The sequence below is a fragment of the Mesoplodon mirus genome, assembly GCF_964341445.2.
Source record: "Mesoplodon mirus genome assembly, chromosome: 19".
Taxonomy (NCBI): Eukaryota; Metazoa; Chordata; class Mammalia; order Artiodactyla; family Ziphiidae; genus Mesoplodon; species Mesoplodon mirus.
In genome coordinates this window covers 63,500,368-63,571,694 of record NC_138995.1, presented here as the reverse complement: position 1 = coordinate 63,571,694, position 71,327 = coordinate 63,500,368, and the positions used below count along the sequence as shown (strand labels likewise).

Below are 71,327 nucleotides of genomic sequence, written 5' to 3'. Positions count from 1 at the left end.
ATTCGGCTTCAATCCCAACACTCATTCCCCTGTTCCCCTCTTTTCAACAAGTTCCTGCTCAGCTTTGAGTCCTCATCACATACGTTACCCCTCCAGGAAGGTGGTCCTGAGACCCCCACAGATGAGATTCGGTGTCTGAAGTGGGTATGAATGGGTTGACCTATGTAGCACTCCCTGCCTCCTTGGGGGTTCTAACCCTGTTTCTTATTCTGGGGACTGCTTTTCCTCTACCCACCTAAGGAGGCCTATTGCAGTGTTCTGTGTGCCCTGGACACAGGGTGAGCGTGTGGCTCAAGCCTTGGGCGGGTTAAAACCTTTCTTCTGGGGACCAGGGAAGCAAGGCTGGTCCTCGCAGACGGATGACCAAGGAGTAGCACCGTTGTGACCTCATGGAGAAGCCTTGCACGACAGCACGCTGCCAGCGCACAGACTCAAGTGGTAGAGAGACAGCTGCTGCTGCTTTCCATCACCCCGAGGACAGCTGCACCCCGACCTTCCCTCCCCGGGATATGGTTACTGGAGCCAAGACATTCCCCCACTTTGCCTAAACTAGTTTGAGTTGGGCAGAGGTCTGGTGGGGCTGGTTCAGTGCTGCCTCTTGACTCCGTCGAGAAGGAAGGGGTGATAAACTGTCAGGTGCTTATGGGAGGTGAGACTCAACGGTTGGGTCTGTGAACATGGAGATTGCTGGAGGCCTTTCGGTAGGACAGCAGAGATGAAGGATCGGAATGGGGTGAAGACGGAGGGGGGATTTGGAGGCAGAGGGGGATTGCGGAGCTAGCTCAAAGGGAGGGGAGAGCGACGGCGCAGCAGCTGAACAGGGGTGTGGGGTCAAGGTGGGCTTTGTGGGCTGGGGTCTAATAGTACAGCGTGTCTGTGGACTGACGGGAATGGTCCAGGAGAGGGGGGAGTCTCAGTGATGCAGGAGAGGGGGAGAGTGCAAGAAGGAGGCCCTCGAACAGAGAGGAGGCTGGGGTCCACGGGGACAGGGTGGCCCTGGAGAGGAGCACAGCACCAGTGGAAGGAGGGCTGCCGGGGCCCAGACGCGGGTACGAAGGCGGTGTTGGGAGAGTGTGCAGTTCCCTCTTGACTCAAACAGTGGGTGAGGAGCCATTGCCACACCTTCAGTGCTGGGCTTCCAGGAATAAGGAAGCAAGCACTGTGCAGGGGCCGGGAACCAGGGCTCTCCCTCCCAGACCACCCGGCCCTGCTGTGTACAAGCTAGTGGACAAACTACCCCCTCCTACATGGAAAAAAGGGATTTCTGAAGGCACCCCTCCCAAGGATTATTGTGAGAACACATTGTGAGAATGCTTACTTTGGTACTTATCGTTTTTATTTTTATTTAAAAAATATTTTTTTCTAGTTTATTTTTTGGCCACACTGCACGGCATGTGAGACCTTAGTTCCCCCACCAGGGATCGAACCTGTGTCCCCTGCAGTGGAAGCATGGAGTCCTAACCACTGGACCGCCAGGGAAGCCCCCTTTGGTACCTATCTTTGGTGAATGTTACTTATTGCTAGAATGAAACAGTATTCAATGAAATTCAGGAAGAGAGGTATCGGCAAAGTGCAGGGCTTACAAAAGGACTGTGTCCCTCACCTACTGTATGGTATTATTATTATAATAATCTTATATATAACGTAGAATTAAATATATAATACAATGTTATATGTAATAATCATATACATAATTACATATGAATACACTGACCTTAACATATAATTATGTAATAATCAACACTAATAATACCTGATGAGCTTATTGTAGACTGCCCATCCCCTGTTGTAGAATCCACAACAAGGTCCTCATTTCAGCTGCCCCTGTGGAATAGCGCTTGGTAGGAATAAACTGGCAGGGAAATGATTAACAGGGACTTGGATATTTATTTGGAATCTGGGAGATGGGGCTACAATATGCAATCATCTTCCAGCAAAAGCTAACAGAAGCCTTTCTCCTAGAGGCCCGGGAAAATGGAAGACGCTGCGTTATTTCCAATATATGCCTTTGGCTTGATGCATTAACCTTAATTCTGGCATTTTTACTCCCTCCTGCCTTAAACAGGATTTCTACTGGTCTCTCAGTCTGGGGATCCCGAGGGTTTTCTTAAGCCCCAGGACAAAGCGCCTCGGAGAGATTGGGATGGGAAGCCTTTTATCTGCAAAGTGGTAGAAGAGCCACGGTGAAAGGAGAACCCTGGGGCGCCTCTCTGGGAAACCGCTTCTCTCTCTCTCTTTTTTTTTTTAATTAATCTTTTATTGGAGTATGGTTGCTTTACAGTGTTGTGTTAGCCTGCAGTGCACAACAAAATGAATTAGCCATACACATACAGATATCCCCTCCCTTTTGGACTTCCCTCTCATTCAGAAAGAGAAAAGCAAATATCGTATAATATCGTTTATATGTGGAATCTAGAAAAGTGGTATAGATGATCTTACTTGCAAAGCAGACATAGAGACGCAGACGTAGAGGACAAATATATGGATACCAAGGGGGAAAGGGGTGGGGTGGGAGGAATTGGGAGACTGGGATTGACACATATACACTACTGATACTGTGTATAAAATAGACAACTGATGGGAACGTACTGTATAGCACAGGGAACACTAACTAATTCACTGTGGAAACCGCTTCTCTTCAACAATCCACCTCTCTTCAGCCTTTCTTCTCCTCTTGGAGGGCGTGCATGTCTCTGGGGTTACAAGTGACCTAATTTGAAGGCCACGGCTCTACTAACCTTAAGGTCCCCAATTCCTCTGGGAGCCTCCAGCCCTGGGCCCCCTCCGTCTTTCCCGGGACACTCCCAGGCAGCTGCACCAGACTGTGGGGCGCCAGAAGCCTCCTCTCCTTAATCCCTCTGGCTGGGTCTGGAGGCCCTTGGAGGGGCCAGAAAGCTTGTTGTCTTGTCTTTTCCCGTCCATCTCCCACCTCTGCAGAGGGGTGCTGCCTGAGCCCCCAGCCCAACACCTGAGGTGCAGACTTTCTTTTTCTCAGATTTCAATTTTTAAAAAAATTTTTATTGGAGTATAGTTGTTTTACAATGTTCTGTTAGTTTCTACTGTACAGCAAAGTGAATCAGTTATACATACACATATATCCCCTCTTTTTTGGATTTCCTTCCCATTTAGGTCACCACAGAGCATCGAGTAGAATTCCCTCTGCTCTACAGTAGGTTCTCATTAGTTATCTATTTTACACATAGTATCAATAGTGTATATATGACAATCCCAATCTCCCAGTTCATCCCACATCCCACTTCCCCCCTTGCTGTCCGTACGTTTGTTCTCTACGTCTGTGTCTCTATTTCTGCTTTGCAAATAGGTTCATCTGCACCATTTCTCCAGATTCCACATACATGCATGAATGTACGATGTTTGTTTTTCTCTTTCTGACTTACTTCATTCTGTAAGACAGTCTCTGGGTTGCATATATACAATGCAAATGCATATATACAATGGAATATTACTCAGCCATAAAAAGGGACAGAATTTCTACACCAGTGAGGTCTAGGGAATGCAATCTGGCAAGGAAGGGCAAGAAAGTGTTACTTCTTCCATATCCAGGAGTGGAGGATGCCTTGACCCTATTAATGTTTCCATATTCAGGAAGGGGATAATCACAGGCCCTGTAAGTGTTTCCATGACCAGGAATGGTAGACAGAGCCTCTGCCTGTACTCCCATCCCCTTCTGGGGCAGGTGACCCAATAAAGCTTGTCTCCAGAGGCCGTTAGAAGGAGTCAGGCAACAACGGAAGCTTCTGCCATACTCCCTCCCTTGAAGTCCCACTCAGCCTCAGCCTTCCCTAAGCCCCCACGAGGCCTCGGGTTCCTGCAAACCAGAGGAGGGGAGTTGGGGGTGGAGGCAGGAGGGTCTCCGTCCATTCACCCAGCAAACCGAAGGGTAAGATGGCCCCCAGTTTCCAGCCCTTGTGCAGAGCCCTCTGGGGCCCCAGGAGCTAGGGTCCATCCCTTAGATTCCAGATATCAGGACAGTGACAGGTGGGTCCCCTCTAGAAGCCCCTGTTCTCCCTCCATGGTGCCAACCAGAGGAATTCTGAGACCTTGCCCGTGACAGTCAGATGTGAACTATAAATAAAATTCTATCAGACACCAACAATGGAGCATTCACTCATCCAACAAGTATTTTGCATGCCTAAGTCCCAGGCACTGTGCTAAATTCTGGGGAGTCACAGGAACTCAGGAAGATGTTCCTTTTCCCCTGGAGGGGGTAGAGTAGGGAGTGGGGGCTCTGACAAAGTCAAGATAATTTTTTAAATGAACGGAGATTGGTGACAATTTCTTGGACACGACGCCAAAACCAAAGGCAATAAAGGCAAAAAGTAGACAAAGTAGGACTATAGGTAACTTAAAAACTTTTGTGCATCACAGGAAACCATCAACAAAGTGAAAGGGCAGCCTATGGAATGGGAGAAAATATTTGCAAATGATATATAAGGGGCTAATATTCAAAACATATAAAGAACTCCTAAACTTGACAACAAATAAGCATGATTTAAAAATGGGCAAAGGAAAAGAAAAACACTTTTTATGGCATGCACAGCCTAAAAGTAGCTGTCACTCAAACATGAGCTCACAATTGAGCTGCTTTTGTTTTATTCTAAATAAATCGTTGCTTTTGAGGAACAAAAAAATGAGGGCAAAGGACTTCCATAGACATTTCTCCAAAGATGATAGACAAACGGCCAAAAAATATATAAAAAGATGCTCAACATCTTTAATCATCAGAGAAATGCAACCCAAAACCACAATGAGATACCATTTCACACTCATTAGGATGGCTATTACCAAAGAGAAAGAAAGAAAGAAAGGGAAAATAACGAATATTGCCAAGAATGTGGAGAAATTGGAACGCTTATACGCTGTTGGTGGGATTATAAAATGGTGCCACTGCTGTGAAAAAGAGTATGGAGATTCCTCAAAAAATTAAAAATAGGGCTTCCCTGGTGGCGCAGTGGTTGAGAGTCCGCCTGCCGATGCAGGGGACGCGGGTTCGTGCCCCGGTCCGGGAAGATCCCACATGCCGTGGAGCGGCTGGGCCCGTGAGCCATGGCCGCTGAGCCTGCGTGTCCGGAGCCTGTGCTCCGCAGCGGGAGAGGCCACAACAGTGAGAGGTCCGCGTACCGCAGAAAAAAAAAAAAAAAATTAAAAATAGAACTCCCATATGATCCAGTAATCCCACTTCTGGGTTTATCCAAAAGAACTGAAAGCTGGGTCTCAAAGAGATATTTGCACACCAATGTTCATAGCAGCACTATTCACAATAGCCGAGAGGTGGAAGCAACCTAAGTGTCCATCAATGTAGAATGGATAAACAACAAAAACAGATATGGTCTATCCACACAGTGGGGTATTATTATTCAGCCTTTCTATCCCTTCAACATTGTTCTCTTCGGGGTTGTCACACTTGCACTTCCTCTTCTGGGTACATTATTCCCACAGGTCTTCACCTGACTTCTCACTGAGGCTTGAGCTTCAATGTCACCTCTTTAGAGGGGCCTTTTCTAAGAATTCCAGCTAGAAGAGCCCTTTACACCCTCCAGAGTTGCCTGTTACCCCATAGGTGGCCCCACCACCACGATTAACACCCATTCTTTGATGGGATAACTGATGTCTTCTCTAGGTTATTTATAAAATGATCCACAAACCTGCTTCAAGATCCCTCTTCCCCACCCATCGGAAGCCTGTCCTATGCAGAAATTCCCAAGGAACCAGACAGTTACCCAGTTCTATGATCTCCATTCATTTTGTGTTATTGCAGTGAAAAAAAACAACACACATCATAAAACTTAACCATCTTCAACATTTTGTAACATTAAAAAAATTGAAGTATAGTTGATTTACAATGTGAAACATTGTGAACTTTTAAAAAATGTTTATTTTATATTGGAGCACAGTTGATTAACAATATTGTGTTAGTCTCAGGTGTACAGCAAAGTGATTCAATTATACACAGACATGTATCTATTCTTTTTCAAGTTTTTTTCACACTTAGCTTATTACAGAGTACTGAGCAGAGTTCTCTGTGCTATACAGTAGGTCCTTGCTGGTTATCCATTTTAAATATAGCAGTGTGTACCTGTCAATCCCAAACTCCCAGGCTATCCAAACCCCCAACCCTTCAGAACTATTTCATCTTGAAAATCTGAAATTTTACACCAATTAAACAATAACTCCCATTCCCCTTCCCCCAGTTCCTGTTAACCACTGTTTTACTTTCTGTCGCTATTCTAGGCACCTCATATAAGTGGAATCGTACAGTCCTTGTCTTTTGTGACTGCCGTATTTTGCTTAGCATCATGTCCTCAAGGTTCATCCGTGTTGCAGCAGATGTCAGAATTTCCTTCCTTTTTAAGGCTGGACCATATTTTGTTTATCCATTCATTCATCAGGGGACATTTGGGTTGCTTCTACCTCCTGGCTATTGTGAATAACGCTTCTAGGAACGTGACTGCACAAATATCTCTTTGAGGGATATCTCTTCCCTGGTGGTGCAGTGGTAAAGAATCTGCCTTCCAATGCAGGGGACGCGGGTTTGACCCCTGGTCGGGGAACTAAGATCCCACATGCTGCCAGGGAACAAAGCCTGTGCGCCACAACTGTTGAGCTCGTGTGCCTCAATGAAAGAGGCCACATGCCTCAACAAAAAGATCCCACGTGTCGCAACTAAGATCCGACACAGCCAAGAAAATAAGGAAAATAAATAAAAATTTTTAAAAATAAATATTTAAAAAAACCATCTCTTTGAGATCCTGCTTTCAGTTCTTGGTGGGGGGGGCAGACCCAGAGGTGGGAATGCTAGATAGACACTCAGTCTGTTTTGCAGGTTCCTTTTGCCCCAGCACAGTGTCTGGCCCTCAGAAAGGTCTTCGGAGGTAATGGCTGTGCCTAGAAAGGGTCTTGGAAAGAGCCCTGCTTCCTTGGCACTCCCTGTGTACCCAGCATCTGCCAAGAACTCCCAATATATGATCTCTTTTGAGGTAGGAACTGTTATGACACCCATTCCACAGGGGCCCAGAGCGGTGAAACCCCTTGGCTGGGAAGAACTGCAAGAAAAGCAAGGTTGGTGGGGCAGAGGCTGGGTCTACGGGGACTTCCAACAAACGCTAAGGGGCGCAGTCTTCATCTTAAGGGGCGCCAGCTGGTTTTTAGCAGGGAGGGTGTTGTAGTTAGGTTTTTCTCCGGCGAAGACCCCTCTGACTGCAAGCCCAGAGTGCATCCGAAGCCATCAGAGTGGGAAAGACGGGTTCGGAGCTCTTTGCAAAATCCAGGGAGACACAGGGAGACCCAGGCCAAAGATGTGGCCAGGGACTCAGGAGGAAGAGGGATGGCTCGAAAGACATCTAGATGGACCGCTGGACGCGACTTAACGTGCAAGTCATGGGGCCGGAGAAGCCGTTGAAGGCACCCAGGTTCCTGCCTGGCACACCATGTGGCTGACCAGTAGCTCCCCTCCCTAAAAACGGGAGCACGCTTTGGTCAACAAGGTTAGCAGGTGCTGGGCAGGACCTCCCCAGGGAGGGCCGGCCGCGTGTTTCCCCACTTGCTGGGCCTGCAAGTGTGTCCGTGGATCAGATGACGGCTGTGGGGGTGGAGAGGGCTGATGGCAGGAAGGGGCAGGGAGGGCTGGGGCCGCGGAGCCCAGACTTCATCAGACACAGCTGTCCGGCGGTGGAAGGGATCGGTTGTCTGGGCTGGCCTGTCCCCTGGTTCTCTCTTTTAGAGAAGATTGTTTTGTTCTTCTCGCGTCGAAAGGGATATTGTGGCTACTTAAGAAATTACATACTCAATACCTTCCAATTATCTATAAGGGAAAAGAATCTGAAAAAGAATATGTATGTATATGTATTTGTATACGTATTACTGAATCACTTTGCTGTACACCTGAAACTAACACAACATTGTAAAGGAACTCTACTTCAGTTAAAAAAGAGAGAGAGAGAGAGAAAAGACTAATAAAATAAAAATGCAAAGAAAATAAATTACAGAAAAAATATATTAAAGGGAAAAAAATGAAAATCACCTACAAGCAGACCGACAAAAGATGAACCCCAGAAACACTTTATTGTTTTCAAAGATTTCTTTTTTGGATGTGGACCATTTTTTTAAAGTCTTTTTTGAATGTGTTACAATATTGCTTCTGTTTTATGTTTTGGTTTTTCGGCCGCGAGGCATGTGGGATCTTAGCTCCCGACCAGGGATCTAACCTGCACCCCCTGCATTGGAAGGCAAAGTGTTAACCACTGGACCGCCAGGGAAGTCCCTGGAAACATTTTAGAGTATTTTCACCCATTTTTTTCAATGCAGATATACTCGTGAAAACCACTTTTAACGAAATTCTGAGGTACCATTCATTCACCCATCCAACAGTTTTTAGCTGAGTGACTATTATGTGCAAAGCATCGTTGCAGGTGCCAGGGATACAAAAGCGAACAAAACAGATGAAATTCCCTGCCTTTGTGGCGTTTACGTTCTGTGATTGGACATGTGAACACACGTACGCATCTTTGAAGCTTCGCAACTTGAAGGTTCGTATGCAGGGGACTTACTGTATATGGAGACTGTGGCCAGGAGAGGCTTGTGTTGACATACATGCTTCTGCCTGTGATAGGTATTTCCCTTCCCCAAGAGATGTGTCGGTGGGGCTTGGATTCCCAGAGACTTTGGAGGTTAATGACCAGCCAAAGGCCTTGCTCCCTGAGAACGAGAGATCAATCCTTCCAGGGAAGGAAAGTCAGCTCGTCCAGGACAAGTCTGGGAGCGGCACGGGGGGCATTTCTGCTTCTCTCATTCTCCTAAGCTCCCCTCTTGAAAAAGGACTGGGGTCCCAGGAGGCAGATTTGGGGAGAAGATCGGAAATGGGCAAGAAGAAATCTCTCCTGTAAGTGTGGGCTGGGCTGCCGCCCCGTTTGCTGGGTTACAGAGAGGCCAGGGTTCCTGCTGCCGCCCTATCCGGGCCTGAAACGCCTGGGAATCCCAGCGGGAATCGTTCATCATGGATTGTTTTGCACTAGATATGATTTTCTAAAAAAAACATTATATTAAAATATTGTATATCTTAAAAAAATTTTTTTTAAATTTTTATTGGAGTATTTAGTTGCTTTACAATGTTGTGTTAGTTTCTGCTGTACAGCAAAGTGAATCAGTTATACGTGTACATATATCCCCTCCTTTTTAGGTTTCCTTCCCATTTAGGTCACCACAGAGCACTGAGTGGAGTTCCCTGTGCTATACAGCAGGTTCTCATTAGTTATCTATTTTATGCATAGTAGTATATATATGTCAATCCCAATCTCCCAGTTCGTCCCATCCACCCCTCCCCTTGAATACTTGGTATCCATAATTTTGTTCTCTACATCTGTGAGTCTATACTATTGCTTATATGTGGAATCTAAAATATTATACATGTTGATTACTGAGGGTTTTTTTTTGGTGCCTCCTTAAACTTTGGGAGACTCGCCTAACCCCAGCCTGGGCCCTTAATTGGTACGAAGTGCAGGGTGCTGGTTCCAGCCCTGTGGAATTCGCCACATGGGTTTTTACTTTCCAAGTGGGAGGACAGGACACGTAGGGAAAAGTGACCCCAACTCTCTGGGGCTAATTAACACCTAGAGGCAGAGGCTAGAGTGTCATGGATCCATACATTCACTATTCTCCACTCTACTTTTGCTCAAGGAACATTAGATTCCCCAAGCTGAAGCTGACCGAGGTGGGAGGGGCAGGCAGGGAACCAGTGCGCATTCCAGGAGAGAGAGAATTTATGGGAAACGCATTTGGCTCCAAAGGAGAACTCATGGCATGTGTCCAGAAACCAGGGATAATAAGGACTTCGTATCTCCCACTGGAGGAAAGAAACATGTCCCCGGAAAGCACAGAGAGCTTAGAAATGCAGAAATCGGCTGTTACCATGTATGTACTTGTGCGTTTACTCTGTCAAAATGCAATGAGACTACTACTCTGTTATGGGCTGAATTCTAATCCCCCCAAATTCATGCATTGAAGTTCTAACCCCCATCACCTCAGAATGTAACTGAATTTGGATTTAGGGCCTTTAAAGAGATAGTTAAGGTAAAATGAGGTCATTAGGGTGGGCCCTAATCCATTGATCAGTGTCCTTATAAGAAGAGTGAATAGGGACGCGCCGGGGGAGACCGTGTGAGGACACAGGGAGAAGGCGGCTGTCTAAACGCCAAGCAGAGAGGCCTCAGGAGAAACCAACGCTGCTGACACCTTGATCTCGGACTTCCGGTCTCCAGAATCATGAGACAATACACTTCTGTTGTTTAAGCCCCCCTAGTCTGTGCTGCTTTGTTACAGCAGCCCTAGCAGACTAATACGACTTAACATCTGAAATGAAAGGACAGCGCTGAGTTTAGTTTTCACCATAACAAGGGAGAGCTGTGATAGTCAGGCAGTCTCTCTGCACAGAATGGACTGATTGCATGCAGGGCTTGGCTTTCGGAGGTTGGCGGGCCTTTGGCAGCATAAACAGCTTCATGTTGTCTGTAGGGCTGTGGTCTCTCAAGTGAGACCCATGTTGATTGGTTGGCACCCAAAGGCGTGTTTATCAGAGTGAGTCCGTCCTTGATAGGCTCTTTCCCTGGCTGACTTTCCAGAGCACAGTGGTGACACGTATTGTTGGCTCGCAAAAGCACGTTCTCTGAGGCAAGTTGCCATGGATCAGTCGAATGGGTTTAAAACGGATTCTGATGGCGGCTTGCTCTTCCCTGGCTGGGGAACCAGTCTGTCTTTTTCTGAAGCTTGTGGGAACTTTCTTACACGCTGCTTGCTGGATGACGGTGGCCCATAAGGCTGTCAGCTCCGTGAAAACAGGAACGTGATCTGAATTGCTCATCTAAATGCATGCCGGTGCCTGGAATGTGACTGGCAAAGAGTAGGCACTCAGTACATGTTGGAAATTATGATCATTCCCTGGTCAGTGTGCCTTCCTGTGTGCATCTAGGCTCCTTGAGTGAGAGCGGCCTGGTGAAGACGTGCACATCTTGGGAATTCCCTGGCGGTCCGGTGGTTCAATCCCCTGTCGGGGAACTAAGATCCCACAAGCCAAGAGGTGTGGCCAAAAAAAAAAAAAGTGCACATCTCCAGTTTCTATACCTAAAAGCAGAAGAGGAGGAGCTTGAAGGAGAAGGCAGGGCCAGGAAGAGGTCGACGGTGTTGACGGCTGTGATGAAGCCACATAACAGACAGTGACAGCTGGATCTGACTACAATGGTGGATTTTGAGCAGAGCAGTTGCAGGGGTGTAGGGGTGGGTGGAAACCTGTTTAGAAGGAACTGGTGAGAGAGTGTGTCCTAAAATGTGGTGTATTAATAGAAAATCTGAGGTATGTGAAGGCCAACGGATCAGAAGATGACTTGTCATTAATGAGAACCTACTGTAGAGCACAGGGAACTCTACTCAGTGCTCTGTGGTGACCTAAATGGGAAGGAAATCCAAAAAAGACGGGATATATGTATACAAATAGCTGATTCACTTTGCTGTACAGCAGAAACTAACACAAGATTGTAAAGCAACTATACCCCAATAAAAATTAATTTTTAAAAAAAGATAGTTTGTCAGAAACAGACTCACAGAAATAGAAAACAAACTTATGGTTACCAAAGGGGAAAGGGTAGGGGGAGGAATAAATTAGGAGTTTGGGATTAACAGGTACACACTACTATGTATAAAATAGATAAACAACAAGGTCCTACTGTATAGCACAGGGAACTATATTCAGTACCTTGTAATAAACTATAATGGAAAAGAATCTATAAAAGAATATATCTATATATATATATCTGAATCACTTTGCTGTACACCAGAAACTCACACAACATTGTAAATCAACTATACTTCAATTACAAAAAAAAAAAAAAAGATAGTTTGTGACTCACAGATCCCAAGAGGAGGGGGCACACCGGGCCATGGCAGGCCACACAGGGAAGCACCGAGGTTGCCCAGGAGGCGGAGGGAGCGAGGGGGGACCGTGAGCAAGAACCTTTGCTGTGGTTTCCAAGGGCGGGAGGGGGAGGGGGAGGGGGCGCAGGCGACTAGAGGAGGCCAGCTTAGGAGTGGCTAGTTGGAATGGTTTCCGTGGGTTCTGAGGCCCAGGGGACATCTCCAGTCCTCTGGAACCTGGCTCTGGGGTGATGAGAGCAGAGGAAGGTGGCCCAGGGTGTGAGAGGCGGACAAGGGAGCAGTTAGGGGTGTGTGGACCCTCAATTGTATTTGAAGAGCATGCCCCCAGGGAGAGGACTTCTCCTGGGGAGGGCGAAGGGGTGCAACGAAAGAGGGAGGAGCCCAGCAAGGGGACCCAGGCATATCACTGCGTTGTCCAGAGCAATGTGTCTCACTGGTTATCCTTGGATCCTACTTTTCACCAGTTTTATTCCCATTTTCAGGGGCTGATAGTCTTTTCCCTTCATGTTCTAATAAAACAGCTCAGTGTCCTGAAGCAATTTGGCCATGACCAGCACAGAGGAAGGGCCTGGTTATTGCCGTTTGGAACTAAATTCCAAAATATATCCTGAATGTAACCATAAGAGAATGGGAATATTTCCAGTGTTATTGTTTGTCAGCTCACTGTGTCTATACTCTCTCTCTCTCTGTCATACACGCATGCACACACACACACACACACACACACAGACCCCAAAACGTAAGTACATATTGATGAACATCGTCTATTATTTGGAATGGTAATAAGATGTAGTCATTCATAAGGGGATGCAAGTGTAGCTTCCAGTAGCATTCAGGCACACCCTCTGTTCACCTATTTTTAAGCCAGTTGCCACCCCATGGATCTTCCAAACAGAACTTGGAGTCTCTGTTCCATGCAAGCCTTGGTGAGGAGTTGAGTTTTCAGTTTAAGAACTATAGAAATCTTTTGGAGGATTTTAGGTAGAAGAAAACACAGTCAGATTTTCATTTTAAAAAGGCTATGGATGGGGCTTCGCTGGTGGCGCAGTGGTTGAGAGTCTGCCTGCCGATGCAGGGGACATGGGTTCGTGCCCCAGTCCGGGGAGATCCCACATGCCGCAGAGCAGCTAGGCCCGTGAGCCATGGCCGCTGGCCCTGCGCATCCGGAGCCTGTGCTCCGCAACCGGAGGGGCCACAACAGTGAGAGGCCCAAGTACCGCAAAAAAAAAAAAAAAAAAAAAAAAAGGTTATGGTGAACCTAGGCAAAACATTCTCTGACATAAATTGTAGCAATATTTTCTTAGATCAGTCTCCCAAGGCAAAAGAAATAAAAGCAAAAATAAGCAAATGGGACCTAATCAAACTTATAAGCTTTTTCACAGCAAAGGAAACCATAAACAAAACAAAAAATAACCTACAAACTGGGAGAAAATATTTTCAAATGATGCCACTGACAAGGGCTTACTTTCCAAAATATACAATATCAAAAAACAAAAAACCCAATCAAAAAATGGGTAGAAGACTTAAGTAGACATTTCTCCAAAGAAGACACACAGATTTCTCCAAAGAAGACATACAAAAAGCACATGAAAAGATGCTCAACATCACTAATTATTAGAGAAATGCAAATCAAAACTACAATGAGGTATCACCTCACACCAGTCAGAATGGCCATCATCAAAAAGTCTACAAATAATAAATGCTGGTGAGGATGTGGAGAAAAGGGCCCTCTCTTACACTGATGGTGGGAATGTAAATTGGTGTAGCCACTATGGAGAACAGTATGGAGGTTCCTTAAAAAACTAAAAATAGAGTTACCATATGATCCTGCAATCCCACTTCTGGGCATATATCCAGACAAAACTCTAATTCAAAAAGATACATGCACCCCAATGTTCACTGCAGCACTGTTTACAATAGCCAAGACATGGAAGCAACCTAAATGCCCATCGACAGAGGAGTGGATAAAGAAGATGTGGTACATATATACAATGGAATACTACTCAACCATAAAAAAAGAACAAAACAATGCCATTTGCAACAACACGGATGAACCTAGAGATTACTATAAAGAGTGAAGTTAGTCAGAAAAGACAAATATTATATAACTTATATGTGGAATCTAAACAACAATACAAATGAATTTATTTACAAAACAGAAACAGTCTCACAGACATAGAAAACAAACATATGGTTACCAAAGGGGAAAGGGGAGGGGTAAATGAGGAGTATGGGATTAACAGACACACACTACTATATATTAGTATAAAATAGATAAGCAAGAAGGACCTACTATATAGCACAGGGAACTATATTCAATATCTTGTAATAACTTATAATGGAAAAGGATCTGAAAAAATATATAACTGAATCACTTTGCTGTATACCTGAAACTAACACAGTATTATAAGTCAACTATACTTCGATTTGTTTAAAAAGGCTATGGAGAATGGATTCTAGGGGGTAAAATGCCAGGGAGATAGGATGTGATTTCAGGGACCCAAGCTAATGTAGTTGTGGCCTTCACTGTATGGGAAACAATGAGATCAGGTCTGAGGAAAGAGCTATTTCAGGAGGCAGAACTGGCGGGGCTGGTGGGTGATGGTATACGCCAGGTGTGGAGGGGAGACTGACAAGGACATCACCCACATTCCTGCCTTGGCCCCTGAGAAGAACTGCCGTACAGTGTCTGTGGCGGGCGGGTCCCCTGTAGGACCAAGATCGTGTCTAAATGTGCCTTTCTGGGCAGAGGAATTCTAGAAGGAGGGAGAGCCAATTGTGTCCACCCTCTGGGAGGAAAGAGGTTACCTCCTGAAAGCGGGGCTGGCTACACAGTTTGTGGGACCCAGTGTAAGATGAAAATTGTCCGAAAAGCATGAAACAATGTGCATTGAGGGTATTGAAATATAACGTTTTTTCCTTCCTTCCTTGCATGACCTCGCTCATGACCCGGCCGGCTATTTCCCCTTTGCTAATTGATGCTCTGCTGCCTTGGGTACAGGGATAGTTGTGGGGTGAGTGCAGACCCTCCCAGGCAGTTGGGAGCCCTATCCGTCATTCAGATATGTGTGCAGCGCCCACCAGCTGCTACCTTTCTCTTCCCATCTGAGCCAGAGTGAAGCATCGCGCCCTGGTCAGGGCAGGGAAGCCAACCAAGTATTTCCCCTTCTCATCCATAACTGGATGGATGGACCATTTCCAAAGGTCTGAATCAGGGGAGGGTAAGAGTCTTGCCCCCATCCGATGGCCCACTGAGGGAACCCTTCCTCCTCCTCCCCATCATCTCCCCTTCTGTCTATCTCATCTCTCTCTGTCTCACTCTCATAAGGACCTTTGCCTTTGGATTCAGGGTCCACTCGGGCAATCCAGGATGACCTTGTGTCAACATCTTTAACTTAATTACATCAGCAATGACCCTTTTTCCAAAGAAGGTTAACATTCACAAGTTCCAGGGATTTGGACGAGGATGTATCTTTGGGGGGTAGCCATTGGACCCTCTACACTGGCCATGCCTGAGAGATAAAGTGTTGGGGGTACGTGGGGGCCATATCCTCCCCCTTTCCCCTGCGTCCCCCTCTCAAAGGAGAACTGGGTCCTTGAGAAGGAAGAGCAAGGGGAGGAGAAAGGATACACATAAGAATAAGGCTCCAGCAGGCTCCTTTTTATAAAGTTGCTGCATTTTATAAAGTTCATTCTTGCCCAGGTTGGGGAATGAATGGAAGGAAGGGAGACCAGCAGAGGGGCTGGTACGTTGGCTGTTATGGGTTGAATTATGTCCCCCCACCCACCCACTGCCAATTCCTATGTTGAAGTCCTAACCCCCAGCACCTCAGAATAGGACCTTATTGAAAATAGGGTTGTTGCAGATGTAATTAGTTAAGATGAGTCACACTGGAGGAGAGCGGGCCCCTGATCCAATATGACTGATGTCCTTATAAAAAGGAGAAATTTGGACACAGAGACACATGCACACAGAGAGAATGCCCTGTGAACATGAAGACAGAGGTCTGGGTGACGCACCTACAAGCATGCATTGGTGTTCTACAAGGGGTGACAAGAATTTCCAGCAAAGAACCAGAAGTTAGGAGACTGGCACGAACAGTCTCCTTCACAGTCCTCAGAGGAAAACAAATGCCAACATCTTGGTCTCAGACTCCTGGCCTCCAGAACGGAGAGAGAATAAATTTCTATTGTTTAAGCCACTCAGTTTAGGATACATTTTTTAATGGCAGCCTGGAGAACTAATACACTTGCCTACGCAAGAGAAATGAGGAATCGACCAGGGAGGTGGGACTGGATGAAACAGAAGTGGCAGAAATCAAGTGTGATTTAGGAAGGAGGAGGGGAAGCTGAAGATGCATGTTGGAGACAGGACTGATGGATTTGATGCTGGAGTTGAGGAAGAGAGGAGAGTCAAGGATACCATCCAGATTCCTGGTCTTTACAGCTGGTGGCACCATTTTGTGAGTTTGAGAAAATTGGAGAAAGTGGATTTGGGGAGGGGTGGAGTAGGGGGGATGGGCTTGATGAGATCAATTTTGAATTTTTCTTGAGTCTGAGATATCAGATCCACCTGGGAAGAATGCCCAGGTCATAAGTGGATATACAGTTTAGGAGCCCAGAAGAGAGTTTGTGGTTGAGGATAGAGATGTGAAAGGCAGGTGGCCCTTGAAGCCGTATGGGTGTGTAAGATTTCCCAAGGAACTAGTGTGGATGGAGAAGAGCCGGTCCAGGATGGAGCTGTGATGAACTCAACATTAAGGTTTTTACCACCTAGTTGGGAGGACGAATCTCAATGAACAAGACATTATAGAAACCACAGAAGTTATCTAACATCCTGAGACAAAGGTCCTGTCTTGAGTCATTCATTATTTCATTGTTTTCTCCTTCACTCTTGCCCAGTAATAGTACCTTTTTTCTTTTTTATTCCATATCACGTGGCATGCGAGATCTCAGTTCCCCAACCAGGGATCTAACCTGTGCCCCCTGCAGGGGAAGCACAGAGTCATAACCACTGGACCACCAGAGAATTCCCTAATAGCACATTCTTAAGGTCATGAATTTCTCAGGCTGGTGATGCAGACATCCAGCAAGCGGGCACATCCAGAAGGCAGAAACCAACCCAGTAAGACATAAGACTGTGTGTGCTCAAAACTGAGTATTTATAACACTCAGTTTATACACAATGTCCGTCCATTCAACCCTCCATCCAGGAAATACCAGATACTTCATGAAGGGAGTGGTGAACCCAGTAAGGCAAGAGAAATTTGCAACAACGTAATTAATTGATGATTTATTTGTCTGTTAACTGTGTTTCCCGTGAGGCCAGCAGGTAGCAAACTAATGGCCTATGGGTCAAATCCAGCCCACTGCCTGTTTTTGTATGGCCCATGAGTGACGAATGGTTTTAATATTTTTAAATGGTTGAGAACAAATCAAAAGAAGAATATTTTGTGACATGGGACAATCACGTGGAATTCAAATTTCAGTGTCCCTAATAAAATGGAACACAGTCGCATTCATTTACATACACATTGTCTGTGGTAGATTTTGCACAAAATGTCAGAGTTGTATAGTTAAAACAGAGACTGTATGGCCCACAAAGCCTAAAATATTTATCTGGGTTTTTTGTTTTTGTTTTTTTTTTCGTTGAAAGTTTGCTGACCACTAGATTATAGGTTCCAATAAGAAAAAGACGTCAATTTAGTTCAAAACAAAATCTCCAGCACCTAGCACGATGCCCGGCATATTACATATGGTAAAAAATATTTCTTATGTAAATAAATGTGCAGATGGGGCTTGCCCCATCTTCCTCCAGCCTTATAAATGGAGGTTGCTGTAGAAGCTCAGAGGACCTGCATTGTTACTGGTTCTTGCCTTCTCTGCTACCCTATTCATTGTAAAATCTTTAATGACTGGGATCAAGTCTTATGTATCTTTTCTTCTGTAGTATCTTATCCAGGGAAGATGTCTGCTATGGATTGAATGTTTGTCTCCCACAAAATTCATATGTTGAAATCCTAACCCCCAAGGTGATGGTATTAGAAGGGACCTTTTGGAGGTGATAGGTCATGAGAGTCAGAGCTCTCATAAATGGGATTAGTGCCCTTATAAAAGAGGCCTCACAGAGATCCCTTAACCCTTTGGCCATGTGAGGAAACAGCTAAAAGATGGGCCCTCAGCAGACACCAAATCTGCTTGCACCATGATCTTAGACTTCCCAGCCTCCAGAACTGTGAGAAATAAGTGTTTGTTGTTTATAAGCCATCCAGTTTACGGTATTTTTGTTATAGCAGCCTTGATGGACTAAGACAGTGTCAGTCAAAGTTTGAATGGGTTGGTCCAAGCATTTTGCCTCCAGGCAACTGTGTTCTGCAGTGAATCCTGGACAGCTCATAAAACCTCATCATGGCCTGGAGGAAATATTCCTCTGTACAGTACATCTACATCTGTTTCATTCTATGCTCTCCAAGAAACCTCCTGATTTACTTTATTTTGAAGTGGTCAACAAACCCACAATCTTCCAGTCCCTACAAAGAATTTCTTCTCATGTTCCCTTTGTAACTCATTCACAACACTGGCTGACATTTATTGAGAGCTTACTTTGCACTAAGTCCATTACAGACATTATCTCCTCTAAGCATCAGAAGAGAGAGTGGGGGGGCACCCTAACTCTCTTACTTTTTTCCCTAATAGGCAGACAAGACCAGTTTAGCACCCCAGCAAAGAGAATGTCATTCATTATAGCCCTCAGGCAAAAGTTCCAGGTGAGTCTCTGAATGGCTCACCTGGAGTCATGTGCTCATCCCTGAGCCAATCACAGTGGTCACAGCAATAGAATAGAGTGACCGGGCCTGGGTCAAACAATAACCAGTTCTCCGTAGAAACAGAGGGCTTCTGTGCCAAGAAGCTGGGGGAGGGAGTATTGGGCAAAAAAAGCATAGAATCTGCAGTGATATAAATTATGTTTCTAAATAGATGACACCACCTATACCTCTGGCATTTTCATTTAATTAGGTCAATAAATTCTTTTTATTTAAGTCAATTTGAATTGAATATCCTGTATGTTGAAACTGAAAGAAAAAGAACACTAATTGATTCATTTACATATATTTCCCTCTTCCTACCATAATGTAAACTCCATGAGAACAGATACCAAGTCTATTTTGTTCATTGCTATAGGCCCTTTGCCTAAAAGAGTGCCTGGCACCATAGTAGGTACTTAGTAAATATTTGCCATGTTTGTGATTATCTGTTTAATACCTGACCTCAATCCTACCTGGTTTGTTTCCATGCAGCACAGCATTTTGTTTTGCTTTTTAAATTCACTCTGTATCCCCCAGACTCTAATATGTCTCACACATAATGGGCTCTCAGAATATAGTGATGAATGAACAAATAATAAAATAACAAAAGAAACAAATAAATAACAAAAGAACACAAATAACAAAGGTTGGCGAGGATAGGGAAAAGGGGAACCCTGTATACTGCTGGTGGAAATGTAAATTGGTACAGCTACTGTGGAAAACAGTACAGAGGTTTCTCAAAAAACTAAAAATAGAACTACCATTTGACCCAGGAATTCCACTCCTCAGGGGTACATATCTGAAAAAAATGAAAACACTTATTTGAAAAGATACATGTACCCCAATGTCCACAGCAGCACTATTTAGAATAACCAAGATATGGAAACAACCTTAGTGTCCATCAACAAATGAATGGATAAAGAAGATGTGGTACATAAATACAATAGGATACTCTCAGCCATAAAAAAGAATGAAAATTTGCCATTTGCAACAATATGGATGGACTTGGAGGGTATTATGCTAAGTGAAATAAATCAGACAGAGAAAGCCAAATACTGTATAATATCACTTATATGTGGAATCTAAAAGATATAACAAACTAGTGAATATAGCAAATGAGAAGCAGACTCATAGACAACAAACTAGTGGTTACCAGAGGGGAGAGGGAAGGGGGAAGGGGCAAATATAGGGGTAGAGGATTAAGAGGTACAGACTATTACACATAAACTAAGCTACAAGGATATACTGTACAACACAGGGATTATAGCCAATGCTTTATAATAGTTATAAATGGAGTATAACCTTTTAAAATTGTGAATAACTATATTGTACACATGTAACATATAATATTGTACATCAACTATACTTCAAGTTTTTTTTTTTTTTTTTGATCACAAGGGCCAAAATTACTGTGTGGCCTTATTCTTTTTTTTATTTTTTTTTAAATTTTATTATTTTTGGTTGCATTGTGTCTTCGTTGCAACACGGGCTTTCTCTAGTTGCAGTGCAAGGGCTTCTCATTGCGGTGGCTTCTCTTGTTGTGGAGCTCAGGCTCTAGGCACATGGGTTTCAGTAGTTGTGGCGTGTGGGCTCAGTAGCCATGGCACACAGGCTTAGTTGCTCTGCGGCATGCGGGATCTTCCTGGACCAGGGCTCAAACCCGTGTCCCCTGCATTGGCAGGCAGATTCTTAACCACTGCACCACCAGGAAAGCCTATACTTCAATTTAAAAAAAGATCATAAAAAACAAACAAATAAATAAAAGTCTCTCCTGCTGGACTCTAAGGAACAGGTCTCTAAGGAACAGAGACCATAAGTGTTTTGATAGCAATTGTATCTTCAGGATCTAGCACTGTTTGACACATAGAAAACCAGGTCCCTTCCAATCATTATTGGTTGATCAGACTAAATGATCAACCAATAGACTAAATGAATTAATAAGTGTTAAACATGCAAAATATTAATCTCCCTGTTGCTTGCAGCAGCTTCTGAACTGAAAACCTATGACTCTGTGGAGTCTGCAGAGGTTCACATAGCCAACTTTTTGTTTTTCTGCAGAGACCCCATCCAAGGACAGATTTTAACACATACATACATATTTCATAAACCACTGAAGGAGCCGGCTTTAGGGCTTCAGGAAGTCCTCCACATCCCCCAGCCAGGTTAGGTTGACGTCAATGGTTCCGGCTTGTTCCCCTTCAAGAGCTCTCATCTCTAGTTAGCTATAGAGGCAGGTTCAGTCTGTTACCATGGAAACTGCAGCTGGAGTGGGGAAGCGGGGGAGCCTAAAGAGTGAGCAGAGACTGAAAATTTCAAACTCAGATGCAGACTGTGTGTGGAATAAAAATACCAGCCCAGCACACAAAAATATTCTCAATAACTATTTTTGGGGTGACTGAATGAAAATGTGGGAACTTGGACAAGCAACCTCTTTGTTCATTTGTAAAATAAAAATAATTATCCTACTGCATGGGACATTTCAATTTAAATAATGTAAATACAATCTTTAGCACAGGGCTAGGCACTTTTATATCAAAGTTTCTCAAGCACGGCTTTCAGTCGTGCTTCATAATTGGAGGCATTTATTTATAAATTCCAGATGCGCTTTTTTCTCCCTTCTCCAGTTCTCTAAGAGGAATGAAATCATCTTCTCTCCCCACCTTAACACGTTGTCTTCTCGCTAGGGTGCCAGATAAAATATAGGAAATCCAGTATGGGACATACTAAGGCTAAAAAATTTATGTTGTTTATCTGAAATTCAAATTTAACTGGGTTATCCTGTACTTTTATTTGCTAAATCAAGCAACCCTACTTCTCACACTAGGCTACTTTGTGACGAATGAAAACTTGGTTTTATCAGCCAATCTAGCGGATGGTTCACTTGCCCGGAACTCTAACTTTTGGTGCAGCACGCCCTTTTAAAGACTTCTGTGATCTGAGAACTATTCACTGAGCATCCATTCTGTCCCAGGCACCGTTTAGGTGCAGTGGATACTCGAACTGACAAGTGCCTGCCCTCTCAGTTTTCATTCTATCATGCAATTTCTCTTTTCCCCAGAACATAATGAAATTATTCAAAATATGATCTCATGGAATTCTAAAATTGAAATTTATTTTAAAAAGATTAATCCACTGCCTAGATCAAGATATGAAAGTAATGTGTCTGAAAACACATCTCACCAAGCTCTCTATCAGACGCTTGGATATAGCTAACGGATACCCTGCATTCGCGCGTTGCTTTTTATCTGCTTCCGGTTCCTCCGTGAGCTCCTTGAGGGCAAGGCTCGTCTCGTTTTACTGACGGTTTCCCAGGCGCCCTTGCGTAGGGGGCCCGTACGGCGCGTCTGCGCACAAAGTTCGTACTCGTTAACCAAGAAAACACCCATTCCTGGGTCCTATCCTTGTCCTCGTCCGTGAGCAGGGCTCGACTTAGAGACCTGTGACTCTAAGACAGTAGTGGCTGGAGGTCATAGTTCTACTGACTGTTCTCTACCGAGGGACTGGGCAACTAGTCCACAGCCATAGGAGAACCCCGGAAACTCCGGCGCTCTGGCGTGGGCCCAACAGAAAGGCCGGCCCAGGGCGCGTGCGCAGAGCGCCTCGGGCCCTCGGCACTATCTCGAACCACCGTGGGAAGTGATACGGCCCAGTCCTGGGCGTTCGGGCCTGCGATGTCGGTGAGTTCGCGTCGTGGGGCCTCTCGGGACCTGGGCTTCCCCTCTTTTGAGGCAACTTTCCTGGCGTCCCCGTCGGGCCTCGTGCTGGACTCAGGCCGTCGGAAATGCACTCCCCGGTGACCGCACAATCTCGGTTCCCTCACCCTCTACGTTCTGCGGGGCTGCTTCTCAGCTGGGTCCAATTAAGACCTCCAGCCTCGCCCCCGGGTCTTTTAAACAGCGAGAAAGCGTCCACGAACAGCTGCTGAAGTCCGGGGCCCGCCTCCCTAAGTCTGATCCACCGCAGTATTTCCTCTGAATTTGGGATTTCCAGTGATTACCATTGACTTGAATAAGAGGAAGCTTGTGAGACGCGTAGCACTGAGTCTAGGAAATGGCCTTCGATAAGAATCGGTTGTTACATAATATTGAGCAGTTCCCTGTGGTATATAGTAGGTCCTTGTTGGTTATCCATTTTAAATACAGTAGTGTGTATATGTTAATCCCAAACTCCATAACAATTCTTCCCTCCCCACCATAAGTTCGTTCTCTAAGTCGGTAAGTCTGTGTTTTGTAGATAAGTTTGTTTTTTTTAAGATTCCATTATTCATATTTGTCGTTCTCTGACTTACTTCACTCAGTATGACTATCTCTAGGTCCATCCATGTTGCAGCAAATGGCATTTTATTTTTTAATGGCTGAGTAATATACTACATCTTCTTTATCCATTCCTCTGTTGATGGACATTTAGGTTGCTTCCATGTCTTGGCTATTGTAAATAGTGCTGCTCTGAACATTGGGGAGCATGTATACTTTCGGGCCATGTTTTTCTCCTGATATATGCCCAGAAGTGGGGTTGTAGGATCATACGGTAGCTCTGTTTTTAGTTTTTTAAGGAACTTCCATGCCGTTCTCCAGTGTCTGTACCAATTTACATTCCCACCAACAGTGTAGGAGGGCTCCCTTCTCTCCACACCCTCAGATCAATTTGTGGCACATAATTATTTGCTCCCTGGGAGTTGGTAAGAAGTTTATATACACCCCCCCCAACGGTCTTTTGATAGTTTGGGTACTTTATATTTTATCAGGAAATTGTGCATTTCCTCAATATTTGCAGATTTATTAGGTTAAAATTAAGTGGTGTCTTGTTAAGAGTGTAGTCTCTGAAGGCAGAAGCCAGGGTTAGAGGCCTGAGCTCTTACCAGCTTTAGTTCCTTGGGCAATGTGCTTAACCTCCTGAGGCTCCAGTTCATCCACAGAATTGGATAACAATGGCACCCTACCTTCCCCTGTTGTCAGAGGATTAAATGGAAATCTTAGGTTTAGTACAGCACCTGGAATCTTAGGGATAGTTCTTTAACTATCAGCTGTTGTTATTTTCATTATGCAAAGTTCTTTCCAATTAAAACAGCTTAGGGATTGTAAACCTCTGTGAACCAGTTAATTCAAAGGAACTGGGAAGCCCTCCACTATTTTTTAGGCCTTGGAACACGTTATGGAACAGAGAAATTTGTTCCTTGATAGTTGGAAGTTTCCATTCCTACTCCAGTCACCCTTTAAAGCCATGCTTTTTCTTCCTTTTGGGGAGTACTTTTTACACCCCCTCCCCTCCATTTCACTAAGAGTTTTAAATTTAATACTAAAGAATGGGTGTCCGTAAACCTTTTCTGTAAAGGGCCAAATAGTAAATATTTAGGCTTTGTGGGATATGTGGTATCTTTCAGAATTACTTAGCTGAGCCACTGTAGTGTGAAAGCAGCCGTAGATAGTATATAAACATGGATGTGGGTGTGTCCAATAAAACTGTATTTATGGACGTTGAAATTTGGATTTCATATAATTTTCATGTGTCACAAAGTATTATTTTGATTTTCCCATCACTTAGCCACTTTTTAATTCAACTATTTTGTGTGTGGACTGTACAGAAACAGTGGGCCAGATTTGGCCTGAAGGCTGTAGTCTGCTGGCCCCATAGAATTTCATGACACAGTGACTAGTGGTATGATATGGAGTCAGAAAGACTTGGTTCTGATATGTATTAATTGGTTGTGTTTGGGAAAGTTAACCAGCATTCTAAGCCTCGTGTTCCTCATCTTACAAACAGGTATTATGCTAACATACCTATCTCCTCAGGTTGTTAAGTTGATACAATACATGTGAAAGGCCTTGCATAATGTTGGGTGTCTAGTGAATCAAATATTAGCTATCTTACATTCTTTTTTGAGAATCAGTCAAATAGAATAAGTGCTAGAGGGTGGAGCTAGATGACTTGGGTTTAAATCCTGGCCATTTATTAGCCATGTGACTTTGGGCTGGTCACCCAACCTCTATGCCTCCCTTAACTCATCCCTAAAATAGGGATTATAATAGTACCTACTTCAGACAATTGTCTTGAAGATTAAGTAAGCTAACACTTCATAAACTGCTTAGAAAAATTTCTGGCACATATAATTTTTCAATTAATATTAGCTGTCACTATTTCACAATAAGACATATTTGGGGTTAAAACTCCTGTGCTTTGTTGTTAAAATGAAAGACTTGTCTCTCTTCCCTGGAGTGGTACAATTTATAAAGCATAGGATTTGTTTCTTGGAAATGAAAAGAAAGTTGCCGGTAAATGGCAAGGGCTTAGAGCACGTTTTAAGGAAAGCACTCCCTTGATATTTGCCAAGTTTTTATTATCTGCCTTCCTCTCAAGAATGATCCATTTCATTATGGCTTTCAAATTTAATAGCCTAGAACTGTATCCAGTGATAGTGAGAGCTCAGGCGTCTAACAGATTTGGGTTTGATTCCTGACTCTACCAACTACTAGCATGTAACCTGGGACAAGATACTAACCTCCCAATGCTCACTTCTGATCTATGAGACTTGGATAATAATAGTATCTACCTCACAGAGTTGTTATAAAGATTAAACATACTAACACACATAAAGTGCCTGCTGCCAGGCCTTGCCCGTTGTAAGAGTTTAATAAATGATAACTATGACTTTTACTGTCCTCCAGGGCACTCTTAAAGTAAAACCCATGTGAGATGGAAAACCATTTGCCAGGTTTTTAAATGGGCAGCCTTCTCTCTTACTGTAGGTTTGGAATGCTTAATAATATAGGATTTTATTTTGTTCTTAGGAGATTGCCCTTGTGAACGTGTTAGCCATCAGTTTATGTCTTCACAAAAAAAGGGGGCCATTTTTTGAAGATTTTCACTGTATTTGCATTAGGATTGTGTTGGGAAGTAGTAGGCATTGTAGACAGAAAGACCTAGGTGTGAATCTTGGCTTTCTCAACCAGTTAGATTACGACCTTGAGTAAATGACATCCCCTCCGAGATGCAGCTTTCTCATCCATAAAACAAGTATATTAGTTCTAGTTTCATTAAGATTATCGGGAGAATTTACCCAGATGCATATTTTTAAATAACGATTTTATCTAGGTGTAATTAATTCACATACCATACAATTCACCCACCTGAAGTGTATAATTCAGTGGTGTTTAATATATTCACGGAGTTGTGCAACCATAACCACAGTCAATTTTTAAACATTTTCATTTCCCTAAAAAGAAATCCTCACTCTCCATTCCCTTCTGCCCCAGCCCTAGGCACCCGTTAATCTACTTTGTCATTGCCTATTCTGGACATTTCATATAAATGGAATCACACAATATTCTGGGCTTTATTGTTGCCTCCTTTCACTTAGCATAATGTTTCCAAAGTTCATCAGTGCTGTAGCATGTATCAGTACTTCATTCTTTTTTATTGCCAAATTCTCTGTTGTATGGATATACTACATTTTATTTATCCATTTATCAAACAATGGGTCCATCAAATGATGGGCATTTGAGTTGTTTCCACTTTTTGGCTCTTATGATAATGCTGCTGTGAACATTCATGTACAAGTTGTTATGTGGACATATGTTTTCATTTCACCCAGAAAAGGAATTTCTGGGTCTTGTGGTAACTGCTTAACCTTTTAAGGAACCGCCAGACTGTTTTCCAAGCAGCACCCAGATCTTTTTTTTTTTAATTTTTATTTTTATGTATTTATTATTTTTGGCTGCATTGAGTCTTCGTTGCTGTGTGCGAGCTTTTTCTCTAGTTGTGGTGAGCGGGTTTCTCACTGCAGTGGCTTCTCTTGTTGCGGAGCACGGGCTCCAGGCGCAAGGGCTTCAGTAGTTGTGGCGCACAGGCTTAGCTGCTCTGTGGCATGTGGGATCTTCCTGGACCAGGGCTCGAACCCGTGTCCCCTCCATTGGCAGGCGGATTCTTAACCACTGTGCCACCAGGGAAGTCCTACCCAGATCATTTTTAAAGAATTTAACCCAAAGACTGACATAGAGCAAATGCCTCATACAAGGTAGCTATTTCATTGTAAGAAATTTGTTCTTGAAGGCCACTTCTAATTTAGTTGAATAAACTGGCAAGCCTTCTGTCTTTTTAAATGCTCTGGAACAATTTATACAGACCAAGAATAATTTGCTCCTTGGGCATCTGAAGGACATTTCCAGTCAAACTGAGATTTCAAGTAATTTCTGCTTCCCTAGAAAGTGATACGTTTCTTTAAGGTTTTTTCCAATTTGTTGGCATAAAATTATGTTAGCATAGTGGTTGAAGAGTCTGACTCTGGAGTCATTTGCTAGGTATGCAGGTTTGAGTGAGACTCCATGACCTTCAGTTTCCTTACATGTAAAACAGGTCATGAGGTCACGTATCTCAGAGGTATTTTTTGAGGAGCTGCAAATACATATAATGTTTGATGCTGTATCTTGCATGCAGGAAGTGCTCAGTAAATATTAGTTTTTAATCTCATAGAGCCTGTGGGGTTGAAAATCCCTGTGCTAGGCTATTAAAATGTTCTAGAGAGTCTTAGTACATAGGAATTCTTTGTAAGGTTTTTCCTACTTTTTTTTCCTATTCCTTTGCTAGTCAGTTTTGGTAATTTTTATTTTCCTTGACAGTGTTCATTTTCATTAAAATCTTCATATGCATTTGTCTAGAACCTTGACTAATATTAATCAAGTTAATATTAATGTGTTTGCTTTACCTTTTAATAGGTAATTTATTTGTGTGGCTCAAAATTCAAAAAGGAGAGAAGGGTATACACTGAAAATTTGCTTCCCATATCCCTTCTCTCAGCCACCAGTTTCCCTCCCTGCAGATAACCAGCATCACTAATTTTGTGAATTATCTTTCCAAAGGTATTTCACGCATATTGAAGCAAATATATTGCGTTTGCCTTTTTGTTTAACAAATGAAGCATACTGTGTTCAAGTTTCAGCACCTTGGCTTTCACTTAACAATGTATCTTGGAAATCATTCCATAAGATATTTCTCATTATTTTTTATGGCTACTATGTATTTTATGGCTTCTATGTATATGTATATATATGTATAATTTATAAAATATGTATCTATCTCCAGCTCTTTTTCTGCTTTCTGATTCATGTTTTCCTTTAATCTCAATGATTGTCTTTTTCCTGTTCTCTTTAGATTTATATTTGATGGGCCTTTGGCAAAATGAACCAGATAAGAGCCCATGTTCTCTCCTGGCCTGACGATCTGCATTGTGGAAGCCAGTTCACCTCTCCATAACATTCTAATCACGTTCTGAGGTGTTGACATGTGAGTATGTGGGGAAATCATGCCACTTTTCAGGAGACTTGTGTGAGGTTTGAGTGCTGGCTGGTCACCCCTGCGGGGAATTCCTGTGGCATGCCAAAGGTTGTGATTGTCAGGGATCTCCAGTCCTTAAATGGCCTACAGGGCTTTGCAAGGTCTGACTTCTTGCTCCATCCTTTGTCTTAAGCCAGTCTGTATTCTAGCTGCATGGTCCTCCATACTCCTCTCTGCCTCCTAACCTTTGTACATACTTTGTACGTACGTTAATTAGGCGTGGAATGTCCTTCTTCAGCACCTGGTCCAGATCAGATTCTCTAATTATACATGCTTATAGCACAGTGTATCTTCATCACATTTACTGCTTGTCGCTCATCTTATTCGTGTGGCTATTTTTAATTTTTTGGTGTCATTCATGAACCATATACCCCATGAAAGCAGCAACTGCATCTCCTTTATCATTTTATCCCTAGTGTCTGGATGTATTTGATAATACCTGTTTATTGAATGGTTGAATAAATGAGTGTCTACCATTTTGCCAGTTCAGGATTAGAGCTTTCTGGTTGGCAAACCAATGTGAGAAAAAAGTATGTGAATAGGGTTTCCCTGGTGGCGCAGTGGTTGAGAGTCCGCCTGCCGATGCAGGGGACACCGGTTCGTGCCCCGGTCCGGGAGGATCCCGCATGCCGCAGAGCAGCTGGGCCCGTGAGCCATGGCCGCTGAGCCTGCGCGTCTGGAGCCTGTGCTCCACAACGGGAGAGGCCACAACAGTGAGAGGCCCGTGTACCGCAAAAAAAAAAAAAAAAAGTGAATAACCCTGGATTTTTTAAATAAGTATTTTGATTAGCATGTGATAACTTGACTTCCAAGTGATTTTGCTTCCTGTGAGAGAAGGTGCCTAGTGTCCTCTTGGACAGAGACATGTGAGCAGAAATTTGTATAGATGAGCCTTCCTGGCATACAGGAACTCTTGTAGTTCTGAACCTTAACCCCATCTGCCAGACTTGACATAGCATTTTTCTTTTCTAACATCAGACTTGTGACAGGGTTCTCCTTTGCCTATCTTTAATCTTACGTGTACTTAACTGTTTGTTTAATATTTGAATTTAGAAGCAGTTTTTCTGAAATAGTTGGTTGCCTTTAATGTGAATGTTTGGTTTTCTGTTATCTTGAAATTCCTTGAGAGGGTTAACAAATAGAAGTAAGTTTACTCTTAAAAAAATTGGTTAGATTTGCATTACTGAGGAACTATACAAATTTGAATACTAAGATAATTACCTATCCAGCACCGAATGTGTACACGAGAGTACTAAATACTGAAGAACTGATTATTAAATTTATTTTGTAAAGTAGTGTTTATCTTAACCTGACTATTCACGCAACAAACCAGCTCTGTGCGGAAAACTTGCAGAGTCAGAGCTCTAGCAGACCTCTCCCGAATACCCACTCAACATCTTCCCTTGCTTGAGCATAAGCATTTCAAATATAGCGTATCCAAAAGGGAGCTCTGGGTTTTCTGCCCTTCCCCTGCCCAAACCTGAGACTCGAAGACTCACTAAACAACACTTCCATCTACCCAGTCACTCAAACCAGAAACGTAGGAATCATTTGTGATACTTTTCTCCTTTGCCACACATACACAAGTTATCAGCAATTTTTGTCTCTTTTGTGTCTTGTATTTGTTCACCTCTCCTTGTCTCCACTGCCACCATGCTAGTTCAGAGCACTGTCATCCTGCCTGGACAGCTGCCTCCTAACTGGTCCTCCTGCTTCCTCTCTTTCCTATCTCTAGTCCTCTAGTTTTCCACACAGCAATGTGAATCATCTCTCAGTGGATTGTGTCAGACCTTATTGAAAAGTCTTTAATGGCTCCTTATCACATTTAGGATTAAACTCAAGATCTTCATCTGGGCCTGCAGTTCCTAAAGAACTGGTTTTTGCGTTACCTGTAAAACCTCATTTTATGCCCTTCCACCCCATTCTTGCTATCCTCCAGCCATTCTGGTGTCTTTTCCATTTTTTTCCTTTATGGTCTTTGTATATTGCTATTTTATCTGTCTAGAATGTTCTTCCCCTTGCTCTTCCCAGGGCTGGCTCTTTCTCACAATTTAGTTTTAGCTTCTTGTCCTCAGAGAAGCCTTCCCTGACTGCTATATCTAACCACCATATAAAACCCTCTCCCTCCCCACCTCATTTCAGCATCCTGGTTTTTTCTTCAAAGTCCACACCGCAATTTTTAAAGGTTTATTTTGTCAACTTAATGTATGTATCTTCCCAGCTAGACTGAAGCTCAAAGACATATATATCAAGTAAATGAATTAGGGCAAGGGCTATTTCAATTTTATTTGCAGTGAGCCAAGAACCTGGCCTAGCACTGGTCCTTATATGTAGTAGGTAGTCAAATATTTGTTGAAAGAATGGATGAATAAGCATTCATTGAGACACTTGCATGTATTAAGCTCTGTGCTAATCCATGGGATCATACCACCCAGATAGTGGCCCAATGTATTATAGATTTATTGTAGACCAGAGGTTCTCAAACATTTTTGTCTCAAGACCCATTTACACTCTTGAAAATGATTGAGAACTCCAAAGAACTTTTGTTTATGTGGATTATACCTATCAATATACATAGTTTTAGAAATTAAAACAGAATTTAAAATGTATATTAATTAATTTAAAAATAGGTAGTCCATTACATGTTAACAGAAGCAATATTTGTTAAATTAAAAAAAGACATAATTCCCAAAACAAAAGATTACTGAGAAGAGTGGCATAGATTTACATCTTTGCAAATCTCTTTAACATCTGGTTTAAATGAAAACAGCTAGATTCTCAACTGCTTCAGCATTCACTCTTTCATGATACCACATGTCATATAGCCCCAGTAAAACTCCATTGTACACTTGGGAAAGAAGTGAGAACTACTACTATAGACAATTTAGAAGATAATATTTTTGATTGAGATGGTGCTGTGAGTTCTGCATTCACACTTCAAACCAACCTCTTTTAAATATAAACTTGTAATGATCTAGATATATATGACATCTGTATGGATCAAAAACTGAACAGAAAAACAAGGATTTCTGGGGTTAAAGACATGAACCTGCTGGACTTCTGATCTTTAAATAGGCAGAGGTAGTTAACAATTTGACTGCTGTGGATTAATGATGTCCAGAAGCCTATTGAGGTCCCAGGCTCATTGTGTCAAACAAGGGCTGAGGTGATATTCTCCTGACGTGAAATGAGACTGCAAAAAGCCAGTAATAGTTACTCAGAGCTCCAGCTTATATTATGAGCAGTGGCAGGAGATAAAAACATGGCCATGCAGAGTGGACCCAGTCTAAGCTTAAATTTTGCTTAGTGACTAATATTAACCCTTTATCACATGGCACAGAGCCCCCAGTTGATGATATAAGACTTGTCTCACGACTAAGTTTCTCAGGGGCAAAGCAGACACTACCAAAAAAAAAAAAAAAAAAAAAGGCTAGATATGGAGGGAAGAGATGGGTGGGGTAGGGGGAGATATCCCATAGGAGAAACACTTAGAAATTAAAATTGCAAAGCACTCAGTTAAACATAGGAAAACTTACAATAAGTAAGACAACAAAGTCAGTCAGGATATGAATTCATTCCTGACAAAATGCCATTCTAACAGTTTTAGTTTGACTTTAAGATTCTTGAAAGATAAAGGACAGTATTAATAAAATGTTCATCCATTTGAGAAAGGTGGATATAAAAAAGTACTGATTAAAAATCTGAGACATGAAAAAAAATAGCCATTGTAAAACACATGGGAAACAGTACGTTGGATGCAGTTAGAAAGAGGAGTTTCTCAGAAAACAACCCAGAAAAGAATATGAAAAATAGAGAAGATAAATGGAGGATAGATTAAGAAGGGCCAATATACTCTAATAGTTTGAGAAGAATAGGATAGAGTTGGAATGACAGAATATATTGGCCAAGAATTCTCCAGAACGGAAGAAAGACCTTCATTGGTCACACAACTCCTGAGCAGGATAAACAAAAATAAATCCATATGTAACATCTTTTGAAAAGCTACAGAGGGAAAAACCAGTGTTAGGAACATTTAGCAATGTTAAATGTTGAATACAATAGAATAATATCTTCAAAATAAGGAGAGAAGATAAGGGTCACTTTAGAATTCCATACCTAGGTAAACCGTCATTGAAAAAATACCTTTTAAAGCCATTGTTAGAAATACAAATAGACTGCCTGAAAGGCTTATTTAAGGATTTATTACAATGAGAAAAAAAAGAAGCTAGAGAGAAGGAGTAAAATTCAAGAAACAATAATAAATTATCAAAATATCAATAAATATAATCATTGACTGTAAAAATAGTGCTTTTAGCTGTTTAAAAATGTATAGCTAAAATTCTAGACAGTAACCAGGAAAGTGGGAATAGGAAATTCAATGAATTGCTGAGATATGCCAGGATCCTTTATTATTTTATACTCTTAAAAAATATGTACTTGTATATAAATTAGGAATTTAAAGATAGACAATAAAACAACTGAAATATAATTCAAAGCTTTCAAATTAGCAAAGGGAAAAAAGAGAAGTAAAGAAAACTTGATCAACTCAGTAGAAGGCAGGAAAGTAGAAAATAAGAAGCAAAGGAAAAGGCACATTTAACAAGCAAATATATCAGAAATTTAAAATGTGATCGATTAACTCCCCTATTAAAGGCAGACTTCTAGATTAATTTCTTTGATATCTGCTTTAGAGGAAATCATGGACTTGTTCCTACCTAAAAACATGGCCTTGAAATATATAAAGCAAAAGCTAAAAGAACTACCAGGAGCAATGGATGAAACCATAGGCATAATGGGAGATTTTATTATAATTATTTAGAACTGATATATCAAGCAGACAGAAAATTAATAAGAATACTGAAAATGTAAATACAAAGAAAGCTTGCTCTTATGAACATAAATAGAAATTGGTACCTGATAGTTAGAGAATGCTTATTCTTTTCTAATACATTGAACAATTAAAAATTGATTACACCCTAAGATCACAAGGAAAATTATAACAAATATCCAGTAATCACATATAGGCCATATCATTTGGCTATAATGCAGTTAAATTAGAAATCTATAATCAAAAGATTTTTAAAGAACTTGAAAACCTAAACACATTCCTTAATGTGACTAAGAGGAAATCTAATTGAAACAATGGAATATAGTACCAAACAACAATGAAATAAATACATGGAATGCAGTTCAAGTGGTACTTGAAGGGAATGTTACAGCCTTAAATGTACCTGTTAAAAATTAAGAAAGGTTAAAGGTAAATGAGTTAAATATGCAACTTAAGTTGCTAGGAAAAGAAACTCAAATAAGCAGAAGGAAGGAAATAATAAAATAAAGAACAGAAATTAATTAAATGGAAAAGAATAAAGAATATGGTCAAAAGACCAAAAGCACTTTAAAAGACATAAAATTGTCAAATCTTTAGTGAAACTGATGATAAAAACAAGAATAGGTTAAATGATATTAGTAACAGAAAAGGGGACAAATTATTAATTACCAATGAGGACTAGATTAAAAATCAAAAGAATACTGTGAATAATTATGTGCTAATAAATTTAAGTGAGGTGGACAATTTTCTTGGAAAATATAAATGACTAAATTTGACTCAAGACAAAGCAGAAATATAAGTACAAAGCTAAGGAAACTAAGTCAAAAATATTCCATGCAAAAAGACATCAGATTTAGACAATTTTATAGTGAGTTATATTAAACTTTCAAAGATCAGAGAATCTCTATTTTTTATGAACTGTCATAGAGAATATAAGCAGCAAGGTAATAATCCAAATAATTTTATAAGGCTAGTGTAACCTTGATACCTAAATGAAACAAGTATAATAAAGTAAGAACTTAGGTGCAAAAACAAAAAAATATAACCCAGTAGTATCCTCCTGTATGTGTATATAAATCAGACCCTCATAATCATGATTAAGTAGGGATTAGGAACGCAACATGTTTCAACATCAGAAAATTTGCCTTAATTCTCCACATTAACAGATTATATAAAACAAAGTATAATCTTCCCAATAGATAATAAAGTCATTATATAAAAATTAAACTTATTCATGATAAAATTTTTAGAAAACTAGAACTAAAGGGAATTTCCTTAACCCCCAACAAAGAGGCTCTACAAAAAAGCTTATTGTGAACATTTTTACTTGGTACTGAAAGAAAAGTATCCCCTTTCAAGTCTAGAACAAGTCTTATTCCATATCACCCCAGAATGCATTATGATAGAAATGAGATATAATTGTCAATAAAAATTAAAAATTGTCATTAATAAACAGTTTAACATTTTAAACTATCCAGGAAAATCTGAGAGAAACTATTAGAACTAACAAGTAGAGGTCAGCAAATTCACTGGATTAAAAAAATCAACATATAAAAGGCAAGAGCAGATAATTCTTCTCAAAAACTCATAACCCAAGACAAATCATGAGAAAATATTAGACAAACTCAAATTGAGAGATTTCCTACAAAAACCTGACTAGTACTCCTCAAAACTGCTAAAGTTATGAAAAACAAGGAAATACTGAGAAGCTGTCACAGCCTGGAGTTGTCTAAGGAGACATAACAGCTAAGTGTAATGTGGCGTTCTAGATGGGATCCCGGGACAGAAGGAAAACATTTATGGGAAGTTTGTAGCTTAATTACTAGCTTTGCACTAATGGTAATTTCTTCATTTTGACAACGTACCAAAGTTAGGTAAGATGTTAACCTCAGGGGAAACTGGGTAAGGAAGGTTTACACTATCTTTGCACCTTTTCTATAAATAGGTTATTTTTAAAAAGCTATACTACTGCTGTAACCCCAAAATAACCAGTTAGGTAAGTAATAGGAAGAAAGACCTCCTAAAGTCAAATAAGATCTTAAAGGGAAAAAAATTACAATGTACTGTTGGTGGCTGTAGATGACATGAATAAATGGGTAGCACAGACCATAGGCAAAGATGGGAGGTCTTGATAAAACGTTTTCGGTCCTCTTTAAATTTCTCTATGGATTTAGTAAAATGTCAGTTGAGGGCTAAGAATAACCAAAGACACTTTTGAAAAACAAGCTAGGGCAATTGTCCTTCCAGTTATCAAGAGACTGTAAACTCCAATAATTAATATGATGTGTAAATGCATACAGATAAACAGATGGGCCAGTGGGACAGACTAGAGAGTTTAGGAGCAGGTCCACTTGTACAGAAACATGACATATGTCAAGAGAAAAATTAGATCCATACTACAGAACATACATAAAACTAAACCTAAAAAACTAAGACTTCAGGCTATTATAATATCTTTATGACTTCAACGTGGAGAGGGATTTCTTAAGGTATAAAAAGCAGAAATCTGAAGGAAAAGATTATTAAATTTTACAGCACAAATATTTAACGTTCTTCCATGACAAAAGATATTGACGCCTTTTAACCTTATATGGATTTTAGACTTATACTGAAGTGTGATTGGGGTAGGGAATAGGAGGTAATTCAAGCTGCAACACGATGTCTTATTCTCAGTTAAAGAAGATCACCCTGGATGCTGTCTAGAGAATATTGGAGGGAAGGGTTTGGAATGGAAGCAGGTCGTCCCATGAGTGGGCTGATATCTAGGGGAAATCGTGGTAATTAGGACTACCATGCAGAGGAAACACAGAGGACAAATTTGGGATGTATCTCGGATGTAGAGTCGGCAGGACTTGCTGACGCATTGGATGCTGATGGTAAGGGAAAGGGGAGTCGAGAACAACTGCGAGGTTTGGGGCTACTGCAACTGGTCCTCGTTATAGAAACGGGGCAAAGGGAAAGTACTACTTGTTTCCAGTGTTTTGAGCTGCCTGTTAGGCATCCTGGTAGAACAGTCAGCTGTTAAGCAGACAGTTGGATACATGAGACTGGGCTTCTGCGGAGAGTTCCGGGGCAGAGGGAGCTGTTGGCATGCAGGTGCTATTTAAACCATAAGGCTAGGTGAGACTGCTACCTAGGGAGTGGACGTTGATGGAGAAGGCTAGTGACTGAGTTCTGAGCCTTGGGAGGCTGAACAAAGCAGAAGCCAGCTAAGAGGGCATGGGAAAACCAGGGCAGTATAGTGTCTCTGAAAATAAGATAGTTTTTGTTATCACTGTTTGTTTTAATGAGGATGTTGAATGTTACTGAAAGACCAAGTGAGATTAAGAACAAGTTTCCTAGCCACATGGAGAACTGCTGGAATTGCCAAGCAGTTCCAGGGGTGTGGAAAGGAGGGAGCCCGTGTGGCATGCCAGGGGGAGAGCATGTGTGGAAAGGCTGTTGAGTCGGTGACAGAAGACCACTCTATCAAGAGGGCTTTTTTGGTGGGCGCAGGGAGAGAGTGCTGAGCAAAGGGGTAGTAGCTGGAGAAGCTCCGAGAGCACGTGATATTTGATGGGAATGAACGACCTGGGATCCAGGGAAAAATCTGTGTGGCCGATAGAGGTCTTTGAGAAGGAGAGAGGGGATGGGGTCCCTAGATTGCATTAAAATCACCTCCTAAACCATAACCAGACTTTAGGATCCCCTGAGGAGCTCCAAAACAAACAGCTCTCTGGGACCCTGGGCACCTGCAATGTTTGACAGCTCCCCCAGGGGATCCTAGTGTGTGGCCGGATTGGAAAACGTCTGACCTAAGGGTAGTACCACAGTCACTTCTAGTGGTTCCTCTAGAATTTCTATAGAAGCTCCCGGGGAATAATTTTCAAAGGTACAGAGCAAACACAATGTTTTCATTCAGATTTTATGTTTATGTGGCACTGCTGGGTGAGAAGAGACTGCTGAAGACTTGGGGAGTTTCAAACATCCCCCACCCCAAAAGCCAGTAGTTCTTAATGTACCCAGCAACCACTGATTTATAAATATTTATACTTACTAAGTATAAAATTTAAATTTGGGTATCATGTTCTTTGTGCTTAGGTAACCTGCTTTTTGTAATTAACTGTATCTTATGAATCTTTTTTTAAAATTAAAAAATTACATTTTAACTGGCCACATAACATTGCAGTGTATGGCTTTGCCAGAATACAATTTATTTCTTCCGCAGAGTACATTTTTCTAATAAAAAATGATGCTACGTGAATATGCCTGCATATAATCTTTCGTACCTCTTAGCTTAGTTCGTTTCCCTTAGCTCCTGGAGAGTGGAATCGTTGGGTCAAAGGGTGCATCCGTGAGCTTTTTGTAATTCATTGATTCTACTACTGGGAAAGAGATGCATATTTCTGGCCAGGAGATTCAAAGAGTATGGACTGGAGACGGGAAAGATCCCTCCTCCATCTTCCTTCCCCTCATCCCTTTTCCCTAGAGGTAACCCGCTAACCGTTTCTTGTACACTTTCCCAGAGGCTTTACCTGCGTGTGTGTTCATCCTTAACAAACAAATGAAAACACTTACCGGGTCGTGTCTGCAAACTTCGGCCACTTGAGTGTTTGACTAACTCTATTGAGTCCTCGGCCGTCGTTCGTCCCGAGCGGCGCTACTCGTCGTTTCCCGCCGCACACGGGTTTCCTCACGCGTCTGTGTGCCCTGCGCGGCCGACGGTCTGGGTGGACCACGGGTGGGACTGACCCAGCCTGTCCCAGGCGGCGACGCGCGAGGCCGCCTCAGGAGAGCATCCGCTAAACCGTGCTGGTCCGGGCTCTCGGTTTTACGTTTCTTTGGGAGTCAGGTCGTGAGTTTTGTCCTGTAGGTCTGTCAGCCATTTGTATTTTCCTGTGAATTGCCAGTTTCCTCCCTTTTTGCCCATTTTTCTGGCTTGGTTTGGTCTTTACCATATCGGTTTCCAAGAGGTCTTCGTTTATTAGGGAAGTTAGCCCCGTGTCTTTCATGTGTCCCAGGCGGAAAAGTCTCGTCTCCCACTTTCTCGTTTGTCTTTAACTTCGACATATATATTTTTGTCCGCCGGATTTTCATTTTCTTAGACAAATGTATGGGTTTTTTTTTTTTTTCTTTTTCTTCAGAGGTTTTGCGTTTGGGAGTCGTTAGCGGGCCTTTCTCCGCGTCACCCCCCTTCTTTGTTTGGGGGTCGCACACCCATTCCCCCTCCCCCTTTTCCAGACCCTTCCTCAGGGCCCCTAGCGTTGGCTCCGTTGACGTCAGCCTCCTGCCTTCGCGCCAAGCCATCGCCACAGCAACCGCGGCCTGATTGGCAGGGCTTGGGGGCGTGGCGAGGGGGCCCAGGGCGCGTAGCGCTGCCTCTGATTTGCCCGCGCCGGGGCCCCGCCTCTGCGGAGAGCCTGACAAGGAGTCGCGGGCCAGGGCTCGGTGCAGACGCCGGGAGCTGCGGGAGGACGAGGTCGGAGAGGAAGAGTGGACATGTCCACCATGGGCTGGTGGCGCCGCCGGGTGCCCGGGGCCGTGTGGGGGCAGTAGACTGTGCGCGGGCTGCGCCGTGGCCGACCTTCGGCCAGGGGCGGGGCGGTGCCTTGAGGTGCGGTGTGGTGAGGTGAGTCCGGCCGCCTCGGCCCGCACATCCGCGTCTGGACGGTGCGCGGGGATGGGACGCCGGAGGTTCGGGACCCTGGTCAGCGGGCAGGGGCTGCCGCGTTTGCCGCAGCGGCGCCATCTTGCGCTGCCGGCCGGAGTCTGTGGTGGGGGCTCCCGTGCCACCTTTCCTGGGCGTAGTGGGGGACAGGGATGGCTGGCCGTCCTGGGCAGGGGGCGGGAAGGCCGCGGGCTCCTGTCACCGCAGTCCGCTGGGGTGGGTGCCAGAGAAGTGGCGGGCCATCCCTAACGAGCGCGGGAAGGCTCAGTGCGCCCCCCCCCCACGCACCCCGCCCTCCCGTTTCCTCAGCTTGGTCGGAGGGCTGCAGAGGACACCCCATCCCACGGGGTTCCAGATTGGCCAGGTCCCCTCCGGCCGCCCCTGCATCCTTGCCGGTCTTTGGGGGCGGGGCTTGCTTGCCGCAGTGGCGGCGGGAGGAGCTATGGGGCGGGGCCGAGGGCAATCGTGCCTGCGGGATGTTTTTCTCTGGGCGGTGACAGACTGTGGGCCCGCCCATCCTGGCGTCACTTTTGATATGTCGGATAAGAGTGGCTGCGCAGGCGCTGTCCTGATTGGTTGGTGCGGGCTGGGGTGGGGCCAAGGGCTGTCTTGACTGCAGGTCTCAAAAGAGATCGACTGGTCGAGCCCTGCCTACCTCTGCGCCATCTTTGATGGGGGCGGCTGAGGATCGCTGCGCATGCGCGGCCTGGTCTCGGCTGGGTGGCCACAGGGGCGGGGCTGAGGGTAGCGGTGCCCTGTGTTCTTTGCCGTGATTGAAGGCTGCAGGGGTCCTGCTACCTCACACCGTCTTTGCTGGTCACGGGCCTGGCCGCCGACGCTTGCCGCCGACGCTTGCCGCCGACGCTTGCCGCGACGTGCCACCCTGACTAGCGTAGGTTTTGAGGTCTGACTTGAGATTGGGCGACGGCTGGTGACTGGGGGGCTGTTTTATCGGCAGGGTCCATGTGGCCCAGAGTTTGCCAACACTGTTGTTGCTGGAGAGCTGTCCTGAGGGACAGGGCTACGGGCTGTCATTGTGCCCGCTGTTTCTCCTTGGTTGGTCTGGGGGTTGCAGAGCATCACTCCTTGCCCTGTCGTTGCCTTCCCGGACTGCTTTCACCTTGGGATGTTTCTGGCTGCATCTTTTGGCTGGGGGAGGGCTGGGGCGGGGGGTGCCGCCCAGCCGTGTTTCGCAGGTGCCCTGTCAACTGGGCTGAAGGGGTGGGGCCACGAGCCGTCTTTGGGGACAGACAGCATTGCAGAGCCCTGCCCACTCTGATCCTGTGCTTGTTGGCCGACAGGTGGCGCCTAGGCTATTTGAGCAGGCACTGTTATGAATGAGGGCGGAGCTGCAGGGGGCGGGCCGGGGGAGGGGCTGCAGAGCCCTGCCCACTCTAGCACTGTTTGTTGGCCGTCAGGTGGCGCCAGGGCTTACTGCGCAGGCGCCACCTTGAACGACTGTGGGGCTGCAGGGGGCAGGCCGAGGGAGGGCTACAGAGCCCTGTTCACTCTAGTGCTGTTTGTTGACTGACAGGAGGCGAGCAAGGCTTACTGTGGAGGCGCCGTCTTGAATGCTAGCGGTGCTGTCTGCTGGGGTGGGCCCAAGGGAGGGGCTTTTATGCTTTGTATGAGTAACAGGGCACTGCAGACCATTTCCCATCTAGCGCTGTGTACTTTGGCCTAGGAGTGGTAGCTGAAGCTTACTGTGCAGGCGCCATCTTGAATGACGGTGGTACTGCAGGGGCAGCCCGAGGGAGGGGCTGCAGACCCTTGCCCACCTAGTGCTCTGCCGGCCGACAGGTGGCGGCCGAGGCCTACTGCGCAGGCGCCATCTTGACTGACACTGGGCCGGCTATAGGGGGCGGGCCCGAGGACAGGGCTGCGGAGCCCTGCGGCCCTTGCTTTCTGCGCATGCGCCGTATTGAGTGCCTGTAGGACTGCGGGGCGGGCTGTGTATGGCGTCCTGGGAGATGGAACTCACCCCGCCGTCTCCACTGTGCAGGCTCCAGGTGGACCGCTGCTTGCCGCTGCGGCACATCTTGGCTGCCGCGCGACGGCGCCGTGTTCCCTGGAGGGCATGCAGAGCCTTGTCCCTGGGACTGTGGGACGGGTTTCAACTGCGCATGGCCGGGGTCACTTAGGAATGTGGGAATTTTAATAGATTTGGGGAAGGGGGGGATCTAAGTGAGAAGGCGGAGGAGAGGGTGGCAGGCTCTGAGGGCGGTGGGAGGTGACGTGAAGGAAAAGGCCTCAAGCCCGTAGACAGCCTGGAGAATGTGGAGCGCGGACGGTTATGAGGGAGGCGTGGCGTGAGAAATGATGGGACGGGGGAGGGGCTGGCAGGTGAGGCGGGGCTGGGAGGGGCGGGGCGAGAGGGAGCAGCCCTGGATTCCTTGTTTGTGGGCGGGACCTAGTTACATATCCGCCCATGACTGATAGCGTTAACATAAACCAGAGCCATAGTCCTGAAGGTGCGTCCCCTAGGGGCCTCTGATTGATCGAACGCATGCTCTGAGGCACAGTGGGACTTGAAACATGTTGTGTCCACGGGGATCATGTTGACAATCTCAACTATTGTGTAAGGTTAACTAATAATACCATTATCTACTGGTAATGTTGATGATAATAGCATTAAGATTGTAATATAAGCTAGTCTTTCATGCTACTTAGATGTACAGCACAGTAAAATTTCTGGCATTGCATCACTGGCTATCGCATGGCAGAACTGGAGTTTTACTCACCTTTCTAAGGGGTGCCTGTATCATTATTCCACAAGGTTTCCATGAAAAATGTCTGTAGATGTACTGTTTTCCAAACTGACGTTAGTTGATCTGTAATTGCCATGAGTTCTGAGGTTGAGTTCTCTGAGCCTCTGCTTTTTTGTGTGTGAAATAAGTAGAAAATAATGTTGTGGTGGGAATTAACAGAGATGCTAAAAGTAAGGTGCTAATAAGCACTGTATGAGGCACGTAATTAGCAGTAAATAATACTACCTTCTAAGCCATTTTTTCCCTCCAGTTTGTACCTGCAGTGTGTGTCCCTTGCGTTTAGAGGGATGGCCAGTGCAGCATAGCTAATAAGTGGGAGATTGGGGTCTTAAATAGGACTTCTCAATCCCAAGTCTTTACTGTTTTGCTCTGCTTATTAGAGAAGTTTCTAAGACACTCAGAGATTGGCTTGCACACGATTGACATACCCTCACTGGAAAAAAGCTATGATTATAGCCAGTGTACAACATACACCCCAGGGAGCAATGCCGATGGCCCTTCCACCCTGGGAGGAGAAGCTGTTCTTCTTGGTCTCATTTTACCTCTACCACTGTAGGAGGTAAAGATGCAGCTGTGTGGGGTCATTTCCAGCCTGGAACTTCAGTAATTGGGAAGTAAGTCCGGTGTCTCACGTTTTCTTTTCCTTCCCCAGCTCTATCTCTTCTCCGAGACGACGTGCAAGAGGAAGAGGGACTAGGTCCAAACGCCAGGTGGCGGTGTCCAGGTGAGCTGAGTTCCCTCCTCACGGTGCCACGCCCATCCTTGAAGTGAGCACGTCCTTCCTCAACCTGACACTTTCCTACTGTACACGTGTTCCGTATGGCCACACGAGCACCCTGTGTGCTCTGAGAATGCACAGGCTCTTCTGGTGGATCATGTGTTCACCAAATTCTCCTTGGTCTTCGCAACATTCAGCTACTCCTTCAGGCCTGCCCTTTCTTTCTTATTGGGTGAATAAAGAAACATGAGAAATTCATTGATTCATCTATCAAACATGGCCCCAAGTGGAAAAGGAAGTGTTTTCCTGGAGCTCATAGTCTTTTGGGTAATGAAAGACATTGAAAAAATAATTGTGTGATTCATGCCTTTGAAAGAGAAGGTTCACTTCAGGCAGTTAACTTAATCTGGGAGAGGCCATGTAGGGTCTCCCTGAGAAGGTGAGGGACATTAAAGCTGAGCCCTGAAGCGTGGTGGATGGTAGTATGTCGTGAGAAGAGCAGTCTTAAGGGAGCTGGGAGTCCAGGATCTAGTCTAGGCTAGAAGCCTAGAACAAAGGAAAGAAAAGAGTGGTGTTTGAGGTGAGAAAAAGGTAAAGTGGGGCTGCACTGTGAAAGGCTTTGCAATCCATGGTAGGTAATTGGGCTTGGTCTGAAGCACCATGGGAAGCCATGGAGGTACCTAACCATGGCAGCACCATGATAATCAGATTTGTGTTTTAAAAATATCATCTGGTTGCAGGGTTCAGAAGGGGAGGGTAGAAACAGTGGGTCCAGGAAGACCACTTCAGATCTGGGTGAGAGATGGTGGCTTGGGTTAGGGTCACAGAAGAGGGATAAGTGAATTGGATGGATCTGAGAGAGGTACTGAAGAAAGGAACTCAGTAGGGCTTGTACTCTTTGTTCATGGTTTGCTGACTGATTCAGACCCTACTCAGTGAATCATATCATGGGGGGAAGTGAGCAAAATAGCCAAATATTGCTCATTCTGTCAGCAAGCATTGATACTGTGCCTGATCTGGGACATGATCCTGCTGGACTTCGGGTCTCTGGAAGTGAGTGACATAATCCGTGGTCTCAGTGTCTATTGAATGAGAACTCCAATTAAGTAGAGAGTAAGAAAACATGCTTACCAAGATTGGCGGCCATGCTGATGGCATATTACCACCCAGGGAAAGACTAACATGCTGTCCCAATGAGCCCCCGGGGGTGGGTTGGTTTTTTCTGGCCTTGGTGAATGCTCCAGACAGCGGTCCAGTGTCTGGCGCTCAAGCCTTTGCAGACTCAGGGGCCCTACTTCACCTGAGGACTCATTTTACATCAGTAGACCCACGTTAACGAAGCTAAGCCATAATGAATTATTGGTTTATGTTGGAAAATAGTGTGACCAAATACGATGTTCCTGTTTTCTCAATTTTGGTAATCGATTCATGGTGGGAGAACACTACCACAGGAACCCAGATATTCAAAAGTATGCATGATCAGCACATTCTCTCCTTGTAGGCAGACCTAAATGGGAAAGGAAGCCATAGTGAGAGCTCGCCTGGTGAGTATGGAATCAGAATGAGAGGATGTGGAAAAGCTTTGGTAGCACTGGCCTGTAAGGTCGCCTGGGGATACCATCTGGTTGCAATGAAGCTCTTGCTAGGGTCACCAGGACACCAGAAGCCCCTTGTCTGCAGCCCCCGCCCTCCCCAGTCTCCATTCACATTAGGTCTGACCAGAGTAGCGTGTGCTCTCCTATAGATGGTTAAATGAACCATGCTTTGTGGTCTGCCTTTTCATGCCCTCACCCCTTTAAAAAAGAAAAATCTGATCAGCCAGTTACTGATGTAAAAATTGGTCAGATATGTCCTGCTGGCACAGAAGAGGTTTTATCTCTTTAAAGTAACTCTTTTTCTTGAATCATTTGGGGGCTGACCATAAAACTAAACTCTTAGTTACTGTTTCCTCTTTTTTGAAATTTTTGGGGAAATTCCTCCAGAATGGACAACGATAAGGAACTTTTGCTGCAGAGTGGTAAGTGCTCAGTTTATATGATGGAGGTAAGCCCAGGGCGACATGGCGACTATCTGCCAGGAGCCACCTGAGAGTCCAGAGGGTGGAGTCGCGGCTGGTCTGGTAGGGGTAGTGGTTGTTTACTCCATGCTCACATTCCCCTGTGAAATTGTTACCCAAGCAGCCTCTATTGTCCACATGTACCTGTTCATGGTTGACTGGACCACACTGGACGCATCAGCCTAGAGCAGTGGTTCTCAAAGTACGGCTCCTGGCATGCTTCCTGGATGGCTGTTTCCTGGGGAGCCACAGACCTCCTAAATACCCACCCCGGAAAGGCTGGTGCCTTTCTCCCAGGCACCCCAGGCTTGAGAGCCACACCCTAGAAGGCATCGAGCTGTAGTGTGCACTCGTAATGTCGGAGAGGGGGTGAGCAGAGGCACGGGCTGGCCCAGCTGGCAGTGTTGGGTACCTGAGCCGGGAGGTAAGGCGGGCCCAGGCTGGGACAGCACTTCCCTCCACGTGGTGCTGAAGGAGAGAATGTCGGTTTGCAGAAAGAGGCAGGAGAAAGGAGCAAACGAGCAGAGAAGAGACCGCACACCCTGCTGTCCCTGAGAAGCGAAGAAAGTAACTTCCTCGGTTCGTGACTTTAAAGTTCTCAATTCCAGCCCCCTTTAATGAGGTAGGTAGAATGAGAGAGGGGCTGAATCTAGGTGCACTGTGATGAGGCACCAAATTAAGTAAGTAGAAACGGGCTTGGAGAAGAGACCATGAGCTTCTCTCGTGGTGGGATGTGGGGAACCTGAGGTCACACAGGAGGCCACAGAATTTCTTTACCTCTCCTCACGCATCCAACCACATTTCCAGCCACCACTAGTTGAGTTCCTCCCAGTTCAGTTGGACACTTGACCCACTGGTCCTTTGATTGAGGCCAAAGACCCCCCCCACTTGTGGCAGGGGTTCCTGATGACTTCCATCTTTGTTTCAGATGAATTAATTGTGAGACTGTGCTTTTGTTTTCTATGCATTTTTATGAAATAGAAGTAAAGGGTTATAAATACTCAAGAGAATGGCATAAACACCTCCACATGGACCACAGTGGCAACACTTGTCCAGCAGGCAGGACCACTGCCCTGTGGTTGGAGTCCAGCTCTTGCCCGAAACTAACTCTGCATACAGTGCTTACGACACACACGTTTCATGCTTACATGTCCCGTGCATTTAAGAACAGGTCTTTGGAGGTTGAAGAACAGCTGGAACCCCGTAAGCACCTCTGCCCGGTGTGGAGGGTGAGACCTTTTTCTGACCAGCTGTCCTTGTTTGTCTCCTCTCCTTCCCTTTCCTTGGAGTTAGTGGCCTCCCTTGGCCCCCTACGACCAGAGTCAGGCTGGGTCCCTGTGTGTCCCCGTCTTTGCCCCCGTCCTCTGAATGTGGTCAGACCTTTGGCTTTTAAAATCCTGCCCTTGGGTACTGCTTGACTCACGCTAGGACTCCTGCTGCAGAGAGAGTGCGGAGGGAGATGTGGGAGCTTCAGTAACTAGGGTGTGTGGGAGCCCACCTCCAGGCCCAGAAACAAAGCTGATGGGTTTGCCACGTGGCCAGAACTGAGTGTGAACAGTGAGACCGAGAGGACAGCTGGCAGTGAGGTCGGGGTCTTGGTGTGGCGCCCCAGCAGTGGTGCTCTGGCCCGAAGGGTGTGTGGGGAGGGGAGGACTCCACGGGAGTACTGTGGGTGGTCGGAGAGAGGGGGAGCCACCCAGGGGAGGGGGTGCTGATGCGCAGTGACTGGCGCAGAGGAGAGGACGGACAGACAGCAGCTGAACTTCCAAATTTATATTCAGGGTTTTTTTTCTGATGGTGAACTTAAACTAACATTCTAAGTTGAAATGCAAAATGAAGTATCTTTTATTAATCATTTATTTTTTTGATTTTCCCCACTTTACGCATGGTCTTCATACTAGTTTTTATGGAAGTTTTCTTCCAGTTTGGTTTTGTATGTACTTCCATACGTTTAAGTACCTATGTAGTTTTTTGGTTTTTTGGTTTTTTTTTTACGTAAATGAGATCATGCCCAATTCACTAACACTTCAAACTCAGGCTACCAGAGTGAAGTATGTGGGGTGTTAGGCAGTAATATTTGGTTGTGGGAGAGTGCGTGGTGTGCCATCTGGTGAGCTCATGTCACATGCCCATCACGTTTACAGTCTCCATTATATGCGTGTTTGTGTGTGTGTGTGTGAACGTAATATTGTGCAGCTATTTAACAACATCTATAATAACTTTTGTATAAATACATCTCCATCTGCAGCTTTGATTTCCAAAACTTCATTTTATTCCATTGTGTGGACATCCTCATTGTTTTCTGTGTACATATAAATGAGTATATTTGCAGTAAGAATGCCACATATGCTGTATAATTTTATGCCCTTGTATTTTCATTTAATGCTTTAAACATTTTTTACATTGGTCATTTCCATCAAGTGTAAATAAACTGGTATATCCATAGAATGGAAGACTATGTGGCCTTTAGAAAGAATGATATCAATCTATATGTACTGGTTGGAAAGATGTCTATCAAAAATTACTGGGTTTAGCCTGCCGATGCAGGGGATACGGGTTCGTGCCCCGGTCTGGGAGGATCCCATGTGCCGCGGAGCGGCTGAGCCCGTGAGCCACGGCCGCTGGGCCTGCGCATCCGGAGCCTGTGCTCCGCAGCGGGAGAGGCCACAACAGTGAGAGGCCCGCATACCGCAAAAAGAATAGAAAAAAAAAAAAAATTACTGGGTTTAAAAATACACACAGAACTCCTGGTATGATCTCATTTTGGTAAAAACAAGATGTTATCTGTACAGACTTTAAAAGGTTTAGTACAGGAACAAATAGGATCACTGGACGTGGCTTGCAGTTTCTACGTTGGATAATCTGTAATGTTTGAATGTTGTACTGTCTTCTATGTTTGTAATCAGAAAATAAAGCTACAAAGTTTCTTGGCAACATGACTTAATGTTACATGACATTTTCTTAAAGATTTTATCTGTTTTCATTTCTTTTTGCATGATGAAATTTTGGAGGAATGCTCTCTTTTGAGGACAATGATTTATTTTTCTGAGAACAAAGTATGTTTGTCATTGGCCTTAGTGGCCTTTGCCTTCTAGAGATGAAATACCGAACTTCTTGGAAGAGAGGCCAGACACTGGCACTGCTGTTATTGGTCTTTCCTAATGTCAGACAGAGGCCTGCTCCAACCTTCTTAGAAATCCATACTCGAATAGCTGGTCAGAAATGGAAGTGTTGGTTGACTTTTCTTGCCACTTTCCTTAAAATGACCCTTTATCATTTACTCCTAAGGAAGTTCCTAGTTAGCATTTAAACAGTTAATGCTTTTCTTGATTTAAAAGTCTTTCTTTACTATAAACTAAATTCCCACATGTGTATATACTTTCACACGAGTCAGATTCTGGAGTGTATTATGTTCCGTCAGTGTATTTGTCATTGCACCCCCATCCTTGTGTTGGAAAGAATACTTTATGTTCTTATATGTTTGGGTCACTTTATAGACAATCCCCCACCCTTGCTGCACACATACATTCTTGTTCAGAATTGTCTTGATATTTCTGTACATTTAGTCTTCTGGAGAAACTGGATTCTCAGTTTGTCAAAACTCCCACATTTTGTTGGATTTTAACTTATATTCAAGGGAGGATTGACAACAATTTTCATGGTCCTGTGCAAAAACATATGTCGTCATTTATTTAGGACCTGTTCTGTGTCCTTCTGTACATTAAAAAAATTTTATTTGGAGTTGCAAATACTTTACTGAATTTATTAATGAGAATTGGTTTATTTATTTTGCTATTCCTGGCATTTTTTTTCTTGCTGTATTAATTGACAAGGTTTTTGAATTCAAAATAATGCTTTTTCCACATTTATACCTTTCACTTCTTTTTTATCAGTTGCATTAGCTAGGACTTCCAAAATAGTGCTGAATGGTGGGTATGGTGGAGGGCTTCCCTACCTTTAGTGTTTAATGCTTGCTTGCATTTGAGGTAAGTCTTTATTGTGTTTAGATGGTCTCCTAGTCTTACTCTTTGCTAGGGACATACAAGGAAAGGTTGAAGTTTGCAGATGCTTTGTAACGTGCGACAGTGCTCATGGAATCCCCTTCCCCCTCTAATCCCTTATATAACAGCCTACCCTAATGGGATATCATCCTTGTATTCCTGGAATAACCTTTCATGGTCAAGGGCTACTATTTAGACTTTTCTAGATTGGGTTTAAATGTTTTTGCATCTAAGTAGAAAAAACCCCAAACACACAGTTTATTGAACACCCTCTACGTGCCAGTCCTGTGAAGGTAACAATACAGTGATCAGAAAGGCGACGTAGTCCTTGCCTCAGGGACTTTGCGGCCTGGCGTAAGTACAGGTGCTCTGTTTCTCTGTTGGTCTGTGCGTCCCCCAGCACATCTTGATTCTGTGATGGCCTTTCTGGGCCGTCCTTGGACAGGCGTCCCCCTCGGCCTCAACGCTGCCTTTGGTCATGCCAGGCAAGCCCGTGGATGACTCTTCCCTGATGCTTTCTTCCTCTCAGCCACCCCCGACACATATCTTCTGTCCTCTTCAGTGGTAGGCATGGCTGTTGCCATGGAGGCAGAAGCTGGACTGGGGAAGTGGGGGCGCAGTGGGCAGAGCAGTTATGCTTTCGATTGGCCAGAGTCGCTGTCACCAGAGGAGTTCACCTGGGTCTTCCCAAGGGTGAGGTGAGTATGGGGCCCTGGCAGGTGCTAACTCAGCACCTGGCCTCACTCCTGGGTGCCCTTTGGGCTGCCAGCGGAGGACAGTGTGAGTTGGGGCTGAGGGCTGGGTCACTCGCCGCCTCCTGCGGAGCCACCTGCAGTCAGGTAACCCTGTAGGAGAACGTTGACCAGTGTTTCCTTTCCCTGCTTTGCCTCTGGTTGCTGTGCAGGGATCTGCCCTGTGTTAGGACCGCCATTGCATAGTGGCACGTTCCCAGAAGTGCTCCTTGGGTGACGTTATGTCACCTGCCATCACCTGCAACATATTTGAGAGTAGATGTACGTACAAGGACTTAGAGTGGTGGTGGGCAGCTGACTTTGTAGCTTTTTTTTTTTTTTTTAACATATTTTTATCTACTTGAGTGTCTTTGTCCTTAGGTGGAGACTTGCTGTTTCAAAAGGAATAGGCATTTTTGGGCCTCCCTGGTGGCGCAGTGGTTGAGAGTCCGCCTGCCGATGCAGGGGATACAGGTTCGTGCCCCGGTCTGGGAGGATCCCATATGCCGCGGAGCGGCTGGGCCCGTGAGCCATGGCCGCTGGGCCTGCGCATCCGGAGCCTGTGCTCCGCAACGGGAGAGGCCACAACAGTGAGAGGCCCGCATACCGCAAAAAGAAAAAAAAAAAAAAAAAAAAAAAAAAGGAATAGGCATTTTTAATGTTTTTTAGATATATGCCAAAATGATATCCAGAAATAGGATTCACACTTGTACCAGCTGGCTTCCCACCAACACTGATTTTTATTTTGAAATAGTTGACCATTTGGTAAGCGTAAAAAGTGTTCACTATAATATTTTTCATTTCTTTGATTTCTGATATAGATATTGGCTCCTATCACTAATTTTATGAACTGTGTATTAATGTTCTTTATTTTCATGTGGAGCCACTTACTTTTTTCACTGCTTTCTAAGACCTATTAACTGTCATCTATGTTGCAAAATATTTTCCCCCCTCCTTTTCTGGTTTGCTTTTATTTTGATTGGTTTTTATAGTGTGGAAAATGTGTACCGTTCTTATTTTCACGTCTGCTGCATAGCAGTCAGTGGTCTCTGCCATTGAATCTGCTCAAACATTCTCCTGTCTGTCCCTGTTCTTTACTGTTGTAAACAGTGCTTCTGTGAACACCCTTGTGAACTGTGTCTCTGTGCTCGTGGGCACATAGGTCTGTCAGTTCGAGTTCAGAAGAGGAATCGTCAGGATAGGGAATGGCATTGCATTTATGTACTAGTGGTTGCTAGACTTGTGAGTGCTATTTCAGCTTGGGGCTGCAGTTTCCCTAAGTACTTCTTGGGTCTGAGGAGTTTCAAAGTTGATTTTTCGGAGGTTTCTAAATTGCCTATCATATCGTCTGCAAACGGCCAGTTTAGGGTGTGACCTTGGACTCAGACCAGGGTGGGGGTGGGGTGGGGTGGTGGGCAGGGAGGGGAGGAGACCCCTCAGCGTTCAGGTGGTAGTGCTGCCGGCACCCACTCAGCGGGCAGCACAGTCTCGAAAGGCCTCCACTAGTGCTTTTGTTTATTATTTTGTTTTAACTGTGAATTTATTTTTTTGACTAGGTAATTCATGTCATGATAAAAATAAATAAAAACAAGGGGAATATACAATGAAAAAGTTAAGTCACCCTTCCTTCCCTGGCCCCCAGTTCCCTTCCCCAGGGGCAATCACTATTAATCACTATTAATAGTCTCTTCTGTGTCCTTCCAGAAATCGTCTAAGTAAATGACGTCTTAAAAAATAAATTAATTAAAAAAAAAAAATGACGTCTGTTTTTATAGTTCCTTAGAATGCTATGCACATTGGTGTGTCCCATTTTGCACTTAACTACCTTAGAGGTCGTCTCATATCCGTTTATTTACAATTGCCTCATTATTTTAAAAGGTTTCATAATCATAATATAAACATACCATATTTTGCCCATTGTCATAACAGTACTTCAATGAATATATTCTTGCACATATGTCATTACATATCTCTGGGATAAATTCATAGAAGTAGAATTAATAGGACAGGATATCACATTTTTTAATTTTGATCAGTAACCAATTTGCCCTTTATAAAATTTGCAGGATAGGTGTATGCCAGCTTTTTCTTCACACGACATGTATGTTATCTATCTTTATGATTATTCTGTTCCCAAGGCCCTTTCTTACTCTCAAGTGAATTTCCTCTGCCGTTGTGGGAAGGAGTAGGTAAGGTCCCACTGTTGTTCCGGTTTTTCTATTAAAAATCTTTTCATTTTCAACGCCCTTGCTGACCAAGGGCTGTTTCGTTGGCCTGGTCAGAAAATATTGAGCACATTTAACAAAGATCCCATTTGTTGACTCTAGTCCTGAATTTCTTGAGAAAAGGAATAGGTGAATTTTCGGCAAAGAAGTTGGTATCTACCTTGTGACAGGATATTTATGGGTGTTCACATCGTCATATTATCAATGAGCAGGAAGTCCTCCATCTCTCTTCTGTGCTCTGGAAGGGTTTTTAGAACATGGTAAATACTTCGCTCATGGAAATTTTATAGGAAGTTGCTCCTTCGATCATTTCATCTTTTTAAATTTCTTCCCTGGATTTTCCTCTGCTTCCTGAGTCAGGTTTGCCAAATATTTATATTTTCTTAGCAAAATTGTTGCTTCCTTATCAAACTTTTTAAGCCTACAGTTCTTAAGTATAGTTTTTACCTACTGGTGCTTTATGCTTCACACATGCGTAGTGGGAAGAAAAAATAATGTGATTAGAGAAGTATGTATACAAGGTCAAAGTTGTCCCTGTTTCCCAATTTTATTGTCAGGTTAGAAGATCCCGTCCCTGCTCCAGGATTATAAAAATTAATCTTTTATTTATTTTATTTTGATTTTAGTTTTAGCATTCTCATATATGTTGTTACCTTTTTCCCCAAGTGAATGATTGGCTAGATCTCCTATTACCATTATTATTTATTGAAGTAATCTATATACATTCCTCACTATTTTTTAATGCCACTTTCATAGAGTCCTACATACTCAATTGTGTACATACAGTAAACTTATATTACAATTCTTAAGTGAATCAGTCTTTTTGTCCTTTTTGGTGTTTTTTTAGGTGGTTGATTTATTGCTTTGGCTTTGATGGTACAGACAAGAACATCATTTGTTACTTTTATGTCATCTTTCTGCCTTTAGGCATCATACTAGAAAAGAACTTTCTTAACCCTGAGATTATATTAAGATACTTCTTTTTTGTGTGTGGTTTGTTGGCCTTTTGATGTATGAACTTTCAAAATATTGATCCAAGTGAAATTCTTCCAGGTCAACTTTAGAACCATTGTCAAGTTCCCCAACATTTATATTCTTTGAAATTCCACTAGGTAGTATAGGTTAATTTGGGGGGGTATTTAGAGCTTTCATATGCTAGATCCGTATATCTCCCATGATTATCCTGTGTCTCTCTGGTTATATTGCCTTTTCTATTGCAATATAATGTATAAGTTTGTTCCTATGGGTGCTGTCTTCTTCTGTTAAATCTTTTGTATTTTTACAATGGAGTTCTTCCCATTTTTTCAAATTGGTTATTGTCAGTACATATTTAGGGAGTCCGTTATAAATGGGTTTCTTACTAAATTATTATTATAAGGTCTGTTTCCACTGATTTGCAATATCTGAGTGGATGGTCTTACATAAGAGAGTGATAATTTTATATCTTTCTTTGTTCATGCCCCAGATTTTCTTGTAATTGGCTGAAACTCTGTAGAATGATGTTCATTAGTCACAGTGTTAAGACTGTTATGTCTGCTTTTATAAGTGAGTTTGGTCTGCAGTTTGCTAGTGCTCTCTGTGTCTTAGATGTTTTAATTATTCTGGTTTCATAAAATTTGAAAGCTTTCTGCTTCTTGTCTCTGGTTGGTTTGTATGACATGGGAATGGGCCTTTTCTTGAATATGGTATATAAGGCCTCACCCCCAATGCTATCTCAGTCCACAGCCATTTGGAGAGTGAATTCTCTGACACTCTTTACACTTCTTCCATGTTTATTTGTCCATGTATTTCTTTAAAATGTCTGCAGGTCCCTGGCATTTTGACTCTGTTCCTGTGGATAAGAACACTTGTTCTGAAGTTCCAGAAAGGATCCTATTCCCAAACAGGTGATTTACGTACCCAAGGGTGTCCTGTGGCCTCTGAGAGGTGGCACTGCTGTCATCTAGGGGACCGGAGTTCTCTCTGGAATTGGATGCCACAGAGCAGCCTTGGGCTCCCTGCCCACCCCTCTGTCCCGCACAGGCCTGCTGGCTTTTGAGGGCCCTGCTCTTGTCAGGGCAGTCCCTTTTAGCCAGTTGCTGGGTAAACTCGACGGTGTTCTCTTGTCCCAGCCGTCTCACCAGCTCTCCAGAGCCTGGACGCTTGCCCTTTCTTTCCCCTGCCCAGCAGGGTGTTATCTAGTGTCCTGTCTGTCATCGAGGAGGGCAGGGCCGGCAGGGCGGGAGTGGCAGGGTCTCCAGGGTCTCCGAATGGAGGTGCATCTGTGTGGTTGGTGCTGAAGCTCCAGAGGACAATGCAGAGAGAGTGGGAGGGCAGTTTACATGGGGCGGAGCGGAGCCCACCACTGTCTGGAGGGAGTCCCCTGCATTCATGCCCAAATGATGAAGGCTACTTTGAGACTGAATAATTGAAACACCTTTTGTTTTCTCTTTAGACATTAAAAAAAAATTCTTTTTAACTTACTGGTTTTTCCTTTTAAAACAAAAAAGAATTTTTGCTGCATGTGGTTTTGTTCTTCTCTGGAAGTAAAGCCAGAAGTACAAAACTGTCAGGTAAGTTAATTCACCCAAACCTAGATTTCTTTCCTGTATTGCCTACTTTCTTGCTCCAGTTGTGGCTGACCACTAATAACAAGGCTACATAATAGAAACCACATGCAACTAAAATGGTTTAGGTGAAGGGAAACGTATAGCCTTAGTTGGTTACGTTAGACCAAAAGGAAAATGGAAAATCAGCTTTTATACTTGGTCTAAAAAGTTTTCTTAAGAAGGGAGGGGGCAGATACTAAAATAAAGACAAGTAAGGAAATAAATGATACAGAGGATTATCAAAGTAGAAAGCTGGTTCTGTGGAGGCAAGCTAGATATTTGACAAGGTTGATAAAAGCAGGAGGATGTGCAGGGGTGTGAAGAAGCCTGATGGTCGCTTGATCACATTCTCACCATTGATGTGAATAATAGGTGTTTATCACCTGTGTAGGGTTTCTGTGGGTCCACTGGTACTTCATTTAACCTTCCCCCTCTGTGCTAGGCAGCGCTGTAAGAGAGCTCCACATATACCTCCCAGTGCTCCCCATGCCTATTTGTCGGGAATACTGGGAAGGGGCTGGTAGAAAAGTGGGCAGTTGAGGGTAAGTGAAACGCCAGGGTGTTCTTTTGGAAACAGTGCCGCAGAACTTAACCCAGAAACTGCACTGTGCTTCTGCAGGCCTGTAGTAAGAATGCATGCCTGTGTCTAAAACCAATTTTAAAATGGGTTTGCGTACGTTGTCTTCAACATGCTCTGTCAGTGTTGATACCTGACTTTTCCAGTGACGGAAAAGTTCGTCTTTCATCCCTTTACCAGAGTTAACAGTGGGGGCACAGGCAAGCGAGCTCAAATATTTAAGACCAAATGCAGCAAGTGCTTGGAACACTAGTAGAGGAAGTGAGTCTCGGGAAGGCTCCCAGAGGACGTGGTGTTAGCACGAGCCCAAGGCTGGGCTGTGGGGCAGACGCTCCTCAGAAGGGTGGGCACTGCTGACGCAGGGGTCCTGAGCTTTTCTGCAAACTCAGACGCTGTCTAGCCACTCTGGCCAATAGAACTTTCCCCCACAAGGGAGATGTTCCGTGTTGTGCAGTAGGGTAGCCACTGGCACTTGGAGTGTAGCTGGTGTGACAGAGGAGCTGAACTTTTAATTTCATTGAATTTAACTTAGTAACGGCGCAGGTTCAGAGAAGTGAAGAGCGCTTGCCCTCGCATTACCCAGAGCTGAGCACGTTTAACATGTTTATGTGGTCTTCTACCTTTCACGTGTTGTATGCTGTTTTAACAACCATGTTAGGGGAAGAAATGCTCCGAAATGGCAGGATTGAGCCCCTCACGACCCCCTTTCCGTTTTTGCTAAGAAAAAATACCGACATTCCATTTTAGTAACGGCCAGCACCTTGGGCATCCCCATGTGCTGTGTGCTGGGTGGTTAGGCCTTTTAGGTGTATTGGCTTATTTAAGCCTCACAGTTCTAGAAGGGGTGTAGGTCTGTTGTTCCCATTTTGAAGATAAGGGGACAGACTGCAGGACATAGGCTGTGTGGCCCAGGGTCACAGAACCAGTTAGTAGCAGAGCTCACTCCTCACATGGGTGTGTGTGGTGCCTTAACGCCTGCCTGTGCATGTGTGTGTGTGTTGGGGTTTGATGGCTCTCTTCTGCCCTTGGCCTGTTCACAAAGCATTGTTGGCGCCCTTGTCGGGCAGCCCCACACTGCTGCCTGGTCCTCGACTTCTGGGACACTTGTATGTCTCCTTACGATCCACAGGTCCCTGAGCACTGACTGTCCCAGGCTGCCGCGTCTTTCCTGTTGACTCATGTTGGGTTCCTCCAGTGAAAATTGTCCTTAGAGAGATGCTGCCTCCAAAGTACTTGTCTGCCACCAAACCCAAGAGGTCTTGGGCCCCAAATCTGTGTGAGCTAGACAGTGACTTGTCTCAGGAGCCGGATGCCGCCATAGGAGAAGCCACCACTGACTCTGAATTCTTTCATCAGAGGTTTCGGAACTTCCTCTACGTGGAATTTGTCGGGCCTCGGAAGACCCTGCTCAAACTCCGAAACCTCTGCCTCGATTGGTTGCAGCCGGAGACTCGCACCAAGGAGGAGATTATCGAGCTCTTGGTCCTCGAGCAGTACCTGACCATCCTTCCAGAAAAGATCAAGCCTTGGGTGCGTGCAAAAAAGCCGGAGAACTGTGAGAAGCTCGTTACTCTGCTGGAAAATTACAAGGAGATGTACGAACCGGAAGGTGAGTGGGAGAGGAAGGCGGAGCTCCCTGGGGTGCCCTGCGCAGCGCCCCTGATGTTCTAGGCCGATCGTCCTCTTCGCGGGGGGTGGGGGACTGCCCTGTCATAGGACGTACGTGGCCTCCCGGCCTTTCTGCCCACAACGTGCCAGTTGCATCTCCCTCCCCAGCTGTGACAGCCTAATGAGAGCCGGTGCCCCGTGTCCCCGGGGAGCAGAATCCCTCCTGGTTAGGATGCGAGAGGGAAGGAGACCGTGGGCCTCTGATAGGAAGGGAGCCTGCACACACCGCGCCCTGGCCCAGGCTCCCCTCTGTGGAACCGGGGCGGGGGCAGGGGACACCTGAGCAGGTTGTACTTGGCGCTGCCATCGGGAGGGTCACAGCCTTGTTCCTGCCCAGCAGGGGCGGAAGGGAGGGGCGAGAGGGTCTGACCACTGCGCCAAGGGGTGGGGGCCACCCGGGGGGGCTACTTAGAGGGGACCGGCGAGCACGGATGAGACTTTAAGTCATGTGTGGTGCCCTCTCAGACGACAACAGCAGTGACGCCCACAGCGAAGGCAACATGAGCCGGAAGGCAGCAGAGTCGCCGCCGCCACACTCCGCCTGCTGCAGTGAGTAGCCCGGTCACCGCACCATCCAGGCCGCGCAGGACTTCCCTGGGGCAGGGCTGCTACTTAGAGGTCTGAGGGGGCAGGAAATCAAGTGAGGATGGAAGGAGTCGTTCTTACGTCGAAGCAGACACGTGTGTGGAGTGAAATACAAGTGTTTCTCTTAATAATGAGAGAAAATGTTTAAAGCTATGTGAAATTTGCAGTAAGCGGTTTCAGGTTGTGTCCGCAACCTCCCAGGAGGGGCAGAGTTCATCACCCCTTTGCCTCCAAAGCTGTTTTATTTGTTAAAGGTTCTTCGGTGAACTTTTTGAAGGAGCGTTGCTTTTGGGGCAGGTGGGTGTTTCATTTCTTTGGGGTAAAGTTACGTGCACATTAAGACTGACCAGGGTAAGCCAGGCGGTGGAGGGTCTGAAGTCCGTTCTCGACCAGGAGAGTCTGAAGGGGGAACCAGCTCCTCAGCTCAGCATTGGCCCTGACTGAGACCAGGCCCACCTAGGCGAGGCACCCAGAAACAGTGGTCCGGGGCCCGGGTGTCGGGTTGCACTTGGGACCCCGGTTCGGGATCCGTCTCCTAGCATCCCTTCCAGGGGGCATGTGCACGTGAAGTGAGCACACTCGTGTCAGGGCACGTGGTCAGCTCCTGAAATGTCTGCTTCCTCAGGTGACCGGGACTGGGACCAGGACTGGGACCGAGACTGGGAGCGAGCCCGCGAGCGGGAGCACCGGAGGGGCAGAAGCAGGGACCTGGAGTCCCGGGCCCACTGGCCGTACGCTCGGAGCCCCAGGAGCAGTAGGTCCTCCTCTGACCGCTCCCCGGTGCGCGCGCCAAGTTGACTGTGCCTCGTTCCTTCATGACACCTGTTGTCTTCCAGGGTTTCATCAGCGGGATCTTTCCCTTCCTCTGATGGAGAAAGTGGCTTTTGCAAAGGAAAGAGAGCACAAGCGTTGGGACTCTCTGATGGATTACGAGACGAGATCGCAGGTATGCTTAGGTCTCCACTCATTCTGGGAAGGCTGTCTTCATTTCATGGCAGAGATGCCTTTCTTTCCCAAGAGGCTGAGTTATCTGCCCGCTAGAATCCTACCTGGGTTGGGGAGAGCCCCAGCGACTCCCCAGGAGCCTGTCCTGTCCCCAGGGGTGACTGGTGGCTGGGGAACTGCTGCCTGTTTTCTGGTTCATCCACGGGGTCATAGGAGCGCTTTTCCGCTCAGCGTTTGTGTCATGTGGTGAGTCGGCCGCAGCAGCTTTTCCTCCTGGGCCAGGGAAGCCCATCGACTCTGCAGGTGTTTCTGGTCCTCAGTAGGGAGCCAGGAAAGTTGCACATCCACAGAGCAGACTTGGGGGGAGAGCAGAAGGCCCCGGGGCCGGGAAGAGCTGGGTCTGGAGCCTGGCTCTGCCACCTGCTAGCTGTGCAGCCTCAGACCATGGACGAAGCCGAGCCTCGGTTTACTCATCTGTGAAGTGGGCGGGCTGTTGTGAGGAATGGGTGAGAGTCACACTTAGATACAAAGGGCGCAGTGCGATGCCTGGCACGAGGGAGGCGCTGTGGGCATCGCTGGCTGTGGATGCAGGGAAGACGGGCCTTGAGAGAGAGGGTCATGCGTGACATGGCAGCGTGGAGGAGGGTGCGGGGCCTGCGGCCCTGGGCGCACGGTGGTGACCAGGCGGGGCCCGTCCTGGGAGCCTCCTGTCTTGTAACAGGAGGGTGTTCAGCAAGCATGTGGGGAGTCTCTGTAGAGAGAGATGCTGTGCCTGATGCTGGCTGTCCAGCTCGCTCTTAAGGAAGAGCCAGGGTAGCGGATGTCACAGGGACAGGAGCAGCTGGCCAGGTGCCCCCTGGGGCAGGTGATCCCAGGTGTTCAGGAGAGCCCGGCGCAAGCCCCGAAGCGGCACCAGATGAAAGCCAGAGTGGGTGGAATGCAAGGGCAGAGGTGCAGTCTCTCCCCAGTGCCCCGAGATGCGGTAACGGTGCTCCCTGTGGCGGGGTTTGAAAGGTGGGGTCAGGTAACACAGGGCTCTGAATTCTACCCCGAAAACTCTTGTCATTTGTCCTGTGTCCTGGAGACAAGCCAGAACGCGCAGGTGTGTGAGAAGGAGGGGGATGGCATCCCGTTACTGAAAGCAGAGCTTCTAAGGCAGCAGTACCGACGGGGGAGGGGATGTGGAAGGGAGGGAGGGGATGCGGAGGGTGGGCAGGGTCGGAGGTGACCCCGGTGCTCCAGATGTGCATTATGACCTTGTCCCAGGGAGAGGCCCCTATGTGTGGGACACACTTAGTTTGCCACTAATTTTGGTTTCTTATTTGGAGAAACCAAATTGACCAAATTTATGAATCCAGATGAAAACATTAAATTGTAGAAACTTTGAAAAAGAAACCTCTTTAGTGTGCATTTGCCCCCACGAAGTGATGAACGTCAGTGGTTTCCAGTTAACTGCTCTGTGAGCCTGGGACCAAGCGTTCACTCATCTTCAGGGAAAACAGGAACTGCGGGTGTCCTTATTTGGGGGTGTTAAAGTACTCTTATGAAATGAAGGTGATAGCAGATTGGCAGTGGGATTGTGTCTTATTTTGCTTTTCAAATGCCCGTCCTCGCTACTGGAAAGCGTTGGTCCCCTGTGTGTGGTCCAGAGGTCTGGGAGCCACTGATTCCTCCTACCTTGGTGTCGTAGAAATAACAAAGTTCTCATCTTCCTTCAGCATGCATTGTTCATGTGTGTAGGTCATGTGAGGATGCAGCAGTGTGGGTGCTGTTCTCCGGACAGCATCTGGCACGGGGAACGTGGCGGCGGCTTGTGCCACCTTAGATCTGTGGTTGATCACAGATACAAAGAGGACAACTGCTTAGGGCTGCCCACTTGAATAGGTCAACTTAATTTAAGTCAAAGGAGCATTTTTCTTTCCTAGCAACAACGTAGTCCAAAATTTAACATACATTACTTTTATGTTACTCAGATTAGACAAACAGAGAGAAATAGATGAAAAATGCCCCTTCCCTTTTGCCATTGCCCTTTGGGGTCTGTTAGCACCAGGGATGGCGCCCTTCTGGCACCCTCAGCCCTCCGGGTTCTTGACCTCATCTGCTCTCTGGCAGCCCGCAAGTTAGGAGTTCTGGTTCCCTCCCTCTCCTACCACAAATACATCTGTGCTCCCAGCGGGCTTCTCCTGCATTGCAATAATCCAGGGCTGAGGCCTTAGGATGGAGGCACTATTGCCCCCGAGCATAGCGGGGTGCTCGCTCTGGGGAGCCGCCCTCTGACAGGAGGAGACGGGCTCCCACCAGAAGGGGTGCAGTCTAGCTTTCTGGCCGGTGGTGGTACCAGCCGATTTTGCAGAGAGTGCTTCCTGATCTTTTGTAGTGTGTTGTCCTAAAAATCCGAAGGCCTGGCCTAGTAAGAGTTTTCAGTTTTGAAGTTCTGCTTAGTTTTGGTGGTGGCTTTTTGCTTTTTAATCATTGCACATTGGCAGTTGTATTACAAATGAGGCTTTCCTCTTAAACCCCAGTGCCTGTGCCTGTTTATTTTTTTCAGTAGGCGATGCACCTGATTGTCTTTTTTTTTTTTTTGCATTTGCGCATGGCTGTAATATCTGTGCCACTTCCCAGAAATGTAGCAAATTTAATATCAAAATATCTTTACATAATAGTTCAGTAGTGACAACAATTTACATTTCCTTTACACAGTTTTCCTCCATGCTTGAACAACAGATCACATTGCAGGACATCCACTCCCACATGCTGCAGGGCAGGCCGATGCCCTCCTCTCCGTTTCACAGATGAAGGACCTGAGGTTTGGAAAGACGTCTGCTCCCAGGGTTGCTCGGTCATAAACGGTGCATAAGCTCCTTTGACCCTGGAGTCTTCTCTGACCCCACAGCCTGTGGGCTTCCACGGCTCCACCTCGCTCCTTGAGTCTGTCTCCAGGCTCCCTGGGACCACGACTCCCCGAAATTAGTGACGTTCTAGTGCGGCAGTGAGAAGAGGTCCTGTGAGGTCCTGTGCAGGAGGCTGTCCCGTGTGATGTGGGGACTCCTAAGATGCTTTGCAGGGGAATGTGCGTCAAAGCAGAAAAGGCAGCCTGGAGAGGAAGGTGCTCTGTGCTTAGGTCACACCCGGGTTCTTTGGAACTTGTCCATACCCAGAAGGGCCCACGGAGTAGCCACAGTATACAGCGGAGGCGGACAGAGGACACAGCGGGCCTAGGGATGGAAGCCGGTCATTCTGCTGACCAGGGGTCTGGAAACGCTGTGTGCAGTTGACACTGAGCCTGTTGAAGCTTCCCACCCCCCCCCACCCCCCACCCCTGTCCGGGCTGGAGTCCCACCACCACTTAACCACCCCACCCACGGCCTCTGCGGTCTTTGCTCACCATCCCAGCCCACCCTGAGCTGTCCCCCCGCTAAAACCGCTTAGCACTGACTCTCTGCACCCCACTTTATTGTTTACTGTTCTCTGATTGTTTCTCTCCAAACAAATGATAAGCTGCATGAGGGCAAGGAATATGTGTCCTCCATCTTTGGGAGCTTCCTCAGAGTGTAGCACCAAGGTAGGTGCCAAGTAGGTCCCTGGTAGAACCTGACTTGGATCATTCGGAACCCCAAGTGGTGTGAGCACTTGCTGCACACCATGTGCACGTGTGTGTGTGGCTCCCATGCCGCCGGTGTTGTCCTGTCCTTGTCGTCCACGGGAGTGGACTCCACTGAGGAGAGGTGTGCATTTGCTGTTGCAGGATGCGGTGTCGTACCAGGATGTGGTGGCCCTCACCGAGGACCGGAAGCCCCAGAACCCAGTTCAGGACAACATGGAGAACTACCGGAAGCTGCTCTCACTGGGTGAGTGCTGCACTCCCGGCCTGGCCCCTCAGGCTGCTGCAGGGAGTCAGGGTCCGCAGTGTGTGTGGACTCGAGAGGTCAGAGGCCCTCAAGTGGCTCCCAGCAGAGGCATAAATGATGAGGCTGTGTTTTACGAATCCTCTGGCTTTGGGGGAAGAGTGTATAGTGTGGGGTCAGGGAGCCCAGGAGACAGCTCTTGCCCCCAAGAGTGCTGACCCTGGAAACTTAAATACTCATTTCGGATGGGGTCCCAAGTTCCAGTTTGGATTCCCCTGGAAGACATCTGGCTCAGGTCCGAGTAGGCGGTTGGCTCTGCAGGAGTGTTGTGAGGGCAGTGGAGCCTTGAGGTGCTCCCGTGTTTGGAGACCAGGTGGGGAAAACAGGCACGAGTAGGAGGAGAGCCAGGAAGCCCAGTGAACGGAAGTCAGGACAGAGGAGGTGGTTATGAGAAGGGGAAGACTGAAGAGCACGCACTAAATTGCGAAGGCACTCGGAGGTGGTTGTGCAAACTTCTAGGTGGAGTCAGGAGAATTAACTGGAATTCAGACCAGCAGAGGCTAAGGAACGAGTAATAAGGAAATGAGACTGCAAACAGAAGACACAGTAGGGCCTGCATAGGGGCCCCTTCACACTTGGTGGCTGAGAGAAAGACAGACATCATTTATGGTGATGAGTCTTGGTCCCCAACTCGAGTGTGAGATGTTGTGTTCTTCCTGTGGACAGGGGTTCAGCTTGCCGAGGACGACGGCCACTCGCACATGACCCAGGGCCACTCGTCACGGTCAAAGAGAAGTGCCTACCCGAGCACCAGTCGAGGTGAGCGCGCGAGGCCCTGCGGAGTGGCACTTGCACCAGTGAGATGGGAGCCGTCCGTACACGCTGATACATGATGATACACAATTGATGCACAAAAATACAAGCATTTTACAGTTTATCTTCACACCACCATCACGGAGGTCCCAGTGTTACTTTGCACAAGTACAGGGACGAGGGAGCACTTATATTTGGGATTTCTTTTCAGGTCTGAAAACTATGCCTGAAACCAAAAAGTCAGCCCATCGGCGGGGGATCTGTGAAGATGAATCTTCCCACGGGGTGATAATGGAAAAGTTCATCAAGGATGTTGCGCGCAGCTCCAGATCGGGAAGAAGGGAACCTAGCGACCGGCCGCAGAGGTTCCCCAGGAGGCCAGACGGTGACTGGAAGGAAGCTCCATTCAGCAAGAGGGAGTCGGTGATTCAGGAGAGGGGCCATGAAGGCAATGCCTTTGGGGGAGGAGGCTTTAATGTGAACTCAAACCTTGTTTCCAGAAAGAGAGTTCTTGAGAGGAAAAGGCGCTATCATTTTGACACAGACGGGAAGGGCTCTGTGCACGGTCGGAGAGGTGGTGCAAGGAAGCGGCCCTTTGAGCGCAGCGAGGTGAGGAAGGCCGGGAGCGGGAGCAGCCTTAGTGTGCCGCCCATCCCCCAGTTGCAGCCCTTCGACTTCGGGGCGACGCCCTATGTGTGTGATGAGTGCGGGAGGTCCTTCAGTGTGATTTCGGGGTTTGTGGAGCATCAGATCACGCACACCAGGGAGAATCTGTACGAGTACGGCGAGTCCTTTCTTCATAGTGTGGCCGTCAGTGAGGTTCAGAAAAGGCAGGCCGGAGGGAAACGCTTTGAATGTAAGGAGTGTGGGGAACCCTTCAATAAGAGCGCCGCCCTGGCCGAGCATCGGAAAACTCACGCTAGAGGTTGCCTTGCGGGGCGTAAGGGCGAGGAGCACGAGGAGCCCTTCCTGCCCAGCCCAACCTTCAGCGAGCTCCAGAAGATATACGGGAAGGACAAGTTCTACGAGTGCACGGTGTGCAAGGAGACCTTCCTTCATAGCTCTGCCCTGATCGAGCACCAGAAGACCCATGGCCGAGACGACAGAGGTAAGGAGCGTGGGGAAGGCTTCAAACCCAGCCCGGTGCTTAACGAGCTTCAGAAGATGTGTGGGAAAGAGAAAATGTACGAGTGCAAGGTGTGCGGGGAGACCTTTCATCACAGCGCATCCCTGAAAGAGCACCACAAGATCCACACCCGAGGAAACCCATTTGAAAACAAGGGCAAAGTGTGTGAGGAGACCTTCATTCCTGGCCAGTCCCTTAAAAGACGCCAGAAAACCTACCCAACAGAGAAGGCCTACGACTTCAAAGACGGTGGGGATGCCTTTAGGCAAAACTCAGACCTCATCGAGCATCAGAAAATTCATTCTCGGAAGAACCTCTTTGAAGGCCGGGGGTACGAGAAGTCTGTCATGCACAGTGTGTCTTTCCCCGAATCTCAGAAGAGTCACACGATAACAAGGCCACCTGAGGACGAGGAAGACGAGAAGGCATTCACTGTCAGCTCCAATCCTGATGACAGCCGGGAAGCCCTGTCCTATGAGAGGAACCCCTATGAGAGGTCCTTCATTCACAGCTCAGCCTTCCCTGGGGCTCAGAAAGGTCACAGCAAACCGAGAGTGATAGCAGAGGCGACCGTTCAGAGCTCGGGTGCCACCGAACATCAGAAAGTCCATGCTGGGGAGAGTACCTCTGAAAGAAAGGGGTATGAGAGGTCCGTCATCCACAGCCTAGCCGCTTTCAAGCCTCCCCGTGGTTGTGGTGGAAATGAGCTCCTTGGCTGTGACGAGCAGCGGGACTCCTCCGCTTACCTCTCAGACCCTTGTGGCCAGCCGCAGAAGACCCCTGCCCGAGAGAGCCCCTATGCAGGGGGTAAGAACAACATCTTCAAGGGCTCTGTTGTCCACGGCATGTCCCACACCGGACCTCAGGACAGTCTCGCTGGGGAGGGCCCCAGTGGATGGAAGAAGGATGGTGAACCATCTGTTCCCAAGTCAGATGTGCGCGAGCATCAGAAGGCTCGTGCTAAGAAGAAGAACATTGAGCGTAGGATTTACGAGACCTCTGTAATCCACTCCCTGCATTTTGGTGAACCTCAAACGTTTCGCCCGAGAGAGAAGTTGTACGAATGTCCAGAATGTGGAGAGTCCTTTGTTCATAGCTCCAACCTCACTGAGCATCAGAAGATTCATGATAGAAAGAAGCCCTCTGGAAGTGAAAACTACATACGATCTGTCATTCGCAGCTTAGCCTCCACGGATCCTCAGACCAGTTATGCGGGCCAGACAGCACAGATGAGTTATGCTGAAGAGCCAGCTCAGACCAGTTACGTGGACCAGTCAGTGCAGACAGCTTATGCAGGACCACCAGCTCAGACCAGTTACGCTGAACAGCCAGCTCAGACCAGTTACGCTGAACCGCCAGCTCAGACCAGCTACGCTGAGCCGCCAGCTCAGACCAGTTACCCTGAACCGCCAGCTCAGACCAGTTACCCTGAACCACCAGCTCAGACCAGCTACGCTGAACCGCCAGCTCAGACCAGTTACCCTGAACCGCCAGCTCAGACCAGCTACGCTGAACAGCCAGCTCAGACCAGCTACGCTGAACCGCCAGCTCAGACCAGTTACGCTGAACCGCCAGCTCAGACCAGTTACCCTGAACCGCCAGCTCAGACCAGTTACCCTGAACCGCCAGCTCAGACCAGTTACGCTGAACCACCAGCTCAGACCAGCTACGCTGAACAGCCAGCTCAGACCAGTTACCCTGAACCACCAGCTCAGACCAGTTACGTTGAACCACCAGCTCAGACCAGTTACCCTGAACCGCCAGCTCAGACCAGTTACGCTGAACCACCAGCTCAGACCAGCTACGCTGAACAGCCAGCTCAGACCAGCTACGCTGAACAGCCAGCTCAGACCAGTTACCCTGAACCACCAGCTCAGACCAGTTACGTTGAACCACCAGCTCAGACCAGTTACCCTGAACCGCCAGCTCAGACCAGCTACGCTGAACCGCCAGCTCAGACCAGTTACCCTGAACCACCAGCTCAGACCAGCTACGCTGAACAGCCAGTCCGCAATGAATGTAAGGAGTGTGGGGAGTGTTTTGCCACTGTTGAAGACCTTGGCATCCATCAGAAAATCTATTCCCGAGAGAAATTCCATGGCAGGGAGCTGTTTGGAGACGCTGTGATTCAGGGTGTGGGCCTTGATGGGCCTCGGCAGGAACGGCTGGACGAGCCGGATGAGCCTGAAGACACCATCTATGGGTGTAAGGACTGCGGGCTGGGCTTCGTGGATCGCACAGACCTCAAGGACCATCAGAAGGTTCACGGCAGAGAGTACCTCATCGACAGCCGCGAGTACGCGCATTCTGTGATGCACATGCATTCTGTCAGTGAGTATCAGAAAGATTACATTGGAGAGCAGCTTTATGAGTGCCCGGCATGTGGGGAATCTTTCGTTCATAGCTCATTCCTTTTCGAGCATCAGAAAATCCATGAGCAAGACCAGTTTTACGGCCACCGGAGGTACGATGAGCCCTTTATGCAGCCCTTGGTCATTAGCCCACAGCGGCCTCGGGCCCCACAGAAGAGTCCTCCTGCGGGGACGTCCCTGCAATGCCAAGTGTGCGGACAAGACTTCATCCACGGCTCTGTCCTTAACGAACACATGAGAGTCCACGCTGGAGACAGCCTGCTGGAGCGGAGCCAGGGAAGCACAGGTGCGGTCAGCCCAGGCTCGGCCCCCACAGACCTTCAGAGAGACCAGGCCCAGGACGAGTACTGCGAGTGTAAGACCTGTGGAGAATCCTTCCCCAGCCAGGCAGACCTTCGGGAGCACATGAGAATTCACGAGAAGGGTGAGCCCTATGACTATGGGGCCACCTTCGTCCACACCTCCTTCCTTACCGAGCCCCCCAAGAGAGATTCACCCTTCTATGAGTGCAAGGACTGTGGGAAGTCCTTCATCCACAACACAGTCCTCACGAAGCATCAGAAGCTGCACCTCGAGGAAGAGGAAGCAGCCGCCGCCGCCGCCCAGGAAGTTGAAGCCAACGTCCTCGTTCCACGGGAAGTTCTGCGGATCCAGGGATCAAATGTGGAGGCCGCAGAGCCGGAGGTGGAGGCCGCTGAGCCGGAGGTGGAGGCTGCCGAGCCCAACGTGGAGGCCGCCGAGCCCAACGGAGAGGCCGAGGGGCCGGAGGGGGAGGCCGCCGAGCCCAACGGGGAGGCCGAGCAGCCCAACGGGGAGGCCGAACAGCCCAACGGGGATGCTGATGAACCGGATGGGGCAGGGGTCGAAGACCCAGAGGAAAGAGCCGAAGAGCCAGAGGGAGACGCGGATGAGCCGGACGGTGCAGGGATCGAGGACCCAGAAGAGGAAGGTGACGACCAGGAGATCCAAGTGGAAGAGCCCTACTACGATTGCAGGGAGTGTGGAGAGACCTTCACCTCCAGCTCAGCCTACGGTGAGCACCTGAAAACCCATGCCAGGGTGATAATATTCGAGCCTGGAAGCGTCTACGGGGAAAGCTCCCACTACACCGAGCACGCCAGCACCAGCCGCAGTGACAGCGGCAGGGCCGATGACAAGTACTTCAAGTGCGACGTCTGTGGGCAGGTCTTCACCGACCGCCTGTCCCTGGCCAGGCACCAGAACACCCACACTGGCTGAGGGCTTGGGTGTCAAGGTTGGAAAACCTTCACTAGGACTGGACCCTTACCAAACTACAGAGAATTGGAACCAACCCGTGATGAGGTCGGAAGGAGGCTTCCCTGGGCGTATACACACCTGACTTGGAACATCAGACAGCTCAGCCTGGAAAGAAACTGAAGGTGGAGACTCCTCCGGGCCTAGCTCTTCCCCATCAAACCTCCGCGTATGCATGTGGGAAAGCCATAGCACACAGCTTACCTTCCACCCGAGCATTTGCATTGACGGAAAACTAGAGGGGTTTTCAAGGCCACAGAAATCGCCCACATCTGTAAATGACACTCCTGGAACCTATATATAATGAATGTTTCCTGAGATGTATATAAAATAGCAAATCATAGCAAACAGTACTCATATCTGGACTTAATATGGTATCCAGTTACAGTTCACTTGCAGAGGTACCTTCCTTACCTGGTACTCTTTGATTTTTTTTTTTTCTTTTTCTTTTTGGAGGAGGAAGAGAGCAACAAATTAGAATATATTTGTAAGCATCTTAGATCCTTAGAAAGATTTATTGTGCGTTATTTGAATCCCATCCATATTTTTTTGAGTAATGAACTGTTGTTCCTTACTCTTAAATATTCCTGTAGAGGTGTAGGCATGAAAGATAAAATGTCTTTTCCGCTTTGCTGTTTGAAAGGGGAAGACTTGGAGCTTCCTTTTCAGCCATTTCGTCTACACCAACACTTTGGAACCTAATGCTGTGTAAGCCTTTACGATACGTGGAGTGGCCTTTTGTAACCCCAAATTGATTGGTTGCCACCTTGTACTTTGCAGTGGTTCTCATGCAAAAAATAGTTACAAGTTTTGTTATTTGTTTTTAAACCAACTTGATGTCTGTTGGATAGCGAATTCACAAAAGCTGAAGCTTCTCCCTGTGCATCTTGCGTCTTTGCCTTTCAAGAGTGGTTGCAGCCATCCCTAGATCGCGCGCGGGCCTGCCGAGGTTGAGAACCGCGGGGGCTCTCACGTAAGTTAGGACAGGGCTGCTGCCTTGTCACTCCCTTTGCGCGCTCCCTGCCTTAAGCGACAAGTAGCAACGGGGCTTCGTCCGTGTGTGCCGCTACAACTCAGTTTTTGCACCCTGGGCGCCCAGGGGCGAGTATCCTTAGAGCTTTCTAGCGTGAAACTTAATTCTCGTCTTTACCTGTCTGACCCTCAACCCCATGTCTAACTTGCATTTAAAAAAAAAAAAAAGCTTTCTTTACAGTCGACTCAAGCTTACCGTGGACTCAGGTTCCCCAGCAGCCTTAATTTGTTCCCTTGCCATCTGTTCCTTCCTCTTAACGAGTGCCCCCCTAAGTAAGCAGTTGTCACCTATCCTTCAGAGTGTCATGTCTGTCTAGTCGCCTCGGTTTCCCGTGTGATCACAAGTCGACCTCACAGCTCGAGGTTTCCTGTGTCCTGTTCTGTGGACCACCTGTGCTCCCTTTGCTTCCCCACCCCTCGCATAATGACTATTAAGAAATTTTTTTGGCTTTGAGTTGGCTGGAAAAAAAAAATTAAAAATTAAAAAAAAATTTTTAAAGAGGATCTGGTAGATGAAGGGAGCAGAAGATAAGAGCTAGATTATTGGGGTGAACAAAGTTCAAGTACCTGCCGGGGAGATGTGTCTAGATCCCCCTCTCCTAGGTCCGCACGGTTAGGGCTCAGGGAGAGCATATCGCAGCTGGAAGGAATGCCAAAGTCGAAGGAGGTTGGTAGGGTGAGAGCAGGAAGCAGAAAAGAGTAAGCCAAAGAACGGAGTCCTGATAACGTCACCAGACCTAGGAGGGTGAGGAAGCAGGTGGAAGCAACATGAGGAGCAGGGAAGGGAAGGCCAGGATGGGAAGAATGAATGAGCAGGATATCCTGGGCCTCTGAGAAGAAGGGGCCGTCTTGATGGCATGGTGTGGGCGAGGGCCAGCTGCGTATGAAGACCCGAGGTTGGACACCTGGGAGAGCTGAGGGACAGTGAGGCACGGCCTCAGAGGAGGACCCCTGAGGTGGGGGCCGGCGTCAGCGTCGGTGGGGTGAACCTGCGTTCCTCACTGTTGCCAGTCTTAACTGGTAGAACCCTTCAGAAAGCGACTTGCCAGATGTCAGGGTGTCCATCCCAGCCTTTGCTTAGTGGAACATGAGGAACAACTTACGCCAAAACTGGGAGGACAATTAAGGGAACTTGTCGGTGGACTCCTAATGCAGCTGTTTAAAAATGATAATCATGGAGAGTTATGTAGCAACATGGAAATATATTTACAGAATACTAAGTGGAAAAAACAGGACACAGAATTATATTTATACTACAGTTATAACTGTTCTAAAATGTATGCTTATAGTCAAAAGCTGTCGTGGTGGTGGTGTTGTAGGCTTATAGTCGAGCATTATTTTCTTAAATTCCTTGAATGTTCTTCATCGTAGTGTTACTAAAAAGTTTATAATCACGTTTCCATTGTGAACATAATTTGAACTCATTATCAGGCACTTGGAAAATACAGAAAAGTGGAGGAAAAAAAAAATCCATATACCCCCCCATCCAAAGATGGATATACTCCTCACTATATTGTTTATCCTTGTTTCTGTGCACAGGTTTATGATTATAACTGTGTCAAAATGTGTACTCAGAATAACTGTTACCTTTGTGGAATTATGGTTAAACACTTTCATCTTAATGTTTTCAGATGTTCCTTATAGTAGTGTCCTGATAACAAAGTTTATTATGTTTGTTTCCATTACAAGCATAATACGTACCGAGAGGAATAATTGGAAAACACAAAATAAATTAGAAAAGTCGCCCATATCCCCAACACCCAACAACTACTGTTCACATCTTGATCTATTTTCTCCATCTCATGTCAGTGCACAAGCTTGTGATTATGACAGTGTTGAGTACGTGTGCCTAAAGTCTAAAATGAAAAAATATGGAAAATAATTAAAAGAGTGTTGTCGTTGTGGGATTATGGTTAAACATTTTGTCTCAAATTCCTTGAATGATCTTTGGTGTTTTGGTACTAAATCTTACGTATGTATTTTTCCATTACAAATATAGTCCATACTCATGGCAGACTTCGGGGAGATTCAGCAAAGCAAAAGAACAGACATTCACCCATATTCCCGACACCCAACAACCATTGCTGTTGACACCTTGACCTGTGCACAGTCTGACGACTGCGGTGTTTGTGATGAGTCTGCAGAGGGTCGAAGGTGGGAAGAGACACGGAGAGCAGTGAGGACATGGTGTGTGGTCACGGTGGGGTCACAGTGAAGGATTTCGTCTCGGTGTCCTGGGACAGGCTTTCGCACAGTGTTTTGGGAGCCTACCTTTATTACACGTATTTCCATTATAAACACGGTATGTATTCATTACAGAGACTTGGAAGTTACAGAAGTGTAGAAGAGAAACTCACCCATATTATCATCATCCAAAGACTGTGGTTAACATCTTCATATATTTTCTTCATCTTGTTTCTGTGCACAGGTTTTTGGTTTGTTAATATGGTTGTGGTCGTTCTATCTATCTGTAATAGTGTCAACAATAAAAATAAAGTTAAAAATAAGATACTTCTCAGTCTCTTCTTTTGTCCATTTTAAGTGTTCGGGGTGGTTAAAAATCCAAAAACTTAGCGTCTCCTTAGGCCTTTAGGGTTAGTTTACAAATCTTATTCTAGTTTTAATTATTGCATATTTCAAGAGTTACTTCTAAGGGATCTTTTAGTACACACGATCCCACAGTTTTAACTGCATGAATAAAATTAAAACATATTCCAATAGTGGTTTTTTTTTTGCAATATGCAGGCCTCTCACTGTTGTGGCCTCTCCCATTGCGGGAGCACAGGCTCCGGACGCGCAGGCTCAGCGGCCATGGCTCACGGGTCCAGCCGCTCCACAGCATGTGGGATCCTCCTGGACCGGGGCACGAACTCGCGTCCCCTGCATCGGCAGGTGGACTCTCAACCGCTGCGCCACCAGGGAAGCCCTCCAATAGTGTTTTCAACTCGATAATAACCACAACAAGTATGTTTCAGTTACTTGAGTCTGCATTTAAAATTTTAATCTCATTTAAATATAATATTCTCTCAGAAACAAGAATGATCCCGTAACATAGAAAACATGTTGCTGTTACGGAGTCTCTTTAAAGTGTCCATCCCTCACTCTTCCGTGAGGTTAGCTGGTTACCCCTACCCACCAGTCAGCTGGTGGTGCCTGACTGACTCCAGGGTGGTCACAGCGTCGGTGATCCTTCTACGATGAGCACCAGCGTCGGTCAGGGTGCGAGGGTCAATTCTCTTTTAAGACTATGAAAGGAAGTCTAGGAAGGGAAGGAAGTGAGGGTCGGGGTTGCTTGACGGGCACTTTGGGAATTCTTTTCTCTACCTGCACCTCACTTGCAGGGGTAACTATGCCCCTGCCATGTTTATACCCTGAGGTTTGACCCTTCCCTGGCCTCAGCTGATTGGTGCCCATGGGTTCCCCATGTCCAGTCAGACTCGGACTGAGGGCCACC

The 71,327-nt window shown here is 46.0% G+C and overlaps 1 protein-coding gene across 16 annotated transcripts; it reads left to right on the top strand.

The window, feature by feature from the left end:
- Positions 1 to 37,814: 37,814 nt before the first annotated feature.
- On the top strand, positions 37,815 to 70,356 carry PEG3 (paternally expressed 3). Of its 16 annotated transcripts, XM_082606129.1 has the most exons (15): positions 37,815 to 38,509; positions 41,969 to 42,040; positions 43,536 to 43,578; positions 44,017 to 44,051; positions 44,215 to 44,712; positions 48,654 to 48,789; positions 52,855 to 52,933; positions 53,537 to 53,599; positions 55,342 to 55,821; positions 56,346 to 56,429; positions 57,091 to 57,219; positions 57,302 to 57,411; positions 61,156 to 61,258; positions 61,982 to 62,074; positions 62,280 to 70,356. In XM_082606129.1, the coding sequence occupies exons 9-15, from the start codon at positions 55,428 to 55,430 to the stop codon at positions 66,803 to 66,805; spliced, it is 5,439 nt and encodes a 1,812-aa protein (XP_082462255.1). In that variant the 5' UTR covers positions 37,815 to 38,509; positions 41,969 to 42,040; positions 43,536 to 43,578; positions 44,017 to 44,051; positions 44,215 to 44,712; positions 48,654 to 48,789; positions 52,855 to 52,933; positions 53,537 to 53,599; positions 55,342 to 55,427; the 3' UTR covers positions 66,806 to 70,356. The 16 variants fall into 16 exon arrangements, 15 of the variants coding, with proteins under 15 accessions (XP_082462255.1, XP_082462253.1, XP_082462254.1 ...); XM_082606127.1 differs by having other exon boundaries at positions 41,969 to 43,578; XR_014292114.1 differs by having other exon boundaries at positions 41,969 to 44,712; positions 62,280 to 67,814; positions 69,873 to 70,356.
- Positions 70,357 to 71,327: the final 971 nt, after the last annotated feature.

Excerpts from the sequence above, each read along its gene's own strand:
- PEG3 (XM_082606121.1), top strand. The coding sequence starts at position 55,428 with ATGCTGCCTCCAAAGTACTTGTCTGCCACCAAACCCAAGAGGTCTTGG. Across the intron at positions 57,220-57,301 it reads CGCTCGGAGCCCCAGGAGCA|GGTTTCATCAGCGGGATCTT; the intron begins GTAGGTCCTCCT and ends GTTGTCTTCCAG. Across the intron at positions 57,412-61,155 it reads ATTACGAGACGAGATCGCAG|GATGCGGTGTCGTACCAGGA; the intron begins GTATGCTTAGGT and ends TTGCTGTTGCAG.